Source organism: Primulina huaijiensis, chromosome 7 (assembly GCF_012295235.1).
Source record: "Primulina huaijiensis isolate GDHJ02 chromosome 7, ASM1229523v2, whole genome shotgun sequence".
NCBI classification, from domain to species: Eukaryota; Viridiplantae; Streptophyta; class Magnoliopsida; order Lamiales; family Gesneriaceae; genus Primulina; species Primulina huaijiensis.
Window position 1 is genome coordinate 20755043 of NC_133312.1, and position 66433 is coordinate 20821475.

General features: G+C 34.0%; 8 protein-coding genes across 15 annotated transcripts in view; 5 read left to right on the forward strand and 3 right to left on the reverse strand.

Moving 5' to 3' along the window:
- LOC140981514 (vesicle-associated protein 2-2-like) overlaps nt 1-534 on the reverse strand; it is a 5767-nt gene extending 5233 nt beyond the window's left edge. Inside the window, exon 1 of one of the 2 annotated variants that reach the window (XM_073447935.1) lies at nt 300-534. The gene's annotated coding sequence lies outside the window, so the exon portion shown is untranslated. The remainder of the gene's footprint in view (nt 1-299) is intronic. The other variant, XM_073447934.1, reaches the window with a different exon arrangement.
- Nucleotides 535-9542: 9008 nt separating this feature from the next.
- Nucleotides 9543-12578, forward strand: LOC140980166 (acyl carrier protein 1, chloroplastic-like). The gene is made up of 4 exons (XM_073445872.1): nt 9543-9741; nt 10906-11001; nt 11794-11916; nt 12294-12578. Exons 1-4 carry the CDS (start codon nt 9676-9678, stop codon nt 12417-12419), a joined length of 411 nt encoding a protein of 136 aa, XP_073301973.1. The 5' UTR covers nt 9543-9675; the 3' UTR covers nt 12420-12578.
- A 3623-nt stretch (nt 12579-16201) lies between these two features.
- LOC140981355 (serine/threonine-protein kinase RUNKEL-like) lies at nt 16202-23450 on the reverse strand. Of its 2 annotated transcripts, XM_073447734.1 has the most exons (11): nt 23274-23450; nt 23089-23178; nt 22471-22523; nt 22227-22302; nt 21641-21702; nt 21480-21558; nt 21334-21393; nt 19532-21199; nt 18460-19329; nt 16565-17681; nt 16202-16452 (listed from the first exon to the last, which is right to left on the reverse strand). In XM_073447734.1, the coding sequence occupies exons 1-10, from the start codon at nt 23319-23321 to the stop codon at nt 16581-16583; spliced, it is 4107 nt and encodes a 1368-aa protein (XP_073303835.1). In that variant the 5' UTR covers nt 23322-23450; the 3' UTR covers nt 16202-16452; nt 16565-16580. The 2 variants fall into 2 exon arrangements, with proteins under 2 accessions (XP_073303835.1, XP_073303834.1); XM_073447733.1 differs by having other exon boundaries at nt 16202-17681.
- A 6211-nt stretch (nt 23451-29661) lies between these two features.
- LOC140981465 (superoxide dismutase [Cu-Zn] 2) lies at nt 29662-32744 on the forward strand. Its single transcript, XM_073447876.1, has 8 exons — nt 29662-29833; nt 30815-30903; nt 30995-31096; nt 31227-31322; nt 31643-31674; nt 31765-31840; nt 32144-32197; nt 32465-32744. Exons 2-8 carry the CDS (start codon nt 30828-30830, stop codon nt 32485-32487), a joined length of 459 nt encoding a protein of 152 aa, XP_073303977.1. The 5' UTR covers nt 29662-29833; nt 30815-30827; the 3' UTR covers nt 32488-32744.
- A 2321-nt stretch (nt 32745-35065) lies between these two features.
- Nucleotides 35066-37815, forward strand: LOC140980436 (uncharacterized). The gene has a single exon (XM_073446245.1). The coding sequence runs from the start codon at nt 35412-35414 to the stop codon at nt 37713-37715; it is 2304 nt and encodes a 767-aa protein (XP_073302346.1). The 5' UTR covers nt 35066-35411; the 3' UTR covers nt 37716-37815.
- A 690-nt stretch (nt 37816-38505) lies between these two features.
- On the forward strand, nt 38506-45115 carry LOC140980573 (uncharacterized). The gene is made up of 8 exons (XM_073446476.1): nt 38506-38835; nt 39458-39994; nt 40821-43111; nt 43198-43467; nt 43541-43621; nt 44202-44313; nt 44392-44458; nt 44818-45115. Exons 1-8 carry the CDS (start codon nt 38721-38723, stop codon nt 44906-44908), a joined length of 3564 nt encoding a protein of 1187 aa, XP_073302577.1. The 5' UTR covers nt 38506-38720; the 3' UTR covers nt 44909-45115.
- Nucleotides 45116-45763: 648 nt separating this feature from the next.
- Nucleotides 45764-46685, reverse strand: LOC140981268 (uncharacterized). Of its 2 annotated transcripts, XM_073447621.1 has the most exons (3): nt 46573-46590; nt 46287-46370; nt 45764-46144 (listed from the first exon to the last, which is right to left on the reverse strand). In XM_073447621.1, the coding sequence occupies exon 3, from the start codon at nt 46132-46134 to the stop codon at nt 45952-45954; it is 183 nt and encodes a 60-aa protein (XP_073303722.1). In that variant the 5' UTR covers nt 46135-46144; nt 46287-46370; nt 46573-46590; the 3' UTR covers nt 45764-45951. The 2 variants fall into 2 exon arrangements, 1 of the variants encoding a protein (XP_073303722.1); XR_012176065.1 differs by lacking the exon at nt 46287-46370 and having other exon boundaries at nt 46573-46685.
- Nucleotides 46686-46847: 162 nt separating this feature from the next.
- On the forward strand, nt 46848-53127 carry LOC140981277 (LEC14B homolog). 5 transcript variants are annotated; one of them, XM_073447636.1, is made up of 11 exons: nt 46848-46972; nt 47350-47459; nt 47535-47920; nt 48003-48122; nt 48624-48701; nt 49198-49380; nt 51097-51174; nt 51895-52070; nt 52264-52422; nt 52555-52615; nt 52743-53127. In XM_073447636.1, the coding sequence occupies exons 3-11, from the start codon at nt 47552-47554 to the stop codon at nt 52932-52934; spliced, it is 1416 nt and encodes a 471-aa protein (XP_073303737.1). In that variant the 5' UTR covers nt 46848-46972; nt 47350-47459; nt 47535-47551; the 3' UTR covers nt 52935-53127. The 5 variants fall into 5 exon arrangements, with proteins under 5 accessions (XP_073303737.1, XP_073303734.1, XP_073303738.1 ...); XM_073447633.1 differs by having other exon boundaries at nt 46849-46972; nt 47350-47450; nt 47525-47920; XM_073447637.1 differs by lacking the exon at nt 46848-46972 and having other exon boundaries at nt 47172-47459.
- The last annotated feature ends 13306 nt before the right edge of the window (nt 53128-66433 follow it).

Here is a 66433-nt window from a genome sequence, read left to right on the forward strand (position 1 = left end):
ATCCAATTCCAACCAGCCAAAAAGGTGCGCATATCTCCGTGTACCGTTGCTTCATAGACACCAAAAACAAGTACGGATACTCAAAAAAACCTCACTTCATCACTAGATTCAAAGTTAAAACGACTCAGCACCGAAACCGAATCACGCAACATCAAAGTCCACAAAGTGACAAGCACCAGCACACCAAATGCACGACGCACAAAAATCGCGATCACAGCACAAATCAATCCTCTTCGAATGAACAGCACTCGCACCGTACACAAACAAAACGAGAGAGAATCACGAAAGATGAAACTCACCAGGTGGTTATATACTTTGCGAACCTCGAATTGGAGAATATTTTGCAGCAATCCGAACTCAAATTCAAACTGAAATTTGAAATGCAACTGACATTGGCGTAGATGATAACTGAGGAATTGGAGCAGAGAGAAGACCAGAAAAAGTTGGTGATCTGAAAATTCACGCTATTAGAAAATGACCGCAAAGGTTAGCTTTCGGTGGGTGAAAAAGGAGTATAGTCTACGTGACAACAACGTGCAACTGTTGAAGCTCAACACCCCCCACCCAATTTTATTTTAACCGCTAATTTCATTAATTTTTTCAGAAAAAAAGAAATTAATTAGGTACATATGTTTATCGAGTCGACCATATCTATATCTATCATGAATAATAATATTTTTTTAAATTAAAATAATTTTTTTTCATGAGTTGAGTCAAGTTAAAAATATATGAGACCGTTTCATGTGAATTTTTGTATTAAAAAAATTAAATTATGTGTGTTCAAATTATTTTGAAAAATATAATATATAAATGAATGAAAGGGGGTCAAATCTGATGAGATAAGAAGAGCTAACCTTTGATGTGGGATTCTCGAATCACCAAACCGAAGTTATTCATAAAAAAATAGTATATCTCTTGTGAGACGATCTCACGAATCTTTATCTGTGAGACGGGTCAATCCTATCGTATTCACAATAAAAAGTAATATTATTAGCATAAAAAGTAATTTTTTTCATGGATGAGCCAAATAAGAGATATGTCTCACAAAATATGACCCGTGTGACCGTATCACACAAGTTTTTGCATAAAAAAATATTACATTTTATGATAAAAAAATTATTTACATTTTAAATATTGATCTAACTGACTCGTTTTATTCAAATAGATTTGTGAAATCGTATCATAAGAGAAGTTACTCGTGCAAAATTAAACAAGCAATTGATATTTCATAATGATCAAGAAAAAATTCAACTTTAATTAATTTATTGTGTCTCTCAAATAATAATACTATAATTAATAAACATTGTTTGGCGCGGAAGATATGACTATTAACATTTGTTTTGTTTAGTTATCTATTTGACTCGATTTCCGCGATAAATTGAATTTCTTCATAATTTATGATATCATCACAAGCATTAATCAATTGATATCTTCTATTATTATTAGTATAAATTATCCTAATAATTTCGTGTTATATCTACATTCCACATTAGGAAATAGGAAAATGTTTTAATGACAATCCCATTGGAATATTGGATTTACAGTAGGTTTTTTGTGAGACGGTCTCACGAATCTTTATATGTGAGACAGGTCAATCATACCGATATTCACAATAAAAAGTAATATTCTTAGCATAAAAAGTAATATTTTTTCATGGATGACCCAAATAAGATATCTGTCTCACAAAATACGACCCGTGATATCGTTTCACACAAATTTTTGTCTTGAATTTATCGTATTTAAACACAATTAATTTTCTAGAATATTTTTTTAAAAAAATAATATTTCATGTAGTTTGGTGGATCCAAAACGTACAACCATATGCTGCAGTATCTAATAAGGGAGGAAAAAGAGGAGAGAGTCCAACGTGGAGAGGTTGTACCTAACTATTAGTTGCACTATTATAGAATAGTAGCTGCACAGCTTTCGATATCTAAAGCCGTGTTTGGCTATTTTTATTTTTTCCTTTGTACGTTTAATGTAAACTATTATATTAATTATAAAAATTAAAAAAAATTATAGTAAAACTTAAATGTTACATAAACAAGCTTAATAAATTAAAACCCTCTATAAAACGTCCGTTTATTAAAACTATGTACCCAATGAAATGATAAAATGTGTAATTTAGCCTTGTAAGGTGGTTCTTGCTGATTCACAGAGGATTCCAAATTTCCATGTATCCCAAACTACTCGAGTTAGAACGTAAGTTAGTAATGCTTTCAGATCATTAATATTTCAATGATCTATAAAATACATGTGTTTGGATTATGTTTAAAATGATACAATAATTATACATTTCTTTCTTTTATGACGGATTTTTTTTCAGAGCTCCATATGATGAAATCCTATATTTCACTTGGTATATCAAAGTATGTTACATTAGGTTCAAATAAGCTTTGTTTGCACAAATTATCAAAAATTAAACGCACTGAACACTATGTATAAATAAGTATAATACAGTTTGAAACACCAAGTAGAACAGAATATTTTGTGGATAAGAGCCGGATACCTTTCCTTTTAATGCCCAAATAGTTATTTGTGACAAGTATTGGGTTTGGATTAGTTTTCTTAACTTGCGAAAGGAACCTTAAATGAAGGCTGATATATTATCAATACAGCTCTTGATCTATTGTACCGAACGACTGCTAAAATTTGCATGGCATTTATTGATATATACGTATTTAGGTGTTATTTTAGAGTGCTTAATTTGTGTAGCATTTATTGATGTACATATTTAGGTGTAATAAAATAACAAATGGTATGTCATTAGGAATGTTTTATGATATATTTGGAGTATTTATCTTCTTATGATATGGTAAAACGTTAATTTTGTTACTAGGTATTTTTTTTATTTTTCTTGGGAAATCTTGAGATAGAAATGAGTGAACCAAATGGCTATGAAAAAATAGTCGAGGAAAGAGTTTGACTCTTTTTCCTTAAAACAATATTGCTCCGCCCCGGTGCTCACGGTTGATGACAATTCGTTTCTCAAGATAAAATGACTACGACTTCAAAATAGTAGAACTACAAATTTTAAAGCTACACAAACTCGAATTATAAGCGTTAAACTTAAAAGTACAATCCCAAAAATTTAAATCTTGCAAAACTTGGATTTAAGCACAAATACTTAAAAACTCAAAACTAGTAGACAACTCTCAAATTTAATTTCAAAGTTCGAATTTAAGCGTATAAGTTTAAAAATCCAAACTCAAGATTTTATATCTTGAAAATTTGAACTTTAAACGCTAATGTTTAAAAAATTCGCATATATAATTAAATTAGAGATAAAAGAGAAGAAGATAATAGTGCAATGAATGGAAATGAGGGTTTTTTTATATAGAAAATGAAATGACATGAATAAAAAAACATGCTTCTTCATGAAATAATGCACTATTTCATAAAATGCAACCCCTTCACAAAATTACATTGACTTTCGGCCACCTCTTCGTAAAATCACATGGCCTTTCAATTTCAATATATATATATATATATCCTTTCGATTTCATCTTTTCAATTGATAAAATTTGAATTAAATTAATTTTTCATTCTAATTGATAATCGATAAATAATTATGTTCACTATATACCTTCGACCATCCAAAAATAGAATGAGGTATTGGGTAAAAAATTTAAACAAAAGAAAAGAAAGAACAGAGAAGCACATTTCCCCTCCAACCATGCTCGATTCTTTCCAGTGCCTATCACCATTCCCGTCTGCTCTCTTGCTGCCGGAAAGTAGGTCGGCGGAGCTCGTACCAGCTAGCCCAAGTGGCCTCTCAATCGATTGAAGCCAGAAAACTGAGAACCGAGCTTGATCTTCTGCTGATGCTGCTCGAAGTCTTATCTGGATTTTTCTAGCTTCCTTCTCGTTTTTCTTGTGTTATTCAGAGCTACAGAAGCTTGTTTCCAGCCACTATCGTAACCCAAGAGTTTATTGAAAGCTGTATTTTGTTTTTTCACATAAATCGATTATTTAATTAAGAAAATGACTTTATCATGTGTATTTGATATTTTTTAAATTAAATAGTTGACCGAAATTATTTTACAAATTTTTCGATATTGAAGGTATATCCAATTTCTAAGGTTTCGAATTTTGATTATGGTTTCAATTTGTTAAATCGTTGATATTTGTTATGTTATTAATCGTAGGTGATTCGTTGAACCGATTGGATGTATGACTGGATTTTTTCGAGTTTTTTTAGCATTGTTGAAAATTCCAGCTTATGCATATATGGGTATGCTCGGTTGTTCTTATGGGTGTTCAAACTTTGGATAAAGTAAAAAAAAATCGAAAATCCAAATAAAAAACCGAACACTGAATCGAACCGAAAAATGAATTTTATAATTCGGATATAAATATTAAAATCGAAATTTATTTGATTCGGTTTCGGATTATATATGTCCAAACCGAACTTACCGGAAAAATCGAAATTTCATTAAATTAATAATTTTATTTTTATTATATATTTTTTGAGATGATATCAGTAATTGATGAATTATTTTGAATAATATTTAGTTGATTGTTGTTTATGTAATTCATTTAGACTTTATATTTAAATGTTTTACTAAGAAATCATGTAAAAATATAACATATTATATTTTACAAAATATTTATCTTACTAATTTAAATAATTATATCAAAACCGAAATAATCGAACTATTTCGGTAGAAAACCGGACCAAACCAAATAAAATGGTTCGGATATCGAATTATATATTTGTAAAATCGAAAATCGGAAAAACCGAAATAAAAAATCGAAAATCGAACCGAACCAACCGATGAACACACCTAGTTGTTCTCATGCTTTAGAATTGTTAAAGGTGAATTTAGAAAATTTTAGTTTGATATTTGAAACTAGTTTTGATACTTTGAGGATTTTTTAAGTATATTGTCAAATTCTGGGAATTTGAGGAATTTGTGGATTTTAGTTATTTAAATTCTAGCTTTTGGCGATGATGAAACTAAAAAAAATTATATTGAGAATTTTAGTTTATAAGTCGTGATTTTTATAATTTTTAAAGCCTAAACGGTGATTTTGAAATTTTAGGCTAATTGTTGTATATTGAAAAATAAATAAAAGTTATTACATGAATTAATTGTCACGTATTCGGATAACCAGGAAACATTTGAAACTTCATAAATTATTTTGAGAATTAAAGTTGAAGGTCAATGTTGATCATTTCCTTACGGCGTCTATAGTAATGTTTAATTTAATTGACGTGAATTGAGTGATTTTATGTGATTATGTGATTCTTCTGTTATTGGAATGCATTTTAAGATTATTCATCTTTCATAAAATAAAACATAATTTTTAAATATATTGGGATAATGTAAGGTCTAAAAATACAATAACGTAATATAATTGCATGCAAATTTATGAAAAATTTAAAATGACTAATTAAATGGTTTTAATAGCATGAATTAATTATGATGTGCATGACTACATGTTTAAAATATGATTTTCTGTTAGAATGCATAAAATTGTGTCTTAAAAGTTATTCGAGACGTGATCGAGGAACGGAATCCGGTGACCATATCAGGGAAAATATTTTTATTAAATAATTTTTTTATTTTTTAATGTGTGGTGTATTTTAAATGGAATTTTTGAAAATGAAGTGTTTTGAGGTGTTTTTATACGTCTAGTCGTATTTTAAAACGATAATCGATTTTCGATAAATATAGATATTTTTTGAGAACTCGGCCTATATTTTCCCAAATTTTCCTTAACAAAATATTTCAAATATTATCTAATGGACCTATTATACCCATGTTATTAGGCCTAAACCTTGTCGTACTATTTTATATATATAAAAATAATAATAATAAGACCCTAAAACCCTATCCTACACATACTAAACCACACGCCTCACCCCTCAAAGAGTTAGGACTCTTCTTAGCAGCCAAGACACACGCACACACGAGAAATTTGAAGGAGGAGTCACGGTTTTTGAAGGGAAAATCAGCAAAGTCTTCCCTAAGTCGACGTTCTTCACATCTCAACTCGTTTTTCGTGCGTAATAAATGCAAAGATATGTCTTATTTTTTTTGTCATCTATCACACCATAATATATATTTGATGCATCTTTGCGTGAAAAAAATATGAACCCTTGTATTATTTTCGTTTTTATACCATAATATGCCAAGAACTCAAGTTTTTATGATTTAAAACTCTTGCCGTTGATGCATGAAGGGGATGCCATGGTAGCGCAATGGGAAGGGGTGTTTTTCAACATGTTTAAGGACCCTTAGGTGCATGTTTAAAGGCTGGACAAAGAGGGTGACGAAGATGGACGAAAATTGGGGTTAAGGAAGACTAGGGTTTCGAATTTTTGTGGGGTTTGATACCTAGGTGCAGGAGGCTGCTAGCTACTTGTAGGGCTCGTCCAGGGGTCTCAAAAGGGCTGAGTCATGATCCTAAGTAGGTTGCAAAAGGTCTGGTTCAAGGGCTAAGGGCTGGAAGCGAAGGGCTTGACGTGTATGGCTTGTGGGAGAAAGGTTGAGTGGCTCTGGCTTCTAGGCTGGGTAGGCTCGGTCCATTAGGGTCCTAGGGTGGCTGCACGGTGGCTGGTACAAAGGCTAGGGGCTGGTACGCAAGATTGACATCGCGCATGGCTCCTAGAGCACGGCTTGAAGGGCTGGGCATGGTTGGGGTGCTAGGCTTGGTCCAGTAGGTTATCAAGGGCTTGAGTAGCGTCCTAGGGTCGATGGTCAGGGGCTGGGCAGGATGGTTAGGGCTTAGGCTTGAAGAAACTCATGATATGTAAAGTCCAGTAGGTTGTCAAGGGCTTGAGTAGTGTCCTAGGGTCGATGGTTAGGGGCGGGGCATGATGGTTAGGGCTTAGGCTTGAAGAAACTCATGATATGTAAACTAGGGTTTTCGAAAAGAAAGGAACAAAAGTTTAGTAGGTGTCCTAGGCTGGTCCAAGGGTTTCATGGGCTTGAATTGGGTTGTATATGGTATGGTTATGTGTTAATAAGCTTTGGTTCAATTTTGATAAGGTTTGGTTAAGTTTCGAGTCCATACGAGTCAAAACCGGAATGTACGTATAATTTTAAAAACGAATTGAGAAATTAGTCAAGAAACTTAAGTTTATGTCTAAGAAATATTTAGGGGCATATTTTAAGGTGCTATGTTAAGTTTGGAATGATTTGGGTCGTCGTTTTAAGGTCTAAGGATAAATTAGGAAAGTTAGAGTTTCAGGGGCAAAACAATCATTTTACACCTGAAAAATGTTAGACATCCTGACAGTGCCCTGAATGCTATAATAAATGTTAAAACATTTATGTTAAATGTCTATGGAGTTTTATGATGAAACGTTAATGCTAAAAGATAAGTTGCATGCTTGGTTTAAAAGAAAAATGATTTATATGTATATGAATTTTTATAAGTGATGGAAATAAAAAAAGTTGAAGAAGGTGAATTGATTGTGACTAATACGATGATATGTAATTTCAAGACTTAGTTAACCGGTGAGAGTGTCGCTGATGTCCCCGCCACCCGGTACCGTGGTAATATGTAGATGGATCCATCAACCTACATCTAAAACGAAAGTCACAATTGAGGATCTGAATTCAATAAAAAGGAAAACTTATACATATATGATGAAAAGAAATATGATATGATATGTTGAAAGGAAAATGTTAAAGTTTATGTTCATGAAAAGCTATTTTATTAAAAGTATTTTCACTGTTGCTTGTAAATGTATATGTATTATTTGTTATCATGATTAAGGTTTGCCGAGTCAATAGACTCACTAGGTGTGATCGATGCAGGTGAGCATTAGATTGATGTTAATGGAGATTTTGATGGTTGAACTACCTGGACTGAAGGTGCACACAACCCGATGATCGTCGCTAGTTTTCCGCAAATAAAATTATGTTTAAGATTTAAGATTTTTTTACTTATGATACTTTTGAGATTATTCTAGAGTTAAATTTAATTTTTAAATAATGTTAGTTTAGGTTGGTTGACATTTTACAACTTTATGCTTTGAATTACTTTCTTTTAGATTTTCGAATAATAGTTGGTTGGTTTATTTTTAAATTGTGCAAAGTATTCATATTTTAAATGCTTAGTATTTCGGTCAAATGAATTAGAAAAAAAAATTATAGTACTTTTTAAGAAAAATGAGTAGTTGACGTTTCAAATAACATGTAGATTATATGCACGGTTTAACACACATTCATATTGAGCTATGACTCCGTTGTTTCTGAGATTTTTGTTTACTGTCGAATTTATTATTTAGACATCAAAGTCGAGAGCGTGATAGCGTCACACCTCTGATGAGTAGATGAGGGGTCGAGCAGTTCTTCATGCTGTCATCCCTGACACATATGTGCAAGGTCGATGGCATATTTGACACGTCACACCCCTGACACATGTCGTCACGGTTCTTGTTATTGATTCGTTGGTGTCAGTTGATACTTGGATTATTTGGTACCCTACATGAATTGCATTACATTGCATTACATTGCATTGATTATGTTGCATGTCATTATATATATTGTAATTTATTTGATCTTCGTGCTGGAGTTTGACCTCTGTCTCTCAAGGCTGTTGTGGTTTGTTCTATGATTCCATAGCAGGTTATACATGTGGTTCTGATGCAGCTGTGGAGCTTCTGCCAGTGGAGCACAGTGAGTTGAGTCGTATTGAGTTTGGAGTCCCAAAACATTTATACTATATATTGAGTCATTTGGCGAGGAGACGCCTCGTGTATTTGTATGTTCGTATACATTAGTGTTGGATTTTATTGGTGCGATCGAGTCTGGTTGGCTCTGCATGTGATTGATGTTTGGTTTGATATATTGAAATATATTTTCGAGCATATAAATGTAGTTGCTTTGTTGAAATTTTTGGGATGTTATACTCACGAAGATGTTACACCGAAATTTTTGTAGTCCCAAATGGAAATTTTTATTCGTTTTTTTGTTTACGTTATTAAATTCCTGTTATTTGGTAATTAAATGTTATCTAGAGCACTGGCCACACAACAATTTTAAAACTTTTTATTAAATTTTTGTAAAATTTTTTTTTTTATAAATTTAAAAAAGGCTTATAAATATTTCTCCAGGGACAACCTTATATTTTAGAAGCTATTTTAAGAGCTTATAATGCATAATATCTGATTTTAAAAATAATTTATTAATTTTTTCGGATGAAATAGAACTGTTGAGTTTAAAGTTGCGATGTGTTTGATATTATAATATTTTTTGCTAATTATTAAAATAGTGTAAGATTATAAATTTAATACAAACAGTTATTTTTTACACACATATATTTTATTATTACAATATTAATAATATATAATATTAATGATAATTATATTTATTATTTATTGGCCAGGAATAAATTAAATAATATTATTATAATGTTTGAGATATAATATATATATATATATATATGAATAATATAATTTTATTTTTTCTTTAGATTTTCAAATAAAATCCTGAAAAATTAGTTGGGGAAACATCAATTTTTAAGTTCTTCATTGCAAAAAAAATTAAAATATATTTTTTTTATCATTTAAAACAAAAAACTTTTCCACCTTCCCCACACTGTCGCACGCAGTTTAGCGTATTTATAAACACAGCACACACTCTTCGTGCTCTCCGCCACCCTCTTCTCAAAGTTTCAGATCCGTTCTTTTCTCTTACCTTGGATCTCATCAGAAAAATGGCATCTTTAACTGTTTCTTCTGTCTCATTTGGATCTGTTTCTTTCCCCTCCAAGCCGAAGCAGGTTACAGTCTTTGTGATCTCTCGTGTTTTAGCAGTTTTTGTGAGTTTTGATGATTTCTTGGTTGAAATTTGATATTTTTTTGGGGGTTCTCGTTTCCTTTCTATACTCAGGCTTTATGTTGACGGGAAATTTTGGTGATCTGGATGTTTTTTGATGATTTTCTATTTTTTGTTGATTAAAAAAATCTGATCTTTTTGTTAGTGGATGCATGGAAGTTTTATTTCTGATATTTGATTCTATTGTTTTTTTATTTTCTTGTTAAATAATTGATCTTTTTATGGATTTTGAGATTGAACCATTAAATTCACTTCTGGAATAAAACTTGAGCTGTTGGTGTATGTTACTGTAAAATTGTTGGATTTTGTTGCGTAATGGGTTGCTTTAGCTCTCGCTTCTTGGATGTAAAATCTCATGAACTCCTAAAATGGGTCTGAATTTCTTTGTGATTTATTGATCTCCAAAGAGAAATTCATGGTAATAATTTTCAAGTTTTTTGCTTCAAGTTTGATTTCTTAGATTAAAATACGACCGAGTGAATTAAATTGGATGCCAATGTAGTTTTCATTATGATATGACGCTTATGAATGATGATTTTCCAGTATTATTAGCTAATTCATGAGGATTCAATTCTGATTTTAGTGCTATAAAAGGAGATTTTATGAAGTGATGCAACAGTTTTAGTTATTTTGTGAATACAGTTCCATTAAGTTTTCTGTATGGATATCATGGCTTTGCCAATAAATGTCAAGGAATTCACATTGTTAAAAATTTCCTGTAAAGCTATTTTAAATCGAAATTTTTATTTCTGGAGTCTTGTAATAATGCAAACGTGCAGGTTTGAAATTTTAGAAGGGCTTCGTTTTCATTCAATGGAAAGGGGATGTAGTTTTCATTATGATATGACACTTATGAATGATGATTTTCATGTATTATTAGCTAATTCATGAGGATTCAATTCTGATTTTAGTGCTATATAAGGAGATTTTATGAAGTGATGCAACAGTTTTAGTTATTTTGTGAATGCAGTTCCAATAAGTTTTCCATATGGATATCATGGCTTTGCCAATAAATGTTAAGGAATTCAAATTGTTAAAAAATTTCGTGTAAAGCTATTTTAAGTCGAATTTTTTATTTCTGGAGTCTTATAATAATGCAAACGTGCAGGTTTCAAATTTTAGAAGGGCTTCGTTTTCATTCAATGGAAAGGGCTTCCCATCACTCAGATCAAAGCCACCTTCTCGTTTCCGAGTTTCCTGTGCGGTATGTTTCATTATCATCATAATCGTTCTTTACTAGTATAGCATCTCACATCTTGCTGATGTGAGATTTTTGACATTTAATCTTAAGTTAGTCAATTATTTGTTGTATTACTAAGATTCAGGAGCAAGACCATACCTCCTTTAATTCATGCATCATTATCAGGCAATCAAAGTTTTTTATGTATCAGATGTCATAAAGATGCATAATTTATCATTGACTAATTTCGAGAGAACGTGAGCAATGATATCCTAAAATTCCCAATAAACTTTACTCATAAATGATAGATTTATGTGCGCTCGTATCTGTATTTTTTTTATCAAGGCAGAGCTTCTAAGAAAAAACACTTTTTGTATCTTTAAGTCTGTGTACAAAAATACCCTTGTTTTTTCCAGGAAAATTAGGAATTTCCTATAGAAATAATTTGATAAAAGTTCGAGGTTTCATGTTTCTATGTTTTTCTTAATTTGATGTTTCTGCCCTTTGGAGTATTGCCTATTAATTATTATTAAATTTATAATTAATCCAAAAGTGATTGATTTTTTTTTTTTTAAAGTGTAACTTCTTGAATTATCTCCAAGACCATGATTCTCGCAGATAAAGAATGTGCATGTCGCTGGTATATAAGTGCATGAGTGTTTGTATGTGTTTCTACTATCTTCATTCGAGGGTTTGTTTGTGGGTAGCATTCACATCTATGGAGATTGGAAGTGTCTTTTCTTTGTTGCATTGTCATACTGCATATCGTTCCAAATTTGTTTTCTGATTACAATCCTTGCTGCCCCCCTCCTTCAGGCTAGACCAGAAACAGTGGAGAAAGTGTGTGAGATTGTAAGAAAGCAACTGGCACTTTCTGCTGATCGTGAAGTCTCTGGAGAATCAAAGTTTGCTACACTCGGTGCTGATTCACTTGACACGGTAATTCCTTTGCTGACATTACAATAATAAAGGTGCATGTATGTGCAGCGAAACCCTTTAATAACAACCTTATTGCCTCAATCTTGTCTGAAAATTTAAGGCTGCAAGGCTCCATCATGGTGAGAGAAGTTGAGTATTAGTCCTTCATCCAGTAAGATCCAGAAATGTTTGGCTACTTGTATTGGAAGCCATCTAACACCACCATGAATTAAATTTCTTCAATTTTTCACAAGATTGTTTCTCTAGTTTTGCATTGATACCTGCTTTGAACTTAGATACAGTGTTTGTAGGTGGCACGTTTGCCACCATTTACACATAACTTGGCTAATGACAATTCATTGTGATAACTGATGACTTCGAAACTGTTCTTCACTTAGGTTGAGATTGTGATGGGACTGGAAGAAGAGTTTGGGATCAGCGTGGAGGAAGAAAGCGCCCAGAGTATCACTAACGTTCAAGAAGCAGCTGATATGATCGAGAAGCTCTTGGAGAAGAAGTGCTAGGAAAGTTCCTTAGGAACATAGATTTGTTTCCCGTGGTATTGTTGAGAATCCATGTCTCATCTTGTTATGATTTATCTGGAGGAACTCTAGCCTGCTTTGTTTTCATTTTCTGGTTGGACTGGGATTGCTTTATATAATTTACCCTTATATTATGAGATATTTCGGTCCTTTTTGTTCTTGCACTTGTTGAACTAATTTTAAGGTTCTCTGGGCATATGCTAAGACAGTGTTGATGCTGTATCCATGTTAGTGCTGTGTGTGGGGGCAAAACCAAACCCGCCCGACCCGTGTTCTATATATGTATATATATTATTCAATTTTTTCTAATTCTCATTTTACTAAATATATAAAATTAAAACTAAATGGTAAAAAGCTAAAAAAAAAATTATATTTTTAGGCATATTTGCATTTTCTTCTTGGTACTAAAGATATTTTGTTCATGTATCTATTTAAATTGTAAATTTAATGCGCTATCTATGCTCTGATTAACAAATTTTGATGTGTATCAATTACCTGATAAGATTTATGAATAATGTATATTAGATATAAGGTTTATGTGATGAGATGATGAATAATGTATAATATAAAGATAAAAAATAATATATCTTTATTTGTAAATTTTGGAATTTGAGTTTAACATTTGATCAAATAATGATGTGTCTAATCATTTAATGTATTAACATTTGCACAAAACAGTTAGCTTCAACTAAATACACACTAATCGTATCTAGTAAATAATTATCATGTATGTGATGATATTAAGTATTCTCGTATCAATCATTAGAAATAGGTCTTTTCTGCGATCGTCTTACATATCTTTGTTCATGAAACGGTTCAAACCTATCCATTTTTACAATAAAAAGTAATATTTTTGACACGAAAAGTAAGTTTTTATCATGGTGATCCAAATAAGATATCTGTCTCACGAAACTGACCCGTGAGACCGTATCATTAGAGTTTCTGTGAATTAATATTTGTACGTATACATACTATTTAGTTTGATAATAAAATAAAATCAAATAATCTTAATAATATTGTCATGATTACAATTTAAATATCATAACATGTATGCAAGTTAAATGTGTCGATTGGAAAATGTAAATTATTACAAAAAAACAATAATTGTCTTTACGGCTAAAATAATTAGAAGATTTAATACACAATTTTACTCTTTTTTTTTTCCTGTAACTATAACCCAACAAGTGGTTTAATTACTGAAAAATATTCAAAACTAGAATATATAATAAAAATATTAAAGAAAAGGGGGGAAATTCGAACATTATGGGTTATCTTGCAAAATCGAGCTTAAACTGACTTATTTTCGCCAAATTGGACTGAATTTCGAATTTCGGTTACTCAAAAAACAATTAAAGTTATATTCTTCAAGTACATATAAATCATCTTTTTTTTAAAAAAAAAATCGTTATTATAGAGCAGTAAAAAATTTTGTGATAAAAAAGAAAATAATCATATCTATAGATGGTGAAAAGTTGGGAATTTCATAACTTTTTCCAATGTATAAATTAAAATAAATACAAAATTTAAGTCATCATCAAATGGATGAAATATATTTGCACAAAAAAAAGTAGATATAAACTTTAAGGCATCATTGGATAAAAGAAAAATATAGTAGCACCTACTAAATAGCATGTGGAATTGCACTAAAAAGAAGAGATCCTGTGAAAAGTGAAAATATGATAATTTCCAAATAATATATTTATTTTAAAAAAATTAAAGAAACATTAGAGATATTTTTTACAACTTCTCAAAATAATAGATAATATAATATTATCCATTAATATTTTAAAACTTGAAAAATGTGTAATAAAAATTTAAATAATATAATAAAATAGTCAATATCATATGTTGATAAATGGTGGCCTCTGTTCAACTGAAGTCAAATAGAGTGGGAAAGCTAATTATTATACAAAGCAATGAGACAGCTTATAGGGCAATACAGTCACCTCAGAGAATCATGTGTACTTTGCACATTCATCGTCGAGAGTTACAGAACTGCCCTTTTTCATGTGCCACTTTATGTATAAACAATAGCTTCCAGCAAGTCGCACCATAAACTACTGACTCGGGATAGGTTGGGATTTGTTGAAGATAGAATGTGCTTGCTGTGCAAAAAAATGGAAGAATCGAAGGAGCATTTATTTTTCAAGTGCAGAATAACGAAACTGATTTGGGATGAGATTCAACATTGGTTAGGCATGAAGAAGATTATGGGTACGCCGACGTCCATCTTCAAAGCTTTTCGTGAAACGTACAGAGGGAATTCTACGGCTAACAGAATGAGAGTTACGGCCCTTGCTGCGACGATTTATCATGTGTGAAACATGCGTAATAGAGTACTATTTGAAGATGAAAAGCTGATGGTCGAAGAGCTCATAAGGAAGATTCAGATTCGCACATACAGATGCCTACCGAGTGCCACTGATTTATTTTGTGTACCTTGATTCGTAGGTGTTGAGGTTCTATTGTTCTTACGATTATCTCTTGGAGATGTCATGTATATTTGTACTATGTACTTTTTTCACCCTTTTTAATGAAATACATTCATTAAAAAAAAAATAGCTTCCAGCAAGTAATCAGCAAAGTTACGACAAATTTTACTCAACTGCAAAGAGAATACCTTTTTTTTTCCTTTTGGCTTTGTGCAAACTTGTAAAAACCCAGCCTCCATCTTCACAACAATTTTACCACCATGCTGAAATACTTCTTACAAAACACAAGAGTACAAAGGTTATTAAGTTTTAATATCAAGTAAGAAAGCAGAGAAAATCAAGAAATTCAATCTGTACATCTTGAACTCAATGTATTTCAACAAAACTTACTCCACATTGATATACTCCAAAATGTATGCATAACACTGTAAGATAGTAATGAATGTTCAGAAAAATGATGTATTACTCATATCATGAAAATCAGAAATGATGCAAGAGCCAAGCATCTATGAAAAGATTTAGCTACACTTTGAGACACCAAAGAAGAATCTTGCAATGGGCTGGACAGCGCAAAGTCCGAACCGGGTACTTTGGAGCCTGTTGTATCTGGATTCAGACTTCGAGTGGAGGGAATTGTTGGCATGGATGATTTAGCCGGAGAATGGGCCGAGCTGCCAGGAGAAGGTAAAAGAGGGGCAATGTCTGGAGGCAATTCCGCATATGGAGAAACTGGTGGAGGATATGGCAGAACAGCTGGTGCAGATGAAATAGTCGTTGTCTCTAAGTTTACCAGACTAGAGTGTGCCAGTGTAGATGACGAGGACATGATGAACATTGTAATGGATGCTGCAAGAAAGTGAAAACAAGCCATTTTCTAATGATTGTGGAATAAGATGAATCACTATCCAAAATATACGAGTAAGTTATGGGAAATGTGCAATGTATTTGACGGATGTTTTTGCTAGGATTTGGGAAAGGAAAAGGGTGTGAAATCAATATGGGATAAAGTGCCACAAAAAGTAGTGATTATTGAATAGTGATGAATATTATATGTAATGGATTGCGAGTGGTGTGCATGTGGGGAGAGGTCAAGGTTGTTTGCTAGTGTCTTGCTGATTATTGAGTATTTGAGTCACCAATGTTTTTTTACCTCCAATCATTTCTACCAAAACAAGGCTCTAAAACTAATACGCTACCTACTTTTATAAGAATGCCCCTATTCATGCTTATACTTCCCATTTGCGATTACCGAGAACAAATGTGGTTTTAACATCAAGGAATTTCAAGATAAAACATATTTTCATAAATTTATCAAAAGCAAACAAATCAGGACAATTCGGATTCGTTTTATTAGCACAAAGCAACACTTTTAATACAGATTCAGTCCAGAAGTATCGACACTGAATAAATAACAAGTTGGATTGCAAATTTTGAGTCCATGAATGATGCATGGAACAGTTAAGGATTCCTCATTTGATACAAATATAGGTACAGTAACACAAAGAAAACATGGACAGAATTGAAGGCAGTCGATTGATGAACATCCAGGGGCGTCATTCCTATTTATTTCCTTGTTTCAATTCCTATAAAGAAAGGAAATCAGGTATATCAGCCACAACATGTGCAACAGAAGGTCCTCCTGATTTGGAGCCAAAGATGAAGATTTGTCAAAACAGCAATACGTGTGAACGTTACCGATGAGAACTCCTAGCTATCGAGGTATCCTCTGCAACTCCAAGGCCACCTGAAAAGCAGCATCAACAATATTATGTATGCTCGAACTTCTTAACTGTGATACAAGAGCTTCGATCTTTGCTAACTCCGATGTACTGACAGAAAGTATCATTGAATGTGTCAGATGCAGTCGAATGGCAAAACCAAGACTGTGTAAAGTTCGTTCTACCACCAAATGGGTAATGCCCTTGCTCCTGGGGTCAAGGAGCACGGAGACCTTGGAGAGATTCATCATCAAATTCATGGTAGCTTCTCTTGGTGCTGCCTGGAACAATAAAGTGACACATTCGGAAGCCAAATCTGAAATATTCGCTTCACTGGACTTGCTCAACTCTAGCAAGACTCCTACATTGCCACTAAATTCCATTATATCTTTTATGCATTGCTGCTGGTCTATGGCACATTCACTGGAGTTACCAGATAAGAGTGTGGGATCCCTCGAATAGACAAAGACCTTTGACCTTAAAGAACGTAAAAGGAATGCCCTACAAAGGCCAAGAGTCGGTTCAATGAAATCTTCCATCTCCTTGGCATGTACGAACTCTAAAAAGTTTCCAATCTTTCGTACCACTTTTAGTTGAGAGAGGATCTGGATTTCTAGTTCTGGAGCAGATGCTAAAGCCAGACAGAGCATTACATTGCTTACATTGATAGTTGAAAAATCACCAAGCAGAAAATCAAAGCACTGTGAAACTGCTTTCATGTGAAGAATGTCTGAGATTTTAATGTGATTGGACTCAATAAGCATCACGAGAAGTTTCTGAGCGTACATTGGAATGGGATCTTCATCCACAATCAAAGATGGGTAGAGAGGTAGAAAATAACCATTCGATATTGACTTCACATCTTCTGGCCACTTCTTATCCTCTGATGCATCATTCAGTATAAGAACCATGACATCAAAGAAAATTTTCAAGCATAAAAATCTAGCATCTCCGTCATTGTTTCCTTTGTATATAGCAGTCAGACTGGGCAGAACCTGACAGAAGAAAATAACGGGGTAATTATCGAACGCTGATGGCTCTTCTGTGATTGATTCTAGAACTCGCAAAAGAGTTATCTGAAAGTCGTCTCTGCCCTGAAATTATATAAGAAATTGGACATTATTTTGCAGGATATAACCTATTCATGTATTAGAAAGCAAAGACAGTCCCGGTCGACAAAAACACAATAAAGTCAACCCCTTTCAAAAATTGCAAATAATAATTACAACAAAAAGCTCATTATGCTTTTCAGAAGGGGTTATGATGCAGTTTAAGATTAACCCCCTCAACTGTCAACTTACAAACATATTAGCTTTTAAGTATCATTGTGTAATATTCTAGAAGAGATGTTCATAAATGCATATTGGCGACCTGAGCAAGGACAAGTCTGAAGAAGAAAGTAGAAGAGTAAATTGAGTTAAACCTAAATGCAATGCAAGGGATTTCCCTTTGATGCAAATGTATTTTGTTTCTAGTATAGTGGAAGAAAACATATGACAAAAAAGATATGGGCCGTAAGAATTGTGGACAAAAATATACATAGACTAGGAAGCATTCTGTGTACAAGACTTTAAAGTTGGGCAAAAGAAAAGAAACATAAGCGTGGAAGATGAAAATAAGTGTTTACTACTTTCTTCGACAAATCTAATGTATAATTAGGATAGACCTACAATTAGAGTTTTTTTATGTATATGTAACTTTATCAAGCTTTGAAATAAAGTTTTAAGCCTTTTCATTAGTTCACAAATGGAACACATTCAATGATATTCAAAAAACGTTGTGCTGTGGTATATGGAAAGAAGAATTATGGATTCATAAAAGTTGACATGCATAATATACAACAGACAACAGCTTCAGTTTGCACTCATGTACCTGGAAAGGTGACTCTGTCAGTTTAAGAAGATTTGCCACCTGCTGCAAGACCTGCTGAGTGACCATTGAACGCTTGAATAAAGAACTCCCTAAAAGATGAAGAACCACAGGAAAGAAATGAATACTGTTCTTTGCAGAATTTCGGCTGTTTTGACCAATAACTTGTCCATGACGTCTGCCACCCATAAGTTGCTGAACATCTCCTGTTATTGTTTCTAGCAGACCTGGTACTATAGATGCCACAGCTTGCACAAAAGAATCTAGACAATGCTGCAAGTATTTATCTTTCTCTTTTGAAAGCCTATCTAAAGCTGAAAGAATTCTTGCATTGCAAAAAAGATGTGGGAGCCATCTCTTTCCAATTTTACATAGTAAAGCCACAAAAACCAGTGTCTTTCCTTTCAGAACTTCACTTCCCTGCTCAATAAGAGATAACAGATTCGGAAGAAGATTCTTATCTTCCATCAAGGAAAGAAATTGACGTCCAACATTTGCCGCCAAATGATTACTGAGCATCGCCATGTTTAGAAGGTTCAAACTGATTTGCTGTTCTCGTTGATTTCCCTTGAAAAGGCTCGATATGATGTCCTTAATGGGGAGTTTCTCTAGAACTTGTTGCATGCTGGAAGGGCTAAAGCGAACCAAACGAACCAAACATGATCCTGCTGTGAGCTTCATGTTTTCTTGTTTCCCGGGAGCCCTAAATATGTAGCAGAGATTGTTAATTACATCCTGGCTGGTGAAACGAATCGCCCAGTAGCCACCGTGACTAGAGATGTTCTCTATTGTTCTTAAAGCATAAAGCTGGGTTAGATCATCCTCTCCTTTCCGTAAAACCGATGAAATCAAAGAGATCAAAGAACTTGGAACCTGCCAAAGATTGTGAAAACTACCATAAAAAACATAATATACCCACATGCAAATAAGTAAACAAGAACAGTATGGAAATCTGCATTCATATGCATAAAGAACAGTAAATATCTTATTATCACAATTATATGACGAAAAAACAATAAAGTATCCATATTTGATTGACAATTTCCAAGGTCGTGGCTGCTTGAGAAAAGCTAACCTGCCATCCAGAAGAGGGACGGTTGTCTCTAGATGGAGATTCCTGGGGCTTGTTATCCAGAGCATGATCATTAAGAGTAGATATGTAAAAAAGCAATTCACCCAAAGCTGCCATAGAGAACCTTCTTACTTTTTCCTGACTGTCTCGAAGGCCATCAGTTAAAGCACCTAGAATTCCAGAATTTGACAAATCATCGGCAATAAAAGTTGAATGGCGAATTAAAAGACCTACAAGGGATGAGAGTTGTAAACGCAAAGCCGAAGCTTTGGACTGCCTAAGCATTTTGACAAGAACTAGCATTATCGGACCATTTGTCAAAACATTGGCAGCATCAACATTGCTGCTTAACCAATCGAGGTACCTGATAACACCTTGCTTCTCACCTAAAGCCGAATTACCATTCAATATGCTCACAATTCCATTACACAAAGAATCTAGTTTCTCTTTAGGCATTTTTGTAAAATCAGATGCTGGAAATATATCAAATGGAAGGGAAGGAATTGCATATGATCCTTTATCAAGTTTTCTGCTTGGCATAACTGGTCTTACTGAGAGATCAGATGGGTGCCAGAATGCCGCTGATAAATCTGTAGATGATTTTGTAGCATTAAAATCTAGAGCGTTCCCTGAAACATCTTTAATACGTGAAGCCTTCCGCTGAGTATTAGCACTGGGTGGGGTAGCTGCCACATGACTCACTTCAATTTGCTCAGAAGACAATTCCCGTTCTTGTGTTTTTGAATCTTCTGAGAGAAGGGTGTCTACCACATTTGACGTATCTGACTGACTAACTAGGTTATCCATCTCTTCTGGTTTCTCCTCATGCTTGCTTGGAGTCGACAAGTTATCATCAACAGTGCATGATGTGCTCTCAGATCCCTCTATTTCATCATGCCCCTCATCTTCGGTGTTCTCATTAAAATCGAGTTCCATGTCATTGTTTTCAATTTTAACTTCTGCATCATTCTTAGAGCTACTAGATAATGGCCTCCTATAATTCTCCTTTTCATTTTCTCTCTGCATGTTACATTTAGCAATTCTTGAAAGTCGCAGAAGATTCAAGCCTCCAGTATTATTTGAAAGGTTCTTGTGCTTGCCATCGGGAATCCTGCATGAAGGATTTGTATGAGTTTTACGACTGCTCGTTACGCCTTTGACTGGTGTTTCTTCTCCCTTTGCCCTAAGATTTAAATTTTCATCTTGTTTACTTGAGCCTCTTGAAATTTTTCCGCAAGTTTTAGGTGGAGTCTTGTTCCGAATTGGTTTATCACCATTGCGCTCTGTAAGATGTGGCTCAGAAGACACCTCAATCATATTAGCAAAAGCTGGTTGAGGGGGTAATGCCAATGGAGAAAATATTGTCCTCCAAAAAGCATGAGTGCAAAGTTCGGGCCACTGCATCCTTTCAGCTGGATCTTTTGTCAACAAAGAATTTATCAAATTTTCAAATGCACGGGTTGGAGTTCCAGGAAGAGCAGGAGTTGTGTCCAAAAGGATCGACTTTGCCAACTGTGTGAATTCTTTGCCAACAAATGGAGGCCTTCCAGTATAGCATTCATATAGCACACAGCCAAGAGCCCAGAAATCAGAAGCATATGAGTTAACCCCTCCATCTTGGAATAATTCAGGAGCCATGTAACATGGGGTTCCACGTTTTGTTTGGGGTAACTACACATGCAAAAACATGAACAGAAGATTAATTTACTGAGATAAACTAATGGCATTTTCAGTATACCTACACAGTTAGCCATATCAGTCGGTCATACTTCAAATATAGAGAAAATACTAACGAAAAATCCCACCTGAGAAGCCGGTGTCGATGATATATCACTCAGTTTTCTAGCCAATCCAAAATCACACAACTGCATCACAGAATGTTTAAGTGATAACATTGTCAGATTATCAAAAGACTACCACAATCCTCTGTGGAGGAAGATGAAGATAATACCTTCGTGTGTCCATTTTCATCCAGAAGTATGTTTGATGGTTTTAAGTCACAATAAATGATTCCCTTTGAATGTAAGTACCTTATGTATGAGGTCATTAAAAAAAATAGAAACATTTAGTACAAATTACTAAGCAGTAAGATTCAGTAAAGGGGACTCTTACTGTAGAGCTAGAACAAGGTCATGAGCCAGGTCATGTATAGAATCTTCTGGAAGCTTACCATCCTGCTCGTCAGCAATTATATAATTGTTTAGCAGACAAAAGATAGAAAGAAATCCAAATAAAATAGTTTCATATTGCCAATAAAAGTTAATAGGGTTCAACAGTCCAATTAATTCCAATAGGTAACCATAAAATTCAATTGTTTACTAATGATACATTGAAAAATATAATTTTGATTTCGATTTTGTGCTCAAGCATTATTAAAACATAATAGGCTTGAGGTCGTAAAAACCGAAAAACTGATAAATTATCATGCCATGAATAAAAACTACAAAATTAATGCTCAATGATGAAATTGTGCAAGATACATGTAGTAAGCCATTACGTTTCTCAGATTTTACTATCAATCTCCACACAGAACAACTCAAAAAACAAATTCAGTAAACTAAGAGTAATAGAACCCATTTCCTATTTATATGTTGTGTTAGAAACACATTGCATAATTAAGATTCGTAACTAGAAACCATTGTCTGAGCATAGTGGTGTTCAATTTAATGTCATATATGAGTTGTTAAAACTAAATCACCTGTTGCAATAAAGTCATTAGATCTCCTCCCACACAATACTCCAGAACTAACCACAAATGAGCTGATGTTTCATACCTATATTATCATTTAGAGAGAAAATGATGTAAGATAAATTGTTCTCATATAAGAATATAGGCTCTAACTGCCTATTATAATGGTGCATGAAAGTCAGCTTTGTGTTTGCTCTTGAAAATGAAAGACTATTGAATGTCTTGATTGTCTTCAAATAACTGCAAAACTTACCATGAATAGAACTTCAGCACATTGGAGTGATCCAGTGTGTGGAGAATTCGAACCTGTCACCAAGGAAAAAATGCATGATCTGAAAATATATAAATCCAATATTGGATAAAAACATAGGTGCAACTTTTGAGCTTGAGTTCTTCTAATTAATGTCTTCATACTGGATTCATTATCCTTGCTAAGAAGTGGGAGAGTGATCCTGGTTAAAAAAACGTGCATACATTCTGTCATTTAGTTTACAAGGTGCTCCGATAAGCAAGTAGGATGAGGGTCAGAAACTTCGAAAAGGAAAATTTTGACAGTGCCATGCAGAAATTGGTAGCCGGTCACTTGCTCCGAACTGAGAACTTACAGCACTGATAGAGATATGGCACCCACTGAAGTCAATCTAAATTAAATTATCGATGAATTTCACACTGCGTCCCATTTTCTTATTCGGACTACACAAAACTGGAAATTAACATCGACATTTTGGGAGGAAATGCGTAGTTTGGATATAGTGGTGAAATTAATTATATTTTTTCCATTGGCTGCTCCAATGCAGCAGCAAAATTACATCGAAATGCTAAAAATCAACTCTTTCTCTGAAGTGTAGAAACAGTTTTTAAGTGTGCTTACTTCTTGAAGAACCTTCGTTCTGTGCGTTTTGTCCACGCTTTTAATTGCAAAATACTCGATCGTCTTCTTCTTCCGTCCTTTATATACCGTCTGACACCACACACAGATAAATCAGACACTTGAAACGAACACCTGACAATTGGGGATATTTCAACGAGATCGAGCATAAATCGAAGTGCGGTTACCGAAAATTTCCCACGGCCAATCGCTTCGTAAATGTGATAGTGATTCATTCTACCACTTCTTTTCTCCAAATCCTGAAAAAAAAAAAAATTTGTATTTTTTGAGCTACCCTTGAGAGAGATGGAGACGGAGAAATGTGTGAGCGGGAAGAAGAGAAGGGCTAAATCGAAATTCAAATATGCTTGTCTCGCATAAGCCTGCCATAACAGTATAGGTTTAATATTCGTAACATAAGATGATTACTGATAATGATAAATATATGAGGATTATAAATCAAATATATATCAATAACATAATAATTTGTAAAATTTGAGCCAAACATTATATGGAGTAAATATATATAATTAACTAATATATCATACAAAATGGTGCCTAATAAATGCATATATATGTGTGTGTCTCAGTGTCTGTGTGTGAGACCAAGGTTTACGTCCATAGAATGCACATTCTTCGATTAGCAACAGACACAAGTACGTTAGCTTTTAAGATAGTGATTCTTAGAGTGAGTGTCCAGCGAACCAATTTGTGACTTGAGATTTATTGACTTTTAAGTAAAAACAATCTCTATGTTAATAATATTTTATGGTTTTATCTAATTGTGACATTTACTTTATTTGTATACTTATGCAAGCTGCATAGATAAAACCCTTGAATATACAATAGGTACCATGAGGTCTGTCTCATAACGAAATATCATGAAACTAATTAAGAAGTGTACAATATATTCTAAATAGGTTTTTAGTTGAACCAACTGCCTAAAATAAGGATAAAAATCGTTTGAGTTTTAAATTATCATATGTTTTGTAAACGTCATGTTTCATTGGTAAGGACATAGAGATGTCTGTTCATACATATGAGTGATCATTTGATGATACACTTGAACTGAATAACCCTCCATCGGACTTTCCAAATGATTATCACTTATCAAGTACAAAAGTCTGTGATTATGGTTGTATGTCATTTGTCCTTTGACCCAGGACAATACGGAGTCTCTGTGTTCTAACACTGCACTTTGACTCGTTTATCCATTCCATTGAGGGTCATCAAATGGTGAGGTTGGGTGTAGTTTCGAGATTCACCGTTTTCCTATAGACGAAGATATTATATATGATCTGATGAGTTAATAGTGAAAAGAGTATCTGGTTAGAGCAAGACATGCGCTTTAGGTAAATTTGTTTTCCTAGATGCACATACCATTTAACTGTTATTACTAAAAAAATGCATCACATCGTTATCGAATTCATTTGTAACTATCGATATACCAACGATTGCTGATTCAAATATGATATATGAGTTGAATGGGTCTTACTATATGCTAACCATAACTTAAGGTTCATTCATGCACTTTCAGTGATACCTAGGGGATCATGAGACAATGCTACCAGACACTATTAACATGATCCGACAGTGCAATCATATATGAGTTCTGACATTCTTGATCAAATGATTGATGCAAAAAAAATGAGGCAAATAAGGATAATCCCAAATAAGAATAAATTTTATTCAAAATCACAATGAAGTTGTGAAATCACGACTAGTTATATTATTGAACCATTGAGGGTTACACATTTATCCGATTTTGTGTTCACGAAGAGATAGTCAAATTCAAGGAGTTTGATTTGGAGACTACATGTAGTTTGATAGATATCAAACAGATTGCTGATAAATGAGTTTATAAATGGATTCCATGTATTAAAAGTTAGCTTAACTGCTAATTAAGTGAGGAGGGTAAAACTGTCTGTTTTTTGGTTAAATAATTCACAAAATTGATAACTGCAAAAAATGGATAAGTAAAAATTTTGATCTCCAAATTTTAAATTTTATTATATGAACAAGATTTGTACCGACACATTGATGTTGTCTGATCGTTGATCAAGATTATTATAATAAATTTTATTCAAAATCACAATGAAGTTGTGAAATCACGACTAGTTATATCCTTGAACCATTGAGGGTTACATATTTATCCGACTTTGTGTTCACGAAGAGATAGTCAAATTCAAGGAGTTTGATTTGGAGACTACATGTAGTTTGATGGATACCAAACAGATTGCTGATAAATGAGTTTATAAATTGATTCCATGTATTAGAAGTTAGCTTAACTGCTGATTAAGTGAGGACGGTGAAACTGTCTGTTTTTGGTTAAATAATTCACAAAATTGGTAGCTGCAAAAAATGGATAAGTAGAAATTTTGATCTCCAAAATTTAAATTTTATTATATGAACAAGATTTGTACCGACACATTGATGTTGTCTGATCGTCGATCAAGATTATTATAAGAATAAATTTTATTCAAAATCACAATGAAGTTGTGAAATCACGACTAGTTATATCCTTGAACTATTGAGGGTTACACATTTTTCTGATTTTGTGTTCACGAAGAGATAGTCAAATTCAAAGAGTTTGATTTGGAGACTGTAGTTTGATGGATATCAAACAGATCGCTGATAAATGAGTTTATAAATGGATTCCATGTATTAGAAGTTAGTTTAACTGCTAATTAAGTGAGGAGGGTGAAACTGTCTTTTTTGGTTAAATAATTCACAAAAATGGTAGCTACAAAAAATGGATAAGCAGAAATTTTGATCTCCAAATTTTAAATTTTATTATAAGAACAAGATTTGTACCGACAAATTGATGTTGTCTGATCGTCGATCAAGAGTATTATAAGAATAAATTTTATTCAAAATCACAATGAAGTTGTCAAATCACGACTAGTTATATCCTTGAACTATTGAGGGTTACACATTTTTCTGATTTTGTGTTCACGAAGAGAGAATCAAATTCAAGGAGTTTGATTTGGAGACTACATGTAGTTTGATGGATACCAAACAGATTGCTGATAAATGAGTTTATAAATGGATTCCATGTATTAGAAGTTAGTTTAACTGCTAAATAAGTGAGGAGGGTGAAACTGTCTTTTTGGGTTAAATAATACACAAAAATGGTATCTACAAAAAATGGATAAGCAGAAATTTTGATCTCCAAAATTTAAATTTTATTATATGAACAAGATTTGTACCGACAAATTGATGTTGTCTGATCGTCGATCAAGAGTATTATAAGAATAAATTTTATTCAAAATCACAAAGAAGTTGTGAAATCACGACTAGTTATATCCTTGAACTATTGAGGGTTACACATTTTTCTGATTTTGTGTTCACGAAGAGAGAATCAAATTCAAGGAGTTTGATTTGGAGACTACATGTAGTTTGATGGATACCAAACAGATTGCTGATAAATGAGTTTATAAATGGATTCCATGTATTAGAAGTTAGCTTAACTGCTAATTAAGTGAAGAGGGTAAAACTGTCTGTTTTTGGTTAAATAATTCACAAAATTGGTAGCTGCAAAAAATGAATAAGTAGAAATTTTGATCTCCAAATTTTAAATTTTATTACATGAACAAGATTTGTACCGACACATTGATGTTGTCTGATCGTCGATCAAGATTATTATAAGAATAAATTTTATTCAAAATCACAATGAAGTTGTCAAATCACGACTAGTTATATCCTTGAACCATTGAGGGTTACACATTTATCCGATTTTGTGTTCACGAAGAGATAGTCAAATTCAAGGAGTTTGATTTGGAGACTGTAGTTTGATAGATATCAAATAGATTGCTGATAAATGAGTTTATAAATGGATTCCATGTATTAGAAGTTAGATTACTTGCTGATTAAGTGAGAAGGGTGGAACTGTCTGTTTTTGGTTAAATAATTCACAAAAATTGGTAGCTACAAAAAATGGATAAGTAGAAATTTTGATCTCCAAATTTTAAATTTTATTATATGAACAAGATTTGTACCGACACATTGATGTTGTCTGATCGTCGATCAAGATTATTATAAGAATAAATTTTATTCAAAATCACAATGAAGTTGTGAAATCACGACTAGTTATATCCTTGAACAATTGAGGGTTACACATTTATCCGATTTTGTGTTCACGAAGAGATAGTCAAATTCAAGGAGTTTGATTTGGAGACTGTAGTTTGATGGATATCAAATAGATTGCTGATAAATGAGTTTATAAATGGATTCCATGTATTAGAAGTTAGCTTAACTGCTAATTAAGTGAGGATGGTGGGACTGTCTGTTTTTTGTTAAATAATTCACAAAATTGGTAGCTGCAAACAAAATAAGTAGAAATTTTGATATCCAAATTTTAAATTTTATTATAAGAACAAGATTCGTACCGACACATTGATGTTGTCTGATCGTCGATCAAGATTATTATAAGAATACATTTTATTCAAAATCACAATGAAGTTGTGAAATCACGACTAGTTATAACCTTGAACAATTGAGGGTTACACATTTATCCGATTTTGTGTTCACGAAGAGAGAATCAAATTCAAGGAGTTTGATTTGGAGACTGTAGTTTGATAGATATCAAATAGATTGCTGATAAATGAGTTTATAAATGAATTCCATGTATTAGAAGTTAGCTTAACTGCTAATTAAGTGAGGAGGGTGAAACTGTCTGTTTTTTGTTAAATAATTCACAAAATTGGTAGCTGCAAAAAATAGATAAGTAGAAATTTTGATCTTCAAAATTTAAAATTTGATTATATGAACAAGATTTGTACCGATACATTGATGTTGTCTGATCGTCGATCAAAATTATAATGAGTGCACAATTATTTATTTACTAAATTTAGAATCTATTGATTAAATAATAATATTGACAGTGGTGTGTATGTGCAAGATTCTCATCAACTATTCTAGATGAGTGTAAAATTAATTAATTAATGATTACTTAATCAATACCATTAATTAAGAAACTAAATAAGAGTTATTTACTTTTGTATATGTGTATACACGCGTGTGTGTATATATATAGGATCGAGCGCTTGTCACTTTACCAAAAGTTATAGTTGGTGATAATGATGCAACTCAAATATTTTAAATCGCACAACATCTTAAGCACCGCGGTTCGATCGCTCTTCCAGCATGGACAATTAATGCATCCAATAATCTCCCTCCCAATATTGAACTCATTCCAATCAATGAGAATCGAACCCGTGACCTTGGCTCTGATACCAATTGTAAGATTGAGCGATCGCCGTTTTACCAAGAGTTATAGTTGGTGGTAATGATTCAACTCAAATATTTTAAATGGCACAGCAGCTCAAGCACCACGGTTCGATCGCTCTTCCAGCAGAGACAATTATTGCACCCAACAATATATATATATAAAATGCATTATCAATAGTAGATTTGATATGATATTTTCAAGTAAAAATACTACATGAGAATTTTAAATAATGAAAATAAAGAATCTTAATTCAAGTGGGATACTTGATGTGATCAAAAATTAAAATATATAAATATTTAATTAAGAGTTAAATGAAATAAGACAACTTTTGCACACCTCATTTTCTCTTCCCTCATAGTAATTTTCGGTCACTTCAAGTTTTTTCACAAGAAAATTTTCGACCATCTTCCACCACAGCGCCGCCGACAGATTTTTGAAATTCCGACGATTTAGTCTCGACGCAAAATCGTTTAGATCCCTAGTGCGATCTAAACGACGAGTGCACTATCGGACCGTAGACTTGATTAGACGATCAAATGAGAAAGATCCATTTGTAGGGAATTACAAGTCCGGAATAGTTTGACGTCCAGTATTTAGAATACAAAGTAAATATTCTAAACATCTTATGAATGTTTTGATTTCATACAAATTTCAAGAAACGTTTTGAACGTCAAAACAATTTTTTTAAAAAAAATTATGTTGCATCTTAAGTGCGAAGAAACGATATTACGACAATGATTAATTTGGATATCTAAATTCAGTTTCATGTAGATTTTTGCCGTCGTTTTTTTTAAGAGATAAAATTTCTATTTTCACATTAATTTATTTATTTTTTATCAATCATTCAACAAAATACGTTAATAAAAAAACATTATCATCAAATACATAATGAAAAAACTCAGGCCCAATCGATATTCTCTAAGCTTGCTGAGATCCATATTAAACAACTAGCTAGAAAACGATCAGAATCGGCTTTAGACAATGAACGGGAAAGGCTTAAATAAAGAACTTAAAATTGTATGTATTATCACAGTTAAAGCTTTCTTTTTGGGGGAAAAAAGTAAAAGCTTTTTAAAAATGTTAAAAAAAAAAAGTTGATTGCAGTTTTTGTGAGACGGTCTAACATATTTATATTTATGATATCTCGATCTGATTCATAGATCGAGTGAAATTAACCGTGAAATAATCTCATAATAATTTTTCTTTTAAAGAAATGTTTACGTATGCCAAATGGACTTGATGAACCTTCTAGAAAGCTGGCGGGCTGGACTCGATGAGGTCGCGACACGCACCTCAAGCGGTCAACCAAAAAATAATGTTCCATAAAAGACCGCTACCGGTTTTTATTTTTCAAATTTAAAGGAAAAATAAACAATAAATAAATAAAGTTGAATTTCCTATAAATCGCCACCTACCAGTACAGCTGACTTCATTCCATCAATTTGGGGGAATTTGAGCTACAATCTTCAATCTACTCTGCGATCTATCTACTCTCTGTTGCAGAAGGGGTGTTCTGAGGTAAAATTTATTAAGAGTGAAGAAGTGCAATTCACTTGTTTATCGTTCACTTTTCTCGATTAGATTTCCACTATCGTTTCTGAGATAAATCTGTTTCTGTTGTTTTCGTTCCTTGTATCGCGATTTGCTTTTTTCCCCCTTTACTTTTAGGTGACGTTTTTGGTTTGATGGATTATGTTTCGGTCCGGGTTGTCTTAGTTTGATTCTTGGATTCACACGAGCTTGATCTCCTAGCTTGTTGATCTGTTGTGTTTGATTGTGTTATTTATGATTTGTGTTTTTTGACATTTCATTTGGGTAGAATCAGTTTTGGGGTATAGTTTTCTGAGCAAGAGTTTCTCATTTCCTGTTATTTTGACCTAATTAGTAATTGTATGGTTTTTGGTTGATTGACCTTAGTTTGAGCTCATCATTAGCTTTATTGTTATTGATCTGATGGTTCGTTTGTTTTGCTTAGTCGTGTTAATTGGGTTTGGCTTGTTTGAATTAAGATTAAGTGTTGCCCATGTTTTTTTTTGAGAATTGTACTTCTCTTGAAAAGAGAATCGAGTTTTTTGGTAGAATTCAATTAAGGATCACGATCTGAAGGTTGCACTTAACTTTCTGGAACTGTTGTTTCGTGGGAAATATGGTTTGTTATAGTAAAACTCTGAAGGTTTGAGCTACTCGCAAATCATAGGAGATGACGAGCTCAAGATTTCATGTACAGTGTAAATGGCAATAAAATGATTGTAATTTTTATGCTTTTTAGAAGTTGATCACTATTTTCTTCCTCATTTTAATGTAAAATTTCAGCTGGCATAGTTTTCATTTGACAGTGGTTACAGTTACACTATCAAAGTCTTCCTGTGAAGTTTTTATGCAATAACCGAGCTTGAGAAATCATGTTCTTATGGATGCTTGAAAGTTCACTTGTCGCTTACTCTCTGTTTGGTTTTCCACATATGACCCATCTAGGAAAACTTATTTTGATTGTTTCAGATCACATACAACCATGGTGAAGGCAGTCGTAGTTCTCAACAGCAGCGAGGGTGTTAGTGGCACCGTCCAATTTTTGCAGGAAGGAGATGGTAGCTTTCATTTTTGCAAATAACTGTCTGTTTCATTATGTATTTATCTTCAATGGTAAGAAACTTATAGTGTTTGTGTCTCGTACTTCAGGTCCTACTACTGTGACTGGACACCTTTCTGGCCTTAAACCTGGATTTCACGGCTTTCACGTGCACGCCCTTGGTGACACCACCAATGGTTGTATGTCAACTGGTAATTACTCTTGCAATCTTCATAGTTACTGTATTTATATGATACGAATTTGTTGGCTTCACTTTATATTATTATTGTTTTACATTTTCCTTTTGTTGGAATATTCATATTTTGTTAATTTAAATTGCAGGACCTCATTTCAATCCAGCTGGCAAAGAGCATGGTGCTCCTGGGGATGAAGTTCGTCATGCTGGTGACCTTGGGAATGTTATAGTTGGAGAAGATGGTGACTACCTTCACATTCATGATAAATAATTCATTGTTTGCTCATTCATTGTCTTGAAGTGTTGTGGTCTGTAATTACTCATAAAGGGAAGATCAGTTGAGATTCTAATAGCAAAAGCGGAAATTTTTTTTTTTACTTTTCCCCTTCGGATTTTTTTTCTTCATATTTTCTTCCTGCCATAGTGTCTGATCCACTTGGGACATTCATCGTGACGGTGTGATATCTGAACATCTTACTTATCATGGCATTCTTGCTTGCATTCAGGACTCCGATAGTCTGATTGTATGTTAATCATCTTTTTTCTTTCTAAAATGTTTCAGGAACTGCTGCTTTCACCATTGTCGACAAGCAGGTCTGTTTTATTTGCTACCAGTTTACACGAATAATTTAATTTATTTTTCTGCATTAAATGTCTCAAGTAGTTTTTTTTTTCACTTTTCAGATTCCACTATCAGGACCACATTCCATAATTGGAAGAGCTGTGGTTGTCCATGCTGATCCTGATGATCTTGGAAAAGGTGGTGTTTTGATTTCATTAATTAAAAAATTTGAGAGGCGAGGAAAAGAGAAAACGGAATACTATTGTCAAGTTCTCTGTTGTTATCTCGATCAGTAATGAGACAACCCACCATTTCCCTGGAAGAACGAAATCAACAATCTGTTTGAATTAGTTGAATTTTTGCAAATGCGATTTCTATTTGGAAGTCTCCATGAAACTTCAGGAATCTCATATTTTTCCCTTTGTCCTTAGATTTGAATGGTTTTTGTTTATTTTCCTAACTATATGTCATTATCTCATGAATCCTCCATTGTTGAGTCAGGTGGTCACGAACTTAGCAAAAGCACTGGAAATGCTGGTGGAAGGATTGCTTGCGGTGAGAAAATTTATCCTAGCCTCCATTTGAAATATACATAATCTATCAAATTGTCAGCATAAACAATCAGAAAAGAGGATTTTCAAATTGCTTATCATGTGATATTATGTACTTTTGCTCCAAACGAGTTAGTGGCATTAGTTTGATGTCTACAGTAATGTGAGCTAAGCCGAAGATGGATACCTAACCTGGTTGATCCTAATTAATTTTTGAATTTAAATATTGTTTGTTGGTATATCCTTGATAACACACGCTGTTGTCACGCAGGTATCATTGGACTTCAGGGCTGAAAGCAGCTGGTGATGCTATATGCTTTCGTTTTAGCTTACCTATAATTGTACCCTTGAGAACCCGTGAGAATCGTCCATTATCATTTGCTATGTATTGGGTAATTAATAAAGAGTTGTTTTCATGGACAAGTTTCAGTGTGCTATGTAAACTTTGGATCTATTATTTCAATCCAGTTTTCGAACTGAGTATTTTGTTATTTCTGATGTTCTTGTAATAGCTATGCCTTGTCTGAAATTAAACCTTTGCGTTGGTGTTCGAGTCTGGGTTTTGTTGTTCGCTTTGCGTATGCATACGAGTTGAGAAGATTTTTGATCCCATAGCTTTATTGTTGGAACCCGAGGTTTTAGAATTTAGTTAATTTGCAATATTGTTTTTATTGGAGAGGATGTAGCCGAAACACAATGAAGATGAAGCACCAACTACGCATGTGATTCACGCAAACAAACTCGTTTCATAAGTTAATTTCATATTCCATTTGATACATAAACATTTAAAGGTGTCACTTCGGGTGGATTGGGTTGAGTTGAAGCATATTAGTACCTAAAAAATCTAAACTCGAACCGAATTCGAATTTGAACCCGAAGTAACTCGCTTAAGATCCCATGTAATCCGACCAGATACAATATCATTGGATGGCAAGGAAAATTTAAAATGGTTTATTTTTTTTATAATTAAAACAAGATAATTTTTTAATTAACTTTTACAAATAAAATTAAAGATAATTTTTTATGAAGAATGTAAAAGGAGATATGAACACTTTAGGAAACAAAACTCAAAACTAAGATGCAAATTGGGAGAGTTTGATCATATATTTATTTGTATTATTATTCATTCAATTTCAACAATATCCATATATCTTAACAATCTACAAATACTCAAAAACTACTTATTTTTTGTCATTTTTAGTGAATAAAATTCTATTTTTTTATTTATAACTTATTATACAACTTTATTGTCATATAACTAACATTTTTAATAATATCCTCACAATTTTCTCATTAAAAATGTGTAATGCTGTGATTGTGTGTAATAGAATTTTAGTTGTCTATGTGTAGTATTAGTTTTTTAACACAATCATTAGATAAATATTCAAAACAGATAATAACAATAGTAACAAAAGCTCTTTAAAAAGTCTTCAAACATTACAAAATAATTTTCAACTTTCAAGTGACAAGTATCAAGCTCCATTTCTGTTTTCTGACTTTTTCATTGTTCGACATTTGTCTGTAGAAGTCAAACCTCTAAACAACATTTAAAAAAATTAAAATATGAAAGGAAGAAAGTTTTCAAAAATTATTAATTTATAAAATTTAATTTACTTTTCAATATTAGGTATCATAGCATTGTTAGAATCATCAATCATCTATTGCAGCATTATTTGATCCAACATCCTCATTTACGAATAAATTCATAATATTTTCAGTCAAATCATCCAACCTCAACTCAGTAGTTTCTACAAAAATAAAATATTAGTAAAACAAATAACTTTAATATGTGTAAAACTCTTTTTCAGTTAAATTAATAATATTTTCAGTTTAAATTCATAATGTGTAAAACTTTTTTTAAAATAAAAACATGATGGGTCGAGTGGGTTCGGGTCACCCAGTGACCCGATATTTTTTTAGGTCAACCCGAACCCACACGGGAATTTTTTACGGGTTTGCATTCAGGTTCGACCCGTTTCGACCGAACCCAAAAACAATAAACCCAAACCTGATATTTTTCGTGTCGTCCCGTGTCGAGTTAGCGGGTCGGGTTTATTTTTGATACTTCTATAAAAAAATTATTAGTTTTTATATGAAAATATTTCTTTTGAGTCTTACATATATAAATCTGTAAAATCGATTTTAAAAAAAAATCTCATGAACGTTATAATGATAATCTATAACTATATTAAGCGTCACATGATAGTGGTTAATGATATCTTTTTTGTTATTTGTCTATCTCTGTTATTTTTTATATTTACAATTTTCCCTTCACAATTTTTATAATTATCATTTAGTATTTGACAATTTTTATAATTACTATATTACGTTAATGTTTTATAGCACTGTGTTGATTTATATATAAAAATTGAATAAATCAAATGTAAGATTCTCATAAAAAAAAAAAACAATGTACAGTTTGTGCATATATGTAGAGTTGTTAAAATAAATTAAGTTGTCGGATTGTTTCGTCTACTCAAATGTTAGATCGTGATAGATTCGTTTCAACTCGTCTCGCTCCAACTAGTAGAACTAAAACCGGCAGGTTGACTCATCCGTCTCAGCATATAAGTGCGTTGAATTGATAATTTCTCAATCCTCTAAATGTTGTCCAAATAATCCGTTTTGACACTTGGATCAAATATTAGTTATTGATAATATATATACGGCGCTCAACGAGAGATTTGACCCGTTTGCATCCTTGGATTTCGGTTGGTCATGGGTTGACCCGTTTGCATCCCCTAACATTTATTGATGGGTCGGGTTTAACCCATTTTCTTGTTACCGCCGTCAAAGCATGGGTTTTACACTTGTAAACCCTAAAATTACTCTGGTTTTTTCCCTATGGAATACTCCATACTATAAACAGGATAAATGATTTCACATAGTGGGCGGCCATGGGTGGAATACTGAATTCCTGATTCCTTCCCTGATAACTCATTTATATCCCACTATCCAGGAAGAGTATTTAAATTATAGCTCGGGTTCTTGGTAAAAAAAGCTTGAATAATATTAATTATTTATTCCAGTTTCTAGTGATTGTGGACTGACGATTGACCTACTCGCACTACCGCTTACTGTTCATGCTTTGTCTTTTAGCCCATTTTTCAAACTCTCAGTAGGAATTGCATTCTGCGGTTTGCTGGGTACTGTGCAGTTCTTGTTATAGGATTTTGAGAGGATTTTTCATTTGAGTTGTTTATGAACTGTGCTTTTTGATGGATTGTAACAAGGGAGAGGCTATCAGGGCGAAAGATGTTGCCTTGAGGAAGATGGAAAGTGGGGACTTTCGGGGTGGCATGAAATTTGCAGTTAAAGCACAGAAGCTTTATTCTGATGTGGAAGATGTTGAACAGATGATATTGGTATGTGAAGTGCATTGTTCTGCTGAGAAAACTGGATATAGAAATGAGAGGGATTGGTTCAAGATTCTGAAGTGTGAGTGGACTGCTGATGATGATTTGATCAAGAAACGGTACCGTAGCATGGCTTTGATGCTACATCCTGATAAAAACAAGTTTCCTGGAGCAGTGGATGCTTTCCGGCTAATCGGGGAGGCTAAAACTGTACTTCTAAGTCAATGGAGTCGGAGATCTAATGGGAGTAAATTGAACACTAAGTTGTATGATCATGGGAGGTTAGAAGAGTGGGAAAGCTGGATTTCGCAAGAGTTTCCGAACAGTACTTGGGCTAATGCTGGAAGTTCTTCTGACTGTGTAAGGAATGAGGTGAAAAGGTCAAGCCCAACTGAGGAAATGACGAATACTAGCAAGAAAAGGATGGGATCTTCAAACGCTGGAGTAGTTGGTGATAATGCAGGTGGAAATGGTTTTTATGATGGCGGAGCTAAAGTTGGTCCTAATGTGAAAAGATCAAAGAATGGTGGATCTTTCATTGCTTCTGCACAGAAGGTTGACACACGAGGCAAAATTAGAGATAATTATGCGTCTAACTTTAAACAGGAGTTGAACGAGGTGAAAGAGAGTAAGAGTTTTGATGAGGTGAGAGTGCTTAATGAAAAAAAGAACAATGGAAAAGGTAAGGAGAAATTTGGTGGATCAGGGAGTAAAGGAGGGAATTCTGCTAAATGTTATGAGTTTTCAGCTAAATCAAGTCCTGGGATTGCACCAGAACAAATAATTCTTGAATATACAAGCCCAGAATTCAGTGATTTCGAAAAGGAGAGGATGAAAAACTGTTTTGGGATTGGACAAGTATGGGCTTCTTATGATACACTGGATGCTATGCCTAGATTCTATGCTCTGGTAAACAAAATCATCTCAGAAGATTTCAAGATACAGATTACTTGGTTGGAACCGTACTCAGATAACGAAAAAGAACTCCAGTGGCTCTATCAGGGCTTGCCGGTTTCTTGTGGGAAATTCCTACTCGGAGAAACTGAGACCATTCAAGATCATGCAGTGTTCTCACATTTAGTAAATTTTCAAACAGGAAGCTTTTACGAGATATTTCCCAGAAAGGGTGAGACTTGGGCAGTTTTCAAGAACTGGGATATCAGCTGGCACTGTGATCCGAAGAGACTTGAGAACTTAGAGTTCGAGTTAGTCGAGATCTTATCAGATTATGATGGTGATACTGGCATAAAAGTTGCATTATTGAGCAAGATCAAAGGCTTTGTTTCACTTTTTAAACGTGTTACATGGAAGCAAACAGATATAAACTCGATACTTGTGAAGGATATGTTCAGATTTTCTCACAAGGTTCCCTCAATCCAAATGACTGGAAATGAAAGGCCAGATGTTCCCCAAAGATGCTTTGAACTTGATCCAGCCTCATTGCCTCCCAATTACACCAGTACCTCTGTCTTTTCGTCCTATCCAGAAGCAATCACTGTTCTTGACTCTGAATTTCATGACTTCAACGCTGAGAAGTCACCAGAAAACATCAAAATTGGGCAGTTATGGGCAGTATACAGTGATGAAGATTGCCTGCCTAAGTATTATGGTCTGGTTAAAAAGGTGAATACATTGCCCGAGCTCACTTTACATGTAATCTGGCTTATCCCCTCACAACCACATGGAAGCATAGGATTTCTTGATAAAAACATGCCCATTTCTTGTGGGAAATTCAAGCTTAATAAATATAGAAAAGGACACAAAATCGATGCTGCTGCCATTTCGCATCAAGTTAAAATAGAACCCAAGAGAAATGAATATTCTATTTTCCCGCGGAAAGGTGAGGTTTGGGCTCTTTACAAGCCATGGAGTCCAAAAATCTCACGTTCTGAGCTGCCGGAATGCAAATACGACATTCTCGAAATCTCGGAGGTAAACGAGAAATGGGTAGAGACAGTAGCTCTTGAGGCGGTTGAGGGATACAAATTGGTTTACAAGCCTCAAAGTGAAGGGCAAGAAATGACAAGAAGGCAGATAGAATTGCATGAGCTGATCAAATTCTCACATCAGATTCCTGCTTTCCGGTTAACGGGCGAATGGGGTGGCATCTTTCGAGGCTTTTGGGAGCTCGATCCGGCTGCCTTGCCGGCCTACTTGTTGTCTTGATATTCAGTAGGCCTAATGCTTTGTCTTTTGCTGCACAGGACTTGTTTTCTGCAACCGTTTAGGCTACTGACATTTAATTTAGTCAAAATTTTGGTTTGCATTAGCATTGCTTCTCATCGATCATTGTATTGGTATGCTACGTAACCAGCACACACAAGGCACTCGAAACTGCACATGGTATGAGAATTGTTAGAAGTTTCACGCATAGAGTGTGACTTCAGTATTCGAATTCGAGCTCGAATACGTAGATGAATATTTACAAAAATATACTTCAGATTTCATAAATCACTTGAAAAGTATTTGGTTGTGAAAAAACAACAAATTTAGTTAAATAATGTTACTAAATTGTTGAAAATAATACCCAACCTATTAATTAAATGCAGTTTAATTGTGTGCTTAGTAAAATGGATCACCAATTTAAAGGTGCCAAAATTTTGAAAAAAAAGTAATAAATTTCTTTGAGGGAAAAAGTGACAATACTGAAAAATTATTAAATATTATATATATACACAGTTTTGATATATTGCATGTCCACCGTACATATTTATATATATACAGTTTTGATATGTTGCAAACACACCGTACACACTTATGTGAGCATCGATGATGTGACACTCGTACTTTGATGTTCAATTTTTATATGTTTATCATATCTCATAGGTGAGTGTAACTTCATCAGTAAATGACATGTGTATAAAAATAAAAATGTATATATATATATTATCAAAAGAAAGAAACTAAAAAAAATTGTTGAAAAATTTAGAAACAATTTCCAATATAATCCCGTATTTATACGGACTGCCTTTCCCTCCTAATTCACGTTTCGCCCTAAAATTTCCCTCCATATCTTATTCCGCCCCACGTACATAGTGGAATCTTCTTTATTCGGAGAATCCCAGTAGTTAAATCAGTAGATTTTCTGTCTTCCCCGCAAGCTCAGAATTTAACAGATTTTTCAGTAGTTTTTGGTTGGAAAGATCGGGTCTGCTCTTGTTTTCGCGTGAAATGGGTACTTTAGGGGGTGCAGAAAATGAAAACCATATAAATTCAAGAAAGGATGGTTTGGATAAATATTTGAGCAACGAGGAGACGCAGCAAGTTGAAAGTCAGTTTTCTCCAGGTAATTTTTCAATTCCTCTTGTTTGTAATTTCCATCAGTTCCAATTGATGCACGACTGTCTTGCTATTGTAGATTTAGGTTTATGTTTTCTTTTTAATTGTGAACAGGGTTTATATACCAAATTCTTCCAATTTAATCCTTACACCCCCATCCCAGCCTCGTGAGCTGAACCACATTTATATTACGTAAATTTGTGATTTTGTATAAGAGAAGACTGTGTATACGTGCTTAGGAAAGGATTTTGTCTAATTTCCGGTGCTTACCGAGGGTTGATTGCTAGGGACATACGATGTCCAAATTATGGTTTATGCTGTCTATAATATATACATACATATATATGTACATGTTTATGCATAAATTGGATCAACAAACGAGTGCCTACCATTATAACAACTACAGCTCATAGTAGCAATGCAACTTGGATTTTTAACATTATGTTTTCTGGAAAACTATTTTGGAGTAACTTTTTTTCTTAGTGCTATTATTGTGAGTTGAAGGTAGGGACAATGAATAAATTCATTTTGTTTTCATTCAAGTAAGAGATCCAACTTCGAGGAATTTGGAAAAACTTCCTGCTGTTGCATCGCTTTGAGTTAACCTTTCTTTGTTCCATGTACATTAGGTGGTGATTTAAGAGTTGATGGAGATGATGATTTTCACTATCCCTCTGGTACAATGCCTGTCGATGATAGTTTTCTATTGGAAGATGCATTAGAGACTCGGTTAGTGGATCTTGTTGGGGAAACTCAGTTGGTTGATCTTGCTGACGAGACTCAGGCGAGTTATCTACCTGGGGAAACACAGTTGATGGATGTTGCCTGGGACACTCAAGTTTTGAATGATTTTGGTTATGTTGATCATGCACCTACTCAGTTGCTCGATCAATCTGGTGAAACTCAAGTGTTGGATGATTTTTATTGTGTTGATGATATCCCTACTGAGTTGTTTAATGCAAAGAATAATGAAGATTCTGATGTTCGTGACAATGACAAAGCAGATAAAACCGAGGTCAGATGTGATACTAAGCAGTTATCTCCAGATGATTCCTTGAAGGGACATGGCAGGGATCTGGCCACACAGGTGAATACGGTGGATGCTACAGGTGACAGTGTTTGTGGAACACCATTTGATTGCTTCACTGCTGAAGAACATCATTCAGGTAATTTCTACTTTGATTGCCGGTTCATTTATTTATATCTTCTGGTCTCAGTCCGTAAGTATTTAATGTATTATGTTAATTTTTTTCATGTCGTTTTATCATCTCAATTTACCTGTACTTTTTATTTTGTTAGGACCGTGTCGAAACTCCCTTTCTGCCCCTTGTATTAAAACTAACTTTATGCTCTGGAATTTTCCTGTCCAGAAATCACAAGTTATTTTTCCCTCTTCATTGCTTGATGTATTTCTTACTCTTTTTCTTCAGTTCATTTTTAAGCTAACCATGTTTTGTCTTCCAACTTCTTGATGTATTATCGCTTATTTATGTATTACACATTCAAATAAACACGAAGGAGTCAATACAAACAGATATGCTCAATAATAGTGCAAGTTTTATCTTGTAACTTAATCCATTATGTATTTTAACAAACACATGGAAAGTAGAAAAGCTGTGTTGCTCTATGTACTTGTACAGTGAGCTTTCCGCATTCACAAAATTTTTGTCTTCATATTGTTTACTTGTATTTTTAATCCTTTATTCCTTTTCACTATTTGCTTTGATATTTTAAAATTGTATTTCGGTCCGTCGTTCTTTCTCCATCAGGGAAACAGCTGAATGAAATCCGGGCAAGATCTTGTCTGCCTTGTCCCCACTGCTTTGTTCTTTCCATTCAGTTAATTCTTCTAATTATTATAAACCTAAAGTGTATGCTTTTCTCTGGGGGTGGTGATCTTAAAGGCATGTCACAATTTTTCACTTTCTCTGATATGTGCAGATAAAAGCTGTTGTTTTTTTTTATCTTGGTTACAATAACATGTTGTTTCAGGATCTTTTCGCAGAGATTTTACCTCAATTCGTGCTGCATCAGTTAGAGCCTCAGGTTTGGCCGCTCTTGCCCGAAGAGGTAGTGGTAATTTGTATTCCTTTAGTAGTGAAAAATCTTCTTTGGAACAATGGAGGTGTGAGCAAGAAGGTACATTTCTTAGTGGAGATTTGTTTAAGTTTGGCAGGAAGAACAATGAGGAATGTCTTTGGAATGGGAATGATGAAAGCAGTGAAAAACTAAGAGATCCAGTTAAACACATGGTTAGTAATACTATGAGGAAACTTTTTGCCGAGGATAGGGTTGTTGAAGTTGGTCAGTCAGAGCTTAACAACCAGGCATATCCCAATCTTAACGCATCTGAGTTAGATGCATCTGAAAATCACTTGGCTGGGTTAAGCTATGTCAACTCTGAGGAACCTGGAGATTTATCACAAGCTAATGCACTTGAGGTTGTGGACAGGTTTCTTGAACTTAATGTCATGGAGCATGATCAAAGCAAATGCTACAGAATTCAGAATGCAGAAAAACCAAAGGTAATCAATGGAGTAAAAGGTTCTCTGGATTTGACAAAAAACTCTGTTCTCAAAAGCACTGGTGTAGAATACAGAGCTTATGATTGGGATGATACCCGCGAAGATGAAGGTGGGGGAGATTTTTTCCAGAAGAAAAAGGAACTCTTCTTTGACAAGGGGAATCCACAGGAGAGAACCTATTTGGAAACTAGGAAATCTGGTTGTGCTGACCTTATAAAATTCAAGACCCGTGGAGATCATGGAATGGAAAAGAAGCAAGCTTCCAATAAGAATAAGTTAGGAGACCCAACTTACCCAGATTCAGGGGTGATGTTGCATAGGAGGAGAAGAGCAAAAAGAAAATCAATCCATTGCAGAGATGAGGTGTTGCCCAAGAATCTTAAGGATTTGGATAATCAGTCAAACAGGGGATCCGGGCACAAGTCGACTGAAAATGATAGTAGCAGGGATATTTTAGACCTGAAAAATATAGGTCCTGATACTCAAATGGCTGCGGAAGCATTAGGAACTTTTTGTATTGAGTTGCATTCAGTGAACACTGATAACGATGTTCCTGATGAAGGTGTTGGCACAATTAAAAAGGCATCTGCAGAAAATCATTGTGTTGGAGTTGTCACTAGACAAGCCAAACATGCGATGAGGACCAGCAGCAACATGGGTGATGTCTCTACTCTTTCATCTGGAAAACAAACTAAAAATATTAGGAAGCAGTGTGATGCGGAGCGGAGGAGAGCAGAACAAAGCAGGCTTACAGATGTCAATGATGATTTTGTCTTATACGGAAAGGAGTGCCCGAGCACCATACCTCCTAGAATGAAAGAGCAGAAGGTAGGAAGAGCTAGGAAAAGGAGCACCATTCAAGAGACTGATCGATATCAGAATGTGGAGTTGACGGGTCAAAAACCTGAAACCAAGCGTTGTTTGGTGGAGCAACTAAATTCTTCTGTGCCTGTGGCTCATCGAACTAGGAGAGGCAAAAAATTGGATGGCTCAAAGGCTCCAGGAAATGCATTGCATGCGAGGGAGGAGATAAATGATTTGATAAGTGCTCGTGTACTCAGAAAAAGTAGAACTGCCAATGATGAAAATGCTGAAATGGGTACCATGAATAGTGTTAGAAAGGCGAGATCAATTATGGTTAAGAAGTCAAATAAATGTGTTGGTATGGCCAGTTCGTCAGAACCAAAAGGATCTGTACTAGAGCTTCTAGATTTAAAAAGAACTCGACAAAAGACATTCTTAAATGAGGAAGAAGATGATGCACAATGTAATGCAAGTTTAAAACGATCAAGAGACAATGGAAGTACAAGGAATAATGTTGATCATAGAGGTTCTGATCATGGGAAGGTGATGACAAGTTTAAATGATGCAGTTGATTCCAGCACATCTATGCAATGTGATGGGATGAGTGGTGGGAAGATCTCAAAGTCTTCTAAAGGTGCAGAAACTGTTGACAGGCTAGATGCATCTCCAAGTGAAAGATTGGAAACATCCATTTCAACTTGTACTACACCTGCTACTTGTGAGACACCAATGAGCAATGTATCTCCTATCTGTATGGGGGATGAGTATCACAAGCAGTCTTGCAGGAAGAACCTGTCTAGACTGTCTCTTATAAAAGAAATTAATAGCTTAATGACCGACACATCAGTACCATTTAGTGAAATGAAAGACTTGAGAAAGAGGAAAGATTCTGCAAATATTAGAGTCTTGTTTAGCCAGCACCTAGATGTGGATGTTATCAAACAACAGAAAAAGGTATTTAGTAATTTGCAATTTGATTCCTTAATTCGTTCAAGTTGGTGGAAAACTTTTAGTTATTTGGTTACATTTTTCTGTCACAGGTTTTGGCTAGGCTGGGAGCTTCAGACACTTTTTCTATATCAGATGCTACACATTTTGTAGCTGATGAATTTGTCCGCACTAGAAATATGCTTGAAGCAATTGCTTTTGCAAAACCTGTAGTCACACACTTATGGCTTGAAAGCTGTGGACAAGCCAGCTGTTTTGTTAATGAGAAAAATTACATTCTCAGAGATGCAAGAAGAGAAAAAGAATTTGGCTTCAGTATGCCTGTTTCTCTGTCAAGAGCTAGTCAACATTCCCTTCTACAGGTATATATCTGATTGTCGCATAAAATGATATACACTAATTAACCATACGTACTTAAAATGATTTTGGTGGCAGGGTCAAAAAGTTTTTGTCACCCCAAATACAAAGCCTGGTAAAGACATTATAACAAACTTGGTCAAGGCAGTTCGTGGTTTGGTATGTGATCATTCTTGTGATTTTTCTTTTCCGATAATTTTCTGCTTAGTTGTTTCATTACGAGTGTTTTACATTCTCACTTCCTGTGCGTAGTTAGCGTTAGTTAACTTACCCCTGTATACTTCTTAGCAATTCTCGGGGTGGGTGTATCACTCCAAGGTGCTAGAAACCGAGCAATCAATTTCCATGACTACTGGTGGGTGGTTAAAGTATACATGTACCTCCTGACTAGATCTTAAAACTATTGCCAAGTATATGATTTTAAGCCTCTGGATTTATGTTAAAAGCTCCTCTTTGACTTCTTGATTTTAAGATCTCATAATTTAGCATGTCTCCTGTATTATTAATAGACTATCATTGATTATCGCATGAATGTGTTAGGATTTAATTTCAGTTGCATCCATGTCATGACAACACATTAAGAAATATTTGCTCTGTGTATTTTCGTTCAGTGTATAAGGTTTCATGCACCTTCTTTGACTTGTTACTTTTCTGCTAAGTGCAATGGCGAATGATGAGAGAATGCTCTGCATGAAACCGTTTTAGAATGGATTATGATACTTGGTGCATTTCTTACCAGGCGGTGGAGAGACTTGGAAGATCAGCATTGAAAGATGAAAAACTTCCAGACGATCTTTTGATTATATCTTGTGAAGAAGACTATGACATCTGTATAGCTTTTCTCGAGAAAGGTTTAAATACATACCTTCAATAACTATCGCTACTCAATGTGATGTATAGATGACCACTTAATAACCATTTATATGCAGGTGGCCCTGTTTACAGTTCAGAGTTACTACTGAATGGAATAGTTAAACAGAAGCTGGAATATGAAAGGTTTGTTTCTTTCCTGTTATTGCTGAATGCGCCATTATAATCTTGCTATTGTAGTAAACCACTTGGATTGGAACTGACCAGAGAATCCGACTTGTCACTTTACTAATGATTCATTTATTTCCGTTCAAATTTTCTGCTGCATTTAGTTGTATTCTTCTGATGATGGATGTTTTGTGACATGTTCTATCATGAAACGTGGTGACTGGCGAATGTTAATGTGTGAGACATGTGCTAAGTATTTAGTACACATGTGTAGCAGAGGTTATAACCAAGTATAGCAGAAATTTTAAGTTGCAGTTCTTGTTACTACTCTGCCAGAGATCTGTTTGTGTCTTAATTTTTGTTTATTTCTGTTGCAGGCATCGTCTTTTTGTAGATCAAGTCAAAAAGACTCGCTCCTCAATATGGGTGAGTAAGAGCAAACACAATCTTGTAACAAAACGCAGATGAGGCCCCTTTGTTTCATGCAACATAGCATCCTGCACATAGTTTTGGAAATGTTTTAGTGTGTACTAGTCAAGTATTTTTCCCTTTCTTAATACTATTGGTTTCCGTACGTGTTGTGTGCACACAACATAATACATTGTATAACGTATTTCATATGTGTAATAAATATTTATTTGTGAGATACATGGTTTAGCTATAACATTTTGTAAACTTGTGTAAAACAATTAACTTAAAAAATGAAACACAAGATTAGACAGTATGATCTTTTATACTTGTAGAATAAATATAATATTCTAATCTTGTCAAATAAATTCAGAGAAAATAAGTTTTTTGAACCAATGATTCGTCTTTTTTTTTTTGTTTTGATCTATTGATTTTTTAATATTTGATTTTTGGACAATAACTTCTGAAAATCGGTTATTTTGTTCCATCTATCATATGGATGTTCAATTTTTGCCCAAAAAATGTTAATCAAGTGATGGATAAAGTTGATGTGGGAAACAAATTTGAAGATATCGTGATTTCCTAGTGAAATCAATAGTAACTTAAATTATGTCATATCTTCAAAAAAATAATAATAATTCAATCCCATATTTTTAATACCATCAAATCCAAGTCAAAAAAATCCCCAAATTTGGGCCTTATCAACTGTAAACCATCGCTTAATCAGTGTTTTCCGAATAAAACGGAACATCCTTGTCAAAATTGAACATCATGATCATGCTGGTATATTGATCAAAATAACCGATTTTGAGAAGTTATCGTATCAAGATGAAAATTTTATTAGTCAGTGGACCAAAAAAAATGGACAAATTATTGAACCCAGATTTATTTTCTGTAATTACCGAGAAATCTATGTCAACAATAATGTTTCTATTAAAAGGATTGGCGATTTCAAAATCTTACAGCCTCGAATATAATCCAAACTCCAAAACTGAGATACTAGTCCACATAACAAACACTCGAGCAACAAAACAAAAAGTGTTCTTTGAGGCCGAAGACATGACCTGATCGAGAACCCACATGTCGACTCGCAACCTTCGAGCTCACTTCATCTTCGCCTCAGTGAACAGAACATGGCGGTTCACGCGAGGATCATACTTTCGAAACTCAAGTTTGATGTTACTGGTGTGGAGCCTCTTGGTCTTTTTCACCACATAGAAGAATCCAGTCCCGGCAGCCGAAACCAGCCTCACCAACATGGTGGCCTTCTTCTTCTTGTCACCCATTATCACTTTACTATTTGGCCAAAAACAGATTCATCTTTCGATTCGATATCCAAAATACATAAAAAATTTACACACACTCCAAAAAATGAACTTTAAAACGGAGCCAAATGATTAACCAGAAACAGTCAAGAAGCAGAAAAACTTGAACTTACAGAAACACCTGAGAACTCAAAGGTAGTAAATAATATATTCCCACATGGAGTTCACGTAGCCAGTGTCCGATATAGGGAAAAAAACTTATAAACAATTTTCATCAAATTTCAGCTCAGGTTTTAGCAAGTGGCATCAAAATTCCATGCATCAAATAAAATGCTCTTTCAGGAATAACATCAAACACGTAATGCACATGATAGATAGACACGACGACACGTTCATCCCAATCGGCACATCGTGGGTGCAAGAGTGTGTGTGAACGCGCGCGTGAATCGAGAGAATTACCAGTTTCAAAGAGATCGCGAGAGAGGAGAGGAGTTAGCGTCAGTCAGCTGGCCAAATACTGGCAGGATGGAAGGACAGGGGGGAATTTAACGATACGAATTGGGCCGGGAAATCTATACTTGCTCAAGCCCATTGGATTTTAAATTGGGCTATGTAGAAATTTAAGTCCAGAGTTCATAAATTATGGGCTTACTCCCCTTAAATACATGGGCCTTAGTATGGTTCAACAGCCCACTGATTCCACCTTTCGCCTTCCATGGTAAATAACGGTGACACCCAACCGTTCGCATACTGCGTACACAATCTTCCAAATATATTTTATCTTCCCCTCTAATTTGGTCCAAGAAAATCTGATGAACTATTTTGTTTTTTGATCAAACTCGACGCGGCCTATTTCAAGGTAAGAAATTTATAAGTATGCAAAAATTTATAATTCTTCGAGTGCTTGGGTCACTGATTACGTGGTCTGACCAGTTTGTTTGTTTGTGATTGAGAAATCTTTAGCTCATTAATACAAGTTGAAAACTTTGGTTGACGGTATGAAAAGGCAGAAATCTTTAGCTTATTGTTGAAGTTTTGGTTGAAGGCATACAGACTAGAGAATTAGAGTCAATTTATCTGTTTTATTATTCCGTTTTATTGGATTTTGGTTTATTTTATCACGCTGATAACCTTTTACTGCACAAGGAGTCAGATACATTTGCAAGTGGAGACTGAGGAGATGTCTGAAGAATTTAAGTGATCAAGCTCTCACTAGCTGGAACTTGTGTTTTGCAGGAAATATTTGGTGAATTTCGACGGCTTGTTTGTTCATTTATTTAACGAAGTGCTGATTTTGTAACCTCTTCGGTGAAGGAACTGAAAGGGCATTAATTGAGGTTACAGTAGTTGTAGTTCTCTTTATATTTGAAATGTATATATTTATTTATTTATTATTTGGTCATTGGTTCAGTTAGTGGAAGAAAAGATTTAGAAGAGAATGAGTAGGTTTGGGAGGTATTTTGATGGTTCTGAAGGTGCGAATGAGGCCGGAGGACGAATTGGAAATCCGTCGCGTGGTTGTTGTGATGATGAATTTTCGCAACTCACGAAAATTAAGTCCGCTCCACATGAGCATCTGAGCAGGACATCTCCTGGCAAGGCAAGATTACCCATTTCACCGGTGAAAATGTTGCTGGGCAGGGAATGTAATTACAGTGGAAGAGGGAGGTTCTCAACGTCAGATGCATGTCATGTGTTGAGCCGATATTTACCCGTTAACGGCCCTTCCGTAATCGATCAGATGAGAAGTCGTACATATGTGTCTCAGTTTTCTGCAGATGGGTCCCTTTTCATTGCTGGATTTCAGGTATTCTCAGTGCTTGGGTTGAGCTTTAGAACTTATATATGAAATACCTCGGTTTGTTTATGACCCTTATTGGTCTGAACAGGATAGCCACATTAGAATCTACGATGTTGATTTGGGATGGAAAATTCACAAGGATATTCAGGCTAGGAGTTTGCGATGGACAATTACTGATGCATCTCTTTCCCCGGATCGAAGATTCCTTGTAAGCCTTTTAAATTTTAACCAAGAATGTGTGTAGTTGACCTTTGTGTGTGTTTCGTTACTATGATATTATCTATGGAAATTCTTAATAAGTTTTTTCTCATGTCAGAAAGGGAAAGGATAATTGTATAGAACAGAGACGATGTGAATTTGTAAACATGCTAGTAATGAATTAGTTTTAGATTAACGCATTTAGCCTGCATTGCACCTTCTAGAAATAAGAAAATGGTGGATACAATGCTTCTTTCTTTCTCTATAGGCTCCACTCTACTCTTCTTTTTGTTTTAAGTTCCATAAGAAACCGGTTTGCTGCTTTTGAGGCCATATGTATCTGACTGATAACTAACACATGATATTGTTTCTGTCGCTTATACCATTTTACTCAACTTATCAGTTATGAACTGCAATCAGATTACTTTTGGTGAAACTTGTTCCATTTTTCTTTTTCCATTTCCAGCCAGAGGTTTCCTATATGAATTGGGATTGATGCCTCTTTCCACAGGTTTATTCCAGTGTTTCACCAATAGCGCATATTGTCAATGTGGAATCTGCTGCAAAAGAGTCCCTCGCAAATGTGACGGTTTGTATTTCTAGCTCTTTTGCTCCTTTCGTCGTATAGAAACCGCTAGCAACTATTCTTGGCCTGCTAAGAGTTAGTATTCCACTATTGCACGTTTTGAACATTCTAGGCCTTTGGTATTGGTGTTTTTAATTAAATTTATTGACCTATGGTATGCATATTTTCTTGGATTCAATGAGACATAGTTCACCGTTTTTTAGCTGACTAACAGAAAAACGAACATGTTTAACTCCAACCAAGAAGCAGGCATTTATCGACATTTTCGTTTAGATGTACGCTAATGAAATGAATTATGTTACACCATTTGACCTTTCTATATGAATAGGATGCACGTACCAATTACAAATATTCTAATGCTTGGTTTGCTGCAATTAAATGATGTAACTCTTTGATTATTGTCTAATTCTACGTAGCATTGTCTATATAACATTGCATGGTTTACATACATGTGCCTTGAGTTGCTGGCTAACACATCGTTTTTACTTTTTCTATCCAGGAAATTCATGAAGGTTTGGAGTTTTCAGCTGACATTGGTAATTACGATGAGTATAGTTTAGGCATCTTCTCTGTGAAATTTTCAAATGACGGACGAGAGCTTGTGGCAGCTAGCAGTGATGAGGCAATATATGTTTATGATCTTGCAGCAAAAAGGCTCAACCTTAGAATCCCAGCTCATATGGTAACCACTGCTTTCTTTGATTATGATGTGACGTCTTTCCTTGTTCCAATCCCATCAAATTGATCTTTTACACCTTAACAATGGAATTGATAGGCACTCGACACGTTAATTAAGTTGAATATGAGAGATTTTATTGGTGATAGCAGAGATGTAGCTAATATTTTTATTCAAGTTCCATCCTATGAAATATGATCTTTTCTGTTGGTAATGGATTGTGGCAAGCAACACCGGGTGTTGTAAAAGATAGAGATTATGAGGTACTCTTGAAAATTATGGGTGCTGAAGCAGCATAAAAAAATGGGGAAGGATGAAAGAAGATTCCATCCAGTTTGGCTGACCGTCCCCTTTTTATCAGAATAATGAGCCATATGTCTGTGTATCCAGTTTTTGTCAAATATTCTTATTCCTTAATGTAGTATCCCATTTTCTAAATTATTAGTAAAGTCATATAAAGAGAGCGAGGATGCTATGTTTTAGGAGAGGAACCGTCATCTCGTCAGGCTAAGGACGTTCCCGTTGTCTTGTTGTTTGTCTATGTGATGGAGTGATAGAATGATTGTGTTAAGATTATGAACTTAGTCTTTAACTCTACCCCAAAAGCTAGCTCCTGGGAAGAGGATTGTCCGAGTCCATATATAAAATTTCCAAGAACTTAATTCAGCCGTTGTGAAACATCTAACACCCCTCACACCCATGAATGAACATCCGGACCGTGATGTTTACAATGGATTGACACATGATGCTTAGATTATTATACTGTTTAAAAGTTTCCAGTTGAATAGTCATCGATGACTATAGTTTTGGTGCAGTGATGAGCAATTGGCTTTAAAATTGGTATTAATACCAAAATCACATTTTCGATTCCTGTAAGTCGTAAATTGCAACGACTATTGGGGAGCAAAAGTTGTCCATGCCTTGTGTTGCTGCGTATGTGGCAAAGTGATTGAAACGTGAGACTTTAAGTTGTTGTGTGGTTAAAAATATATGACTTGTGCTTCACCATTACTTATAGTTAATTAGTTATTTATATGGCGGGTGTCATGTTCTACAATTGTGAACAAGTTTTTTGTGTAATGTTTAAAACTGTCCAGAGTTCAGGTGTTTGGTTTTTCTTTTATCTTTGATCCTTTTTTACCCAAAAAAAACTTTATAATATTATTACTATTTTTACACATTAAATAGTTGGTCAGGGATACTGGGATAAAGTAGAATAATTCACTCTGAAAGTGAAAATAATTCTAATTTCTAAGTATGAGGACTCGCTGGTTTCTTAACTGATCTATATAATTTACCGATATGTCTGAACGTAATTAAATACTATAAATCTCTTCTCATATGCATATATTGCCATCGATTCTTCATTTTCTTTTTCTCGTCACTCTGGCTTTCTCTATCAAATGCTTAAATCTTTTCTCAAAGGTTTGTACTTGGTAGGGTGGAATTATGAAAAGAAATTTAGTTGTCATTCATATGTGATGTGGCTCAATATAAGGTAAAGAGGATAATAGGAAAAGAAAATGAATTTTTTGAGGTCTTACCTGATCACAACAATTCCATCAACTCGTCATTACTGAGGTTGATACTATTTGGGCTAGTTGTTCTATGATTGCTCACTATTTTTACTTTTATGGAGTTAATCAGTGCTGAAATATGTACACTTGTCAGTTCCTGTGATGAATATGAAGAGTATTAATTTGACATGCAAATTTTTTTCAGTCGGATGTCAATGCAGTGTGTTTTGCAGATGAAAGTGGTCATATAATCTATTCTGGAAGTGACGATCACCTCTGTAAGGTAATGTTTGTATGGTTATCGAATTTGAAGTTTGACTTTCATTTTTCCGTTTCCTCTGTGGTTGAGGAAATAAGTTTCAAATTTTCATCCCTAGCTTAAAAGCATTTTTTATTGACTAGTTGTGTTCTTTGTGTACTACACATTATCATGTTTAGAGCAGTATATATACCTAAACCCTGGAGAGAAGAAACATGCCTGATTTCATTCTGAATAATTTGTTTCCAATGCAATGTCTTTAAATATTTGTTCCGGGGAAGCTGAATGCTTTATAAGTCACAATAAAAGGTTACATTAGAGAGCCACACAGGAAATCCACTCCTATCCCAACTTACTGTCATTGGAACCCAATAGTTGATATTGAATTAGATACCCAAGACCAAGGGCTTGTTGTTGTATACTCAAATCTTTTGATTCTTACCGTGGCTTCAATGTCACATTGCGATCTGTGTAGTGCAAAACAATATGACATCTATTTGTACCAGACAACATTCACATCCAATATCAACACCCATCTGACCAAATCTCTACTCACATGTCTGAAACTAAAAAATAAGCCCGTATGTGGCCATTGTGCTGGCCCTAGTAAGGATGAAACTTGCACGTAGATATTAACGATGAAATTTATATCTGCACAATCTGAATTGTAAGTGTTTCTTACTGAATCCTTGCATTGTAACTCAACTATCAAAGTGTTGATTTTCTAATATATTGATTGTTCAGGTTTGGGACAGACGTTGCTTTATAAACAGAGGACAAGCAGCTGGAGTCCTTATTGGACATTTAGAAGGCATTACGTTTATTGATACCCGTGGAGATGGCCGTTACCTTATCTCAAATGGAAAGGATCAATCCATCAAACTCTGGGATATAAGAAAAATGTCGTCCAATGTCAATTAGTACGTCTAAACTACATATTTTTGCTTGATATCAACTAGTACGTCTAAACAAATATGCTCGTACTTTTGTTTCTTTTTTAATAATGCTACGGAGCAATCATTCATTAATATCTCGACTCCTCCATGCTGATTCAATATATTTTTTCAGATTATGATAAGACTCGGTAATAAGTATTAATTTTTTATAATATAGCACTTCAAGACGTCACTATGCTGACTGGGATTACCGATGGATGGAATATCCAGAACAAGCAAAAAATCTTAGACATCCAGATGACCTTTCATTGGCAACATACAGAGGTCATTCGGTCTTGTGCACCCTCATACGCTGTTATTTTTCACCAGCATATAGGTAATTAATTTAGCTATGGTTGCTGTTACGAGTTCTTGAAGCAAAATATGAACTTCAGACGTCTTGATAATGTGTTCTGCGCATTGTGTTCAAATCTCAAACTCACCTTCCATATTTCTGTGACTCTGGCAGCACCGGCCAAAAGTATATTTACACAGGATCGACTGATGGTTCGGTGTATATATATGACGTGGTAAGCAGCACCTACTTAATCAAAGCTCTTAAAATGTTGCGATATTTTTGTGGATGTAATATCATCTCTCTTTCCTCTGCTTACTCTCTGTTTCTTCTTCTTTCAACACCGACTTCTTTTTCCATAGGTAAGTGGGGATCAAGTTGCAAAGCTCGATTTTCATGGTGAACCTGTGAGAGACTGCAACTGGCACCCTTGCTATCCTATGATCGTTAGCTCTTCATGGGATGGGATCATCGCCGGTTGGGAATTTCCTGGTAAAGGCGAAGACTCGATGCTCGTGAAACGAACGAGAAGAAGGCGACGTGTTTTCTACTGAATGTGCACTCTGTGAGGTGTATTTAAGGTTCATAGCCACCATACATATTTGATCAAAGTTGTGTATGGTTATGGCATTTTTCAAATATAATAAATGATTTTATAATGTGTGTTTGTTTACTAAATTCGTTGGACATTGCAAACTTGTAGAGTTCGAGTCATTTATTTTTATTGCAATTTACAATATTATTTAAGCTATCATTTTCGTTCGGTTTTTACAGTTACCGGACATGATAAATTTGAGTTTTGATTTCATATTAGCAACTTATATTTCGATCAAAGCTCGCTGGATTGCCACTGAACCGAACGTTTGGGAGTTATTAGATTGTTTTAATAAATAATTTTAATAAGAATAAAGAAATATTCCCATGTTTGTGTAATAATTTTGNTTTTGTGAAAAAAGTTTGTTCAATTCATCTACAAGAAAATAAAAATCAAATAATTTTAGAGTTTCATCTTTCTTAGCAACTTGATAATTATCTAGTATAAATGTAGTTTGACAATTTTGTCCTGATCATAATAACTGATTTTACAAAAATATCCTCACTAAATTTCTCCTGTATGTACAAACTAAGGACAAATTTGACAATACACAATAGAAAAACTTTGACCTTGGTTCACACTTTTATAATATGTATAGATTTTTATAATTTTAATCGTTTTTTTCCGAGAAAAACATGTTTACTAATATGAGACAACGCCGGCCTGTCCTGGTTTTTCTTTCTCTGTGACTTCTGAGTATCGAACATATACGTAATTGATTTTTTTGTTTAAAATTACGTTTGGTTGAGTCTTGAATCAATGATTTGACGTTTCGGAAACATTTTAGTCATTTTTATGTTGGTATTATATGTGTTTGTTTGACCTGAAGACTTGCAATTGATTCTGTTTCTGGTTGACGACTTGACTGGGATTTTTCTTTTGGATCATTTTGATAGTAGTGCATGCTAAATTGATCTTGAAACGTGGAAAAAGTGATTTATTTCAGTCGGGTCTCTTTGTAATTTTTACCATTCTTTGTTTTTCGTATTCTTTTCATCTTCTTCTCATTTTATTATATGCTGGGATTTCACAAATTGAGCAAGAAGCTCAAAAGTCCGTTGGGTGGTTTCATGATGAGTCAGATTCCGGATTACATGAGGATAAGAAATCTCTATCTGCCAGGAGGTTTCTTTGGGGAAGGTCCTGTGACATGTTCGTTTCTATTCTTTTTACAATTTTGTCCATGAAATGATAATGCAGAATGGTTTGTATCATTATAGTCGTCTTTTTATGTTGCTGAAAAAACTTTGGTGTTACATTCTAAACAACGTATATCTCGAAAGATTGGTTTGTATAATGATATGGACTTTTTAAATGTTGTACGAGTAGCTAGTGATATTAGTGGTGAAATTATTTCTCTGTTTTTCGTGGTAAAGTTACATTTCTTCGCAAGAAATTGTGAAGCTCTTATTGAGCACTCTCAAAGTAGTTGAGCATGTCTGCTAGTAAAAACCGAAACTTAAATTGGATGGTGATGGGAATTAAATGAAATTTTTTGTAGAACTATGAATAGATAATGTTGTTTTCAAGCTAGAAAAAATCCCAAGATTTTTCAAATTTACACAATCCACTTACATCGAGACAAGAAGATATAAGGCATATGAACACAAGTGACGATGTTTATTATTGGATTAGGCACTGTTCTTGGTCTATGTTGTGGACGTTAGCAATATTCTCCTTTGAATACTTATGCATCTTGACTGAATGTATATACATTGTTCTGCAATGACGTTGTTGAGTAACTGGTGGTGGGTGAAAATTTTGGTTTACAAACTATATACAAATGTGAATATTCTTTGAATGACCCGGCCCAAGAAAAAGTAAAAGATAGAGAATTGTTGAAGCCTGAAGCCCAGCAATTTATCGACTAATGTTCCAGTTACTTTATGCATTCTGAATTTCTTTCATCTAAACTGGTAATCCCAAAACCAGAACTTGTCAAAGCTCAAGGGGTTGGTCATTTTTATTTTTCTTGTGAGAATTAGTAGTTGCAACACTCTTTCATCATTCGCTTTATGAATTTTTTTTAGATATTGTGGTTAGATAGGTTCATGGTTTCTGTGCTCCAAGGTCCAAGCTTAAACTTCTTTGATTTCTCTAAAAGCTTTTTTGGAATGCAGAAGACATATAATGGAGTGTAAAATATGACACCTAAGTGTTAGTCTAGAGATCTAGTGGCTTTTAATAAAAAGAACTTTAGTATTGTGCAGTTATAATTAAATTATTACGTGAATCTCATTCCTTCATTGGTAATTTGATGGACCAGAAGTTGATATTCCCTATTATTATGTTACTCACTGCTTGTTTGTTATATGCCTTGTTCCTGCTCTGTTTTTTCACCTGGTGATGTTAGATTCTCTAATTAATTGCTAACTAAGGGATACTAGCCAGGTACCTAAGCGGTATCTTGTTGGATGTCCCGTGGGGTGTATATTTGATGGATACATATCATATATTTTTACTGGATTAGATAGAAGTACATGTTAACAAATGAAAAGCAGATCCGTTCCATCAGGGTTAATGATCATATTTCGACAGTATCTTATATGATCATTGGTCAGTTGTCGTATATTTACTGTACTGAATACCATGAGAACTTATTGTTTTAATCCTTAAATATTTACTGGCTTGTTTTGTCAAAACAGTCATATCTTCCTTATGTTTTACCATAGTTCTTTGAACATATTCTATCCCGTCTCTGTAGTGTGTTTGTTCTTGTGTCTGTTTCCTTGTAACATAGGCTGCAGATAGATTACCTTCTGCGATAATGTTTTGAAGTTTTTTGGAATTGGATGTTGTATTTAGATTAGTTCTACTTATAGGTAAAGTTCTTTTAAGCTGTTCGGATATTTCATTTCCTGAAATATAGTTGTGTTAAGAAGCTCTGTTGTTTGTACTACCTTTTTAAACTCTCCCCTAATTTTCCATCATCAAATTCGTTTAGTTTCATTTCTTCGTTTTTTGCCCCTCTCAATCATCATTACTTCCCCTCCCGCGATGAAATAATCTTCAGAAATTTAAAGGAATATAGGATTTTCATCGAAGTTATTATTGCATTTGACAGAAAAAGGTTACTCCATTCAATCTAACAGTTGGAGTTGTGGACCTCTGAAGTGCTTTAGGTACCTTATTATGCTTAGAGTTCTTTCAAAATTCTTCTATTGAACCCACTGCTTGAAATGCTTGTATTTTTTTTCCCACTTTCCTCTTATTGCTTATGAATAGTGGATCCATGGCAGCCTTGACTTAATATGATAGGATCTTCTGGTTAATTGGCTTTTTGACTTTCCTGATTTTTTTTTCAATTTTATAACCAAATTGACTTTCATTTTGTCAAAGAATTGGAAAATTATTACCATGATAGATTTAATGCTATAACATTGTTGCATCATGTAGTGGAATATGTCAAAGGTAAGATTTCTCCATATCTCCATCGATGTAACATGAACTTTTGTTTTTGTATTGCATAGTTGTGTTTATATAAAGTTTCTATACATAGAAAGTAAGTGATACATGGCTCATGAGATGTTCCAGTTGGTGGAGTATTGTTTCATAAGTATATTCGAGTTGGTGGAATAGGTGAGCATGCACGTGGTCAATTATCATAATTTTGATTTCTCCTACCAGTATTTTCTCGAAAAGAGTAAGGGATACTTGTTGGTTCGGTTTAAATAGTTAGTAACATACATATGATCACCAATTGTGTGCGTGAAAAACCAGATGAAATATTATGTTGTTCCCAAGATCGAAATTTAATTTTTTTATCAACTTTTTTTTTATATAAATTTAACTTTTGCTCTTGTTCGCTCGTGTGTAAGTCATTACTTCATTTAACAATTGAATGGACAAGAATATATGTGGATAAATGGAAATGTGTATATATTTTGCTGTTTGGTTTCTAAACAAGTTAATGGAGGAAAAAGTTAATCTTTGACCAAAACCAAATAATTACACTAGTGGTATAAAGGAAATCTCCTTTTATAGCACCTACCATTAAACAAAATCTTTATATTTGGCTTTCCACATTCACTTTATCCATTTGCTTAAAAATGGTGTAAATCTTATGTATTTTGGAACAAATTAATGGGACTTAATTCTATTCATAAAGTGAGTGCACAAACATTGGCTCTGAAGAAGATACTCTAAGCATGCGAATCATTGAGTTTGAATAATAATTAGACCTAATCCAAGTGTATAGGTAACAATATTTTTTAGTATTAATCATTTTACATTTAGATACATGACAAATTAAATACATGTAAACACACGTGTACTTTTTAGTATATTTAATTAATTTAATAGTGTATGCGATAGTAGCGAAACGAGGGTTCATCTGAGTCGAAAGATTTGAAGCAATGAATTTCAAATCCATTATCTTGTTTGGATGTATTTATTTTTAATCTATCATCTTATATTAATTTGTGTAAATGTAAAATGTATTTGTAATTTCATATTCAAGTTTCAAATCCTCGAGAAATTCGTGTATTCAAATGAAATCCATCCATCCAAATAAGTGAAAGTGAAGGAGAACGAGATTATAGGAGTTAAACATGATTTAAATGATATGTTTATTACCAATTAATTGCTAACGAATCATATCTTGTCTACTCCAATATGATGCCGGCAAAGGTGGATGATGGAATGATGGATGATAGGTATGCATTAATTGTGAGGAAAAATGTTGGTCATATTTTGCAGCGTAAAAAATGGAATTGACATCGTGAATTCAAATGATGAAATTGTGCATAAATTTATCGCGTTCAGACGAGGAAGAACACTTAAAAATAGGTACATAAATTCACCTCATTTTTCATCTTATTCTCAGTTATTTTATCTCATCTCATAGCATTTGAGTGCTTAGTTCTATAATATTCGTGAGGTGTTTGTTCTCCTGTATTAAGAGAATGTGTGCTCTATTTAGAAACACAGTTAGTGGTTGTACACTATAAAATATTATAGTGGAAATCTTTTCATTTTGTCCGTTGTTCTAACCATAATAATTTTTAGGATTTTTCCACGTAAATCTCGGTATCCAGTTTTATACTTTATTTTCATATTATTATTTCAAGATGCCGCACATGAGATCAACAAGTGGTATCAGAGCTTTGGTTTAAAATTTTGAGTATGTTATGTGGTTGCAGCCCAGACTGATCTTCCACATCAGAATTTTTTTTATATATAGATTTTTTCATTAAGTCATGATTATTTTGTCAAATCTACTAAATTTTTGTAAATATAATGACTAGTGGATACAATATATCAAAGTTCAATGGGAGCAATTTTATACTGTGAAACATAAAGATTCAAGCCGTTTTAAGAAAAGAAAATTGCTTGGCGGCTATTAGAGATAGACCCAGGGAAATGACAGATGATGGAAAGTGGAATGAGATTAATGATAATGATGTTTTCAATTTACACTTGACTATAGCAGACGAAATAATGTCAAGTATATATGAGATAAAGATGACAAAAATTATCTGGGATACTCTAACAAAGATGTACGAAATCAAGCCACTACACAATAAGATTTTCTCAAAAAGAAAGCTTTCTACTCTTCGGATGACAGAATCCTCATAAATGATTGATCATATCAACAATCTAAATATTCTATTTTCCCAACTCACCTCTATGAGGTATAAAATAGAGGAAAAAGAACGTGCAGAGCTTCTATTTCAAATTCTACCAGATTCATATGATCAACTTATCATCAATTTAACCAACAATATCCTCACAGACTTTTTAAACTTTGACGGTGTCTTAACTACGGTTCTCAGAGAGGAAAGTCGACACAAGAATAAGGAATATATGTTGGTAACTCGAAGTAGACGGAGGCTTTACCAATGATAAGAGGAAGATTTATGGACCATGACTCTAGTGGGAGCCAAAGACGAGGTAGATCAAAGTCAAAAATTAAAAATAAAAATGTTTACTGCTTTAAATGTGGCGGTAAAATGCACTTCAAGAAAGAATGTACGTGTATCGAGAAAGGTTCTCAAGGAAATGTGGCCAATACTTCAGGCGGTGGTGAAATATTATTTAGCGAAGCAAAAACAATTGCAGAAGATAGACACAAATTTTGTGACACATGGATTATGGATTCAAGAGCCACGTGACATATGATATCTCGAAGAGAATAGTCCAATAAATATGAACCAGTATCAGGAGGATATGTATTTATGGGAAATGATCATACCTTGAAAATAGTTGGGTCGGTACTATCAAAATAAAAATATTTGATGACACCATTCGCACCAAAGAGGAGGTACGACATGCAATGGGCCGACGAAGAACCTTTTGTCCTTAGGGCAATTTAATGATATCGAGTTTAAAACTCGTATTGAAATGAAATCATGAAAATTGTGAAGGTTGAACTTGTGGTTATGAATGATGAAAAATTTGCTGCAAATATGTATGTACTTTTGGATAAAATACACAAAAAGATAGAACTTGTGGTTACATCAATTGATACAGGAGAAGAAATAACAATGTATGTATGAACGAGGGTTGAAAAATCTCTTAGAGCGAAACTTGCTGTCGGGACTTACAAATGTATCACTACCTTTTTGCGAGCATTGTGTTAATAGTAAACAACATAAATTAAAGTTTGACACTTCTACTGCCCAAAGCAAAAGCATATTGAAGTTGATTCATTCGGATGTTTGGCAAGCACTGGTTGTATCCCTAGGTGGAGCGAGATACTTTGTCTCGTTCATTGATGATTTCTCTAAGAGAAGTTGGGTGTATCCATTCAAGAAGAAATAATATGTTTTCTAGTTCTTCAAAGATTTCAAAGCGCGAGTTGAACTTGATTCTGAAAAGAAAATCAAGTGTTTGAGGACAAACAATAGAGAAAAATATAAAGTGAAGAATTTGATGCATTTTGTCAACATGAGAACACCAAAAGACAGCTCACGACGGCTTACACATCTCAATAGAATGAATTGGTAGAGCGGATGAATAGAACCTTGTTGGACAGAACAAGATCTATGTTTAGGACCACGGGTCTAGACAAGTCATTTTGGACAGAAGCAGTCAAAACCGCTTGTGATATTATTAACCGTTTTCTTTCAGTAGTGATTTATCTGAAGACTCCGATGGAGATGTTGAGTGGGAAGCCGACTGATTATTCTCATCTGCGTACATTTAGAAGTCATGTATACGTTATTTACAATAATCAAGAAAGATCAAAATCGTATTCAAAATCCAGAAATGTATCTTCTTGATTATGCTGATGGGGTAAAGAGGTTTCGCTTGTGGGATCCTACTGTGTACAAGTTTGTCATCACCAAGGATGTTATCTTCGAGGAAGATAAAGTAAAAAGAGATAAGGGCACACTGAATTCAGAAAATACTATATTTCAAGTGGAAAATAATACAGACGAAGATCAAATTTCTTATGAAGCAGTACCCGAGCACGAAGAACAAGAATATGTTGAGTCTGAGGTTTCCGAGGTGAGGCAGTCAACTCGAGACAGAGGACCACCAGGTTGGCTTTCAGATTAAGTTAATGAAATCAATATTGCATATTATCTATTAACAGAGGATGTTGATCCATCAAGTTTTCATGAGACTACTCAAAGCTCGGATGTATTTCTGTGGATGACAACAATGCATGAGGAGTTGGATGCCTTAGAAAGAATAAAACTCGAGATCTTATTACACTACCACGAGTAGGAGTGAGCAAGATTTCGATTAAACCGAATTAACATATCGAACCGAGCCAATTTGGAAATTCGGTTCGGTTATTTCGAAAATTCGATTTTCAAATTAAAAAAAATCGGTTATAACAGTTAATTCGGTTCGGTTACGATTTTCAAAATTTTGAAATCGGTTAACCAAATTAACCGATATAATAAATACTATTATTTAATAAAATTTTATTATTTATCAATTTTTAAATATATTTTAATTTATAAATTTAAAATCAACCATAATTATAATCTACGGTCTCGTTCTTACTTCTCTAACCAAATTTCTCGTTTTCACTTCTCTATTCTCCATTTGTGTAGACTGTAGAGTTCAAGAAAAATTACATATATAATTAAAGTTAAATCACAAATTTTTTTAAAAACTAATCGCTCGACCGAATTAACCGATTTTAATTCAGTTCGGTTTTCATCGGTTATGAAAATTAATTTGGTCGGTTCGGTTATGGCTAAATATTTCGGTTCGGTTCGGTTATGGCTAATTCGGTTCGGTCGGTAACCGAACCGACCGAATGCTCACCTCTAACCACGAGGAAGAAAATCTATTGGTAACAAATTAGTCTATAAGATCAAACGTGATGACAATAACCAAGTGGAGAAGTATCATGCTAGATTGGTGGTAAAAGGTACACTTAGAAAGAAGACACTAACTTCGATGAGATATTTTCTTCTTTGGTTCAACTTACAACAGTCAGAGTAGTGTTGGTATCGTTTGCAATGTTTGACCTATATCTAGAACAACTAGATGTGAAAACTGCATTCTTCATTGCATGCTTCATGGAGATCTTGAAGAATAAATATATATGCTCCAACCAGAAAGTTTTGTGAAAAAAGACAAAGAGAATTTGGTTTGCTGGTTGAAAAAATCTACGTACGGTCTCTAACAAGCACCGAGGTGTTGGTACACGAGATTTGATTCCTATATCATGAGACTTGAATACAACAGACTGAGTGCAGACCCTTGTACATATTTTAGATGATTATATCATTTTGCTGTTGTATGTGGACGACATGTTGGTAGTAGACTCCAAGAAAGATCAGATCCAAAAATTGAAGGCACATTTGGCTAGGGAATTTGATATGAAGGGCTTGAGACCAGTAAACAAGATTCTAGGATGCAAGTTTCTCGCAACATGCAAGATAGTAAGCCAATTTCGATCCCTCTTCTTGTTACCTTCAAGTTATCGTCTGAGATGTGTTCTAGCAGTGAAGCGGAGAGGATGGAGATGTCTCGAGTACTATATGCATCAGCAGTTGGAAGTTTGATATTCGTCATGATCTGTATAAGACTTGACATTGCGCATGCAGTGGAAGCAGCTAGTCGGTATATGGAGAATCTTGGATGAGAGCATTGTAATACGGTTAAGATGATTCTTAGATATATTAAGGATATTTCAAACAGTGCATTATGTTTTGAAGGACGTGATTTTACATTCAAGGGCTATGTCGATTCAGATTATACAAGTGATCCTGATAAGAGAAAATCTGCTACTGGTTATGTTATTACACTTGCAGAGGAGCAGTAAGTTGGGTTTCAAAATTTCAAACAGTTGTGACATTATCTATAACAGAGGTAAAATATATGACAACTACTCAAGCTTGCAAGGAGACAATATGGAATAAAAGGTTATTGGAGGAGATCATGCACACACAAGAGAATGTTAATTTGTTTTGTGACAGTCAGAGTGCCTTCCACATCGCAAGGAATCCAGTCTTTCATTTCAGGATGAAACACATTAGAGTTCAATTTCACTATGTGCGAGAAGTGGTAGAGGAATGAAGTGTGAATATGCAGAAAATTCATACAAATGACAATGTATCTGATTTTCTGACCAAGGCAGTGAATATGAATAAGTTTAAGTGGTGTAGATCCTCAAGTGACCTAACAGAAACGTAAGTAGCATAGAATGACAAGATTGAAAAGATGTATGGATATATGTTTGATTCTCAATCAAATCTCCAAGTTGGAGAAACGTCAGCAAATGTGGATGATGGAATGATGAACGATTTGTATGCATTAATTGTGAGGAAAAGTTTGGTCATATTTTGCAGCGGAAAAAACGGAAATGACATCGTGAATTCAGACGATGAAATTGTGCATAAATTTTTCTCGTTCAGACGAGGAAGAACACCTATAAATAGGTGCATAAATTCACCTCATTCCTCATCTCATTCTCAGTTCTTTTCTCTCATCTCATAGCATTTGAGTGCTTAGCTCTGTAATATATGAGGTGTTTGTTCTCTTGTATTAAAAGAATGCGTGTTTTCTTTGAAAACACAGTGAGTGATTGTACATCATAAAATATTATAGTGAAATTATTTTCATCTTTTTCGTGGTTTTTATCTTAATAAATTTTAGGATTTTTTCACGTAAATATCGATGTCTAGTTTATAATTTATTTTTATATTATTATATCAAGATATAGACGAAGATATCGGAGTGTGCCTAATAATGAAACACTCGTTGGATTATGGTGTCTTTTTTGCTTTTTCCGAAATAGATTATGGTTTCTTTTGCTGACCCCTAGTACATTTTTCTGCACACGTCACCAAGAAAACACTTAATTACTTTTTGAAAAGAAAAGAAAAAGTATTATTTATTCCTCACTAAAAGAAATAAATGTATTATGCTTTTAAAAATATCAAATTCTACGCTAAATTTAATGAGAAAATTACGTTTCATCCCAAAATTAATTGTAATTTCCTGTTGACCAAACATGTAAATATTGGTGATGGTACCAGAATTTAACGAAGTTCCATGAACGAAACACGATAATGACGTTAATACCAAACATTTCTCATAGCTAAATTATGGGTCTTGTGAGACGGTCTCACAAATCTTTATCTGTGAGACGAGTTAACCCTACCGATATTCACAATAATAAGTAATAGTTTTAGCATAAAAAGTAATACTTTTCATGGATGACCCAAATAAGAGATCCGTCTTACAAAATACGACCCGTGAGACCGTCTCACACAAGTTTTTGCCTTTATTTTTTATGTGATGCAATACCGATATATAACATTAAAAAAAACATGCGACCCTTTCAGCTATTTTTTTATTACAATTCACGCAGGGTGGAGGATCGAACCCGGGGAAACCAGTTATTCCGACAGAGGGTAAGATCACTGGGCTACAAGCCCGGTCTCTGACCCTTTCAGCTTGAACGAACCTTATGGTAACATTGAATAATAAACCATTAAAAACATGTAAGAACTCTATTATTCATGTTCCAAATTCTTGAAACAATGGGGCTATAAGTATGAACGTTACATTTTTTTTTTAATTTTCAATGACACCTCAAAATCATAAAGTAATCAATCATGTTTATTTCTAGAAGTCCTCAAAAGTCATCACACACACACACACACACATATATATATATATATATTTTGTGTGTGGACAACTGGACATAAATCAAATTGACAAAAGAAGAATAATACGAAGGAAAAAAAATATATGCGTGGAAAACGAGAAATAGTGGGCGTGGTTTGTAGTTATACGACAAGAATCGCATGAATGTTTCATTATTGGATGACGCTAAGATTTTGTTTTCTTTCGCTAAAAGGAGAATCAAGTTAAAGATCTTAGTGACCAAGCCATTTAAAAAAAATATATGAGGAAATTGTGTTTTAGTTTGTTACGTTTGTTTACGATTTAAATTATAATCTTGATATTGTACATTTATTTATTTATTTTGGGTATTTTTGGTTCCATTTTGACCCTAAAAACATTGTTCTTTCTTAGAGCCAACGAGAATGGAACAAAAAATTTTGGAATGTAAGCAATTTTAGATGTCATATCATCACATTTTGACGACAGGGTTTTTTTCTGCCAAAACCGGACCAAAAATTCCAGACAATTAAACTTACATAATTAAGATTTAAGACTGCAATTTGACTAGATAACATATTAAAATCGTAATATGAAAAACACGCCGGGCTGAAAAGCTATTACTATTTACTTCTAAAGGGGCAAATAGTGTGTATTTAATATCTTATAAAAATCTAAAAAAAAATAAAAATAAAACCTCACAATAAAATTAATATTCTTTTTAGAAAGTCTTAATTTTAAAAGCAGGTCATAGAAGAAGTTTTATATATATATTTTTATTTTTCACAGGGATTGACTTATCGAGCCTACAAATTCAAGGAATTGACTTTTCGAGCCTATAAATTCAACTATTGAAATTAATATTATGAAAAATCCAAAATATTTGGTCCATTATTGAATATCATCGTTCTAAAAATGATCAAATCTTTGAAATTTGGGCAAAAAATTGTGTGAGACGGTCTCACTGGTCGTATTTTGTGAGACAGATCTCTTATTTGGGTTATCCATAAAAAAATATTACTTTTTATCCTAAGAGTATTACTTTTTATTGTGAATATCGGTAGGGTTGACCCGTCTCACAGATAATTTTGTAGCTTTTGATGTGAGACGATCTCACGGGTCGTAATTTTAATTTGAATTTGGCTTTTGATGGTATAAGTATATTTATGAAAAATGTTATTCTATTGATTTATTGAATAATGAATTTTAAAATAAGCTTTATACAATATTCAAAATAAATTATTAAACAAAGATAGTAACTCGGGCCAAAATATTTATCGATTGTATCCGAGTATGAGTAAGAACAGTAAAACCTAACTCAATCCAGTATTTAAGCTCGGCTCGATTAAAATTGAGTTTAGCTGAACATCAATCATGTTATTTGTGAATCACTCGTTCACACCTCCGAGAAAAAACTATAAAAAATGATCCACCAAACAGAATATCTAAATTAGTTGTCACAAATCCTATTTTCACTAAGATTCAATCATAAAACAACGAAAGAAAAATCATATTTCCAATAATTCCAATATTTTTAAATATTTGTTCATCAACCCTAATGTATGACCATTCGGCATGGCTATCCTTGTCACCATCAATTTTCAAGTTAGATAGGGCTACGTCGTCGCATTAAGTAACAAAGGGAAAAAAACGAACCCAAATTTGTGGTTAGTATCACAAGAAAGTACCAAAAAAAAAATAAAAAAATACATGTGGCCTCTCATGATATCTTAAAATAAACTCCGACGTGTCTTTGTATTACAATCATTTGAATTCAAAATTAAAAAAAATATAAAGCCCATCAAATGATCAATTTGATATCTTGTATTTTTTTATGATGTGTAATCGCTATTTTTCAGTGCATACCTAGCAAATCTGAGTTAACATAGCAGCATACAAAATGTGCTAATATGATAAATCGCACTAGAAAAACAATATATAACAGGTTCACCTTCGAAATGTTGGTAGGATAGATCGAACTCATGATCATTAATCAAGCGTTCACATATTCCACCAACTCGATTATCTCTCATGGTCGAATATATTGTATTAAAATAATATGGGTGTTACTTAGGTGTAATATAGACTAACTCGAATAAGTAATAACGAATCAAAGTCTAGGATGTACTATCGTTGACCACCAAATTTAAATTCATATTTTTAAATAAAACGAGTATAATTGTTAGTAGGGTCGAATCCACACAGAACATGGATTTATTTCTTTCAAGTGGATGCAAATAACAGAGCTTTTTTTTTGGATAGTAACTAAATAAAAGATCAAAACTAAAATTAGCAAGCAATGAAAATAATAAATTTAAATGAGAATTAAACAACCAGTGTGATTATAACGAAGGCAAAAACTTGTGTGAGACGGTTTCACGGGTCGTATTTTGTGTGACATATATTTTATTTGGGTCA

Coding starts and splice junctions, on each gene's coding strand:
- LOC140981465 (XM_073447876.1), top strand. CDS start 30,828: ATGGTGAAGGCAGTCGTAGTTCTCAACAGCAGCGAGGGTGTTAGTGGC. Junction 30,904..30,994: donor ATTTTTGCAGGAAGGAGATG/GTAGCTTTCATT, acceptor CTCGTACTTCAG/GTCCTACTACTGTGACTGGA. Junction 31,841..32,143: donor TCCTGATGATCTTGGAAAAG/GTGGTGTTTTGA, acceptor TTGTTGAGTCAG/GTGGTCACGAACTTAGCAAA.
- LOC140980573 (XM_073446476.1), top strand. CDS start 38,721: ATGGGTACTTTAGGGGGTGCAGAAAATGAAAACCATATAAATTCAAGA. Junction 43,468..43,540: donor GTCAACATTCCCTTCTACAG/GTATATATCTGA, acceptor TTTTGGTGGCAG/GGTCAAAAAGTTTTTGTCAC. Junction 44,459..44,817: donor CAGAAGCTGGAATATGAAAG/GTTTGTTTCTTT, acceptor TTTCTGTTGCAG/GCATCGTCTTTTTGTAGATC.
- LOC140981277 (XM_073447636.1), top strand. CDS start 47,552: ATGAGTAGGTTTGGGAGGTATTTTGATGGTTCTGAAGGTGCGAATGAG. Junction 48,702..49,197: donor AGTCCCTCGCAAATGTGACG/GTTTGTATTTCT, acceptor TTTTCTATCCAG/GAAATTCATGAAGGTTTGGA. Junction 49,381..51,096: donor TTAGAATCCCAGCTCATATG/GTAACCACTGCT, acceptor AATTTTTTTCAG/TCGGATGTCAATGCAGTGTG.
- LOC140981355 (XM_073447734.1), bottom strand. CDS start 23,321: ATGAATCACTATCACATTTACGAAGCGATTGGCCGTGGGAAATTTTCG. Junction 22,524..23,088: donor GAACGAAGGTTCTTCAAGAA/GTAAGCACACTT, acceptor CCTTGGTGACAG/GTTCGAATTCTCCACACACT. Junction 21,394..21,479: donor ATGAAAATGGACACACGAAG/GTATTATCTTCA, acceptor TCTGTGATGCAG/TTGTGTGATTTTGGATTGGC.
- LOC140981268 (XM_073447621.1), bottom strand. CDS start 46,134: ATGGGTGACAAGAAGAAGAAGGCCACCATGTTGGTGAGGCTGGTTTCG.
- LOC140980166 (XM_073445872.1), top strand. CDS start 9,676: ATGGCATCTTTAACTGTTTCTTCTGTCTCATTTGGATCTGTTTCTTTC. Junction 9,742..10,905: donor TCCCCTCCAAGCCGAAGCAG/GTTACAGTCTTT, acceptor GCAAACGTGCAG/GTTTCAAATTTTAGAAGGGC. Junction 11,002..11,793: donor GTTTCCGAGTTTCCTGTGCG/GTATGTTTCATT, acceptor CCCCTCCTTCAG/GCTAGACCAGAAACAGTGGA.
- LOC140980436 (XM_073446245.1), top strand. CDS start 35,412: ATGGATTGTAACAAGGGAGAGGCTATCAGGGCGAAAGATGTTGCCTTG.